At 46.8% G+C, this 72089-nt stretch overlaps 2 protein-coding genes across 2 annotated transcripts in view; both read right to left on the bottom strand.

Moving 5' to 3' along the window:
• LOC146194992 (uncharacterized) overlaps positions 1-8134 on the bottom strand; it is an 8702-nt gene extending 568 nt beyond the window's left edge. Inside the window, exons 1-5 of the mRNA XM_084596693.1 lie at positions 8059-8134; positions 6809-6912; positions 5668-5730; positions 5202-5264; positions 1788-1841 (exon numbers count right to left, since the gene is read on the bottom strand). Coding sequence (XP_084452819.1) covers positions 1788-1841; positions 5202-5264; positions 5668-5730; positions 6809-6912; positions 8059-8134 — 360 coding nt within the window. The remainder of the gene's footprint in view (positions 1-1787; positions 1842-5201; positions 5265-5667; positions 5731-6808; positions 6913-8058) is intronic.
• A 17167-nt stretch (positions 8135-25301) lies between these two features.
• On the bottom strand, positions 25302-60794 carry LOC146194991 (uncharacterized). Its single transcript, XM_084596692.1, has 3 exons — positions 60428-60794; positions 45423-45532; positions 25302-25529 (listed from the first exon to the last, which is right to left on the bottom strand). The coding sequence occupies exons 1-3, from the start codon at positions 60792-60794 to the stop codon at positions 25302-25304; spliced, it is 705 nt and encodes a 234-aa protein (XP_084452818.1).
• Positions 60795-72089: the final 11295 nt, after the last annotated feature.

Below are 72089 nucleotides of genomic sequence, written 5' to 3'. Positions count from 1 at the left end.
ACCACCTTCGAACAGTGTGAAAGTGTAGTCCGGCGCGATTCGCCAGGAAACCCACAGCAGAGCGAAAGCCTCTCCCGTATTCCTCCAATTAGTCCGGTCCTGTGCTAGCTGCATCCACTCGACCCCTGCGAACTTCTTAACCTTATCCATCAATCTAACTTTCTGCCGCCCTCTGCTACGCTTTCCTTCCCTTGAAATGCAGTTTTTTTACCCTAAACGACCATCGGTGATCCTTTTTTCGCACTACATGTCCTGCCCATGCCCATTTTTTCTTCTTAATTTCCACTAGAATGTCAGTGACTTGAGTAATTTCTCTCACCCGCTCTGCATGTTTCCTACCTCTTAATGTTGCCCCTACCTTTTTCGTTCCATAGCCCTCTGTGTTGTGCTCAACGTAAGTAGAACCCTATTTGTTAGCCTCTAACTTTCAGCCCCATAGGTGTGTACAGGCAAGATGCAACTGTTGTATACTTTCCTCTTGAACGATACCGGTAAGCTGCTAGTCATAATCTGCGAATGCTTGCCAAATGCGCTCCATATCCCAATCTTATTCTTCTTGTTATTTCCCTTTCATGGTCCGGCTCTGCGGTTACTACCTGTTCTAAGTCGATATATTCGCCTTCTACTTCCAGTGCTTCACTACATGACGTTAACTGCTTTTCCTTCCCTAGGCTGTTCAGCATTAGTCTTCTACATATGAATTTTAAAGCCTATTTTTCTACTTTTCCTATCTAGGTCATCAATCATTCTTTGCAGTTCACACCCTGAGTTACTTAGCAAGGTAATATCATCAGCAAATCGCAAATTACTGACGTATTCTTCATCTACTCTTATCCCTAACTGCTCCCATTCCAAGTCTGTGAATACTTCTAAGCAGAGGTAAATGCAGGTAAATAGGCGCCGGTAAATACAGCTGCTTTAAGTTACTGGGATTAAACAGTTATAGCGCAGTTTATTTTCGCTATAAGACAAAGAGGCAAGTATGAATTCAGCTCATTTTGAAGGTAGCGCAAAACACGAGGACAAGGAGTAGATAGACACAACTCTTCTACTCCCTGCGATTAGTTTTTTGCGCTCCATTCAAAATGAACTAGCTTCAACTTGCCCAACTTTCAACCTTACTATAAATTAAGCTAGCCAGTGATTTTCCCTATCATTCTCCTTTACTTTTTACTGTAGAAGTAGTGCTACTGCTGGTAGAAAAAATTAGTTTCAGCCCACTCGGATTCCATATCTTTGAAATGACGCGACTTCTAAAGCAGTCCAAACGATTTAAGTGCCTCTGCTGCGAATGCATAGGCTAGAAATATTTTGTGAAAACTCCGCAACTACTATCACAGGCATTGTAGATTCTCCTCAATTTTAGTGCATTCGCACTACCCTTGCTTCCAGCCAAAAACTGAAAAGTTAGTTTTGCGACTTGTTCAAAAGCAGAGGTGTCCGTAATGCACTTGGCTGGTTTCCATACGCTGAAGAACAGTTTTATTAAGCAAATCGCCGGAATATTCAAATACAGCAAGTTGCAGCTGGCTTCGCATTATGCTGGACGTATACATTTCAATGAATTCACTTTATTGGTTATTGGATACAACTACTTTACACAATACGGCTATCTGTACAGACGTTTCGTATCTACGGAGGCGCTGCTATTATTGGGCAGAACACAGAATAGCTTATCCTGTCCGTGGCATGTCTACGACTGGAGGTAATATGAGAAATTCGGCAGCCTGAGTAGCCCATGTCGAATGATCTAATAACTGCTAGTCTAAATTATTGGATATACTTACGCTGACTTCCTTGGCAACTACTTCGGGATCGTGCTTCAGTTCTGGCCTTGATTTCTGAAAGCGTTAAAGCAAATTAGACAAATATTGCGTGGTTGTTTCCTAGGTAGTTCGATAAAATGGAGAAAATAAAGAGAGCACAGCTTTGACGATGCAATCCTGCATGCGCCCAAAGAGTGAGGTCGGACGTCCACACATTTCTGCAGGGATGCAGACTACGCTGCTCCTAGCAATGTCGTATTTCCCGTGCAAACCCGTAAGTTATAATGTTTGAAACTTGAAACTTTTACGCTGTTCCGAACATTTTCGCATCCTAACAAGATTACTTTAGCATTTTATGATTCATGATCTAGTCTGTTATTAATTGTACCAGGCGCAGCTGCCCCGTACATGAAGCCTTGCACCTGGATTCGTTTCAGATTTCGTGCTGCATTTTATTTTTGTATATAGCGAATAATTCTTTTTGATCCAGCTTATACGCACGCTGAATATATGTTCTTCTCCTTTCTACAATTTCCGGCTCACAAACGGCTTACGGGAGTACGAAAGGCAAGGGCAATCAGAGCCAGTAAGCGTGGCGCGATACATGATTGTGTTCCTAAGCACATGCCTGCGGTGGTGCATAAATTTTGTAGGAACATAATCACGTTGTGCACGTCATTCTGGTCGGCGCAAGCCATCTTTTCGCTTTTTAGTGCTGATAATTGTTTCCGAAAGTGAGTATAGACTTTATTGAGAGTGGATACTCAGGAAAATAAAGCAATACAAAAATAGATGCACAAGTCTGGACGTCTAGGTAAATCTGTTTTAAAATTCTCCAGACTAACGCGCCATGTTCTACGCAATTTCACTATAACGACGTTTTTATCGGTCATAGTAGTACTATATTTAAATTAATTGCGCTGCATTCAGATCTTATGCGGGGCTACTTGTACGAGCAGCTACCTTAAATCGAAGAATATTAGGCTCGTTCTTCGTCCAGTGCACATGGAAAACAAAGTTCTGAGCTATCATCGGTGGTGGGAGTCATAACGCATGTGCGTAAGACTGGAATGACTTTCACCTAAGGAAGAAAGAAAAGAAAGCATTTGATTTTTCTGGCCATTACGGCTTAGCACGTTGTATTGTTACTGCGGACGGTGTGCCACGTGCGGTAAGTTCATTGAATATGTTCTTTTTCTGACAGGAAATAAACTTTGCGATTTACACTTTACGAATTTGCCTACTGAACCTATGATCACCTGCAACATTCATTTAGACATCCATTGTCTGTGCAGAAACTCATTTTTGGTATAGATCTTACACGTTATGCCCTTTATTATAGGTAAATAAGTGTAAATGTTACAATTGCCTCTTGCCCTCTCGGGAAGATAAGCTGGTGGTATGTAGTCGTCTATTCAGACGTATAAAGACCCTCGCGACTGAACTTTACGAGTTGGGCGGGGACTTGCGGCTGATGATAGTTGAAAATAAATAATAAGTAACGCTCAACGGGAAGTGACAACTGACCGATTAATTGCTCTTAAAAAAGCGTGGACATTCTGCGCAAGAGAACAGAAAACCTACGGAATCGCTAAACACTACAGACAGACACCGTGGTTATAAACAAAGGGGGCGCTCGCGGCGTCGCAGCCGACTGGGGGTGAAAATTAGGGTTACCGCCCATAGGAATACATGAAACCGAAAAATTTCTAAGCAGTTGTCTAATTTCACGGGACACCTATGATGTCCTTGTTCGGTACAGAGTAACCGTGAACAGCCTAGAACTGATCGTGAATGTATGAAATCTCAGGACCGAGGCGAAGTATTTTTAAAACGTTGTGAAACGTATGTCGGTGCGAGTCGGGAGGGCGACCTATAGAAACACATGTAAAGAGAATGTACCGCAACATTTCTCACGTTTTGCAGAGCACCAGAAGTGGTGGCCGGCCGTTAAACACTGGCTAGCGCTTTGAAGAAGTATGCTGCGTCGTTGCGGAGGTGGTCTACTGTGAAAATTCCCCGAATAATCTATCTTATGAATCCGGACACCCCCAAAATGCTCACGTTGCGAATCGCGTAGTTTTGTTTACAGTCTGATATGCTGTCGCATGGAGTAAATTAGCTTGATAATACTGTCACTCAAGGGATACATCCTAGATAGAATTACATTGACAAAGCAGTTGTCAAACGCCATACGATAATGTGGACCGAACGAGAATCGCGCATTGCAGCAGGCGACAGCGGAGCTGGCGGTACCCACCACGGCCGCCTCCAGCTCCGGAGCGTCTGCTAGCGACAGCGCCGGTGGTGCATTGTCGTCTGCAACTCTGCGCGGTCAGTTTATCGTGCCCTGAACGGTCCCGCAAGTCGTCAGGCTTGCAGGACTTGCAAGTGAATGTAGTGTGCCATGCAGCATGATGTCGGGGCGTGATACAAGATGTTCACTGAAAAATGAGAAGGGTTCAACGCTGCTGAACCAAAAAAAAAAAAATGTTGCGGGAAGTTGTGTTTACATGCGTTTTTAAGGGTCGCCCTCCAAACTCGCACCCCCATACGTTTCGCGACATTTAAAAATACTTCGCCTCGGTCATGATATTTCATACTTTCACGATCTGGTCTAGGATGCTCATGGTTGCTCTGTGCCAAATTACGACATCATATGTGCCCTGTGAAATGAGAACACTGCTTTGAAATCTTTCGGTGCAATGTATTCCTGTGGGCGCTAACGCTACTGTGCACCCTCAGTCGGCCCAGTCTGCGACAGCAGCGCCACCGCCTCGAACTTACGTAATAGTTCGGTGTTGGTCTATATTAGAGGGAATGCAATAATACTGGAGGCCTCAGCTGTTTCAGTTTGGCTCCACTCCTAGGCTGAGTTTGTCCGTTTGCCATCGGGAACTCTTTAGTGGCTAAGGTAGGACAACATATTTTTCCAATAGCTTAAGGTAATACTTACGAATTTTACTCCTGGGGATGGTGTTCCGTATTGGTCCTTCGAGATCGCGCTCACCACTTTAACGTCATAACTCTCTCGCCCAATCGAATTTTGCATGTGACGACGTGCATTTGGTGTAGCGGCTGGTAGGAGCCCAATTTGGCAGATGGACCAAGGGCCTTTAAATGTACCTCAAATGGATGACACTCTGTACCTGGGCTTCGTGGTGACATGAGCTCTTTGAGAGCATAAATGTATTTTCAACTGGATAACTAGAACTAATTTTTAAATTTGAGTTCTTGGGCGTACTGCGCCGTGTTTGGCCCATAGTGGGTCGCGTGATCACTGCGACATCATCTTTGTCTCAGTCTCTCAAAAACATTTCTCTGTAAAACTAGCAGGGCTATGGTGTGAATGGAACTTTAATACTTCTGAATTATAATTGTCCTCAGCGAACAAGTCGGCTGCTTTCCACTGTAGGAAACAAATATTGTACTTACGTAAAATTTGATGAAGTGCGGTTGCACGCATACGATCAGTTGCTTCCTGTACTCATCGGGCTTCTGCGTGTGGGATCAGTAAAGAGAACAGTGTTAATAAGCTCGGAAGAAAACTTTCCTTCAAAGTCTGAAATTCGATGCTTTAAGCAAAACCGATCACCCGTGACAAGTGTTCTCGGGCAAAACACTTTTTTTTTTAATAAACGAGTATCAGTGGTGTACGAGGGCTTGCACTTCGACAACGATTTTGACAACGGTGCTGCATATCAGCGCACGAGGCGTTTGTTTGAAAAGGGGGACCAAATAACCTTAGACCAAATTTCGGCCACGAGAAACGTTACCTGAAAGCAAATGAGAGGCATCGCGGAAGTTTTGCTGTAATTGAACAGCTTCTTTATTCGCCCATTCAGTAAGTTAACAGTTGGTTTTCTGACTGTACCGATGTTTACCAGAAACTGCCACGTACCGGCGTCAGGACTTCGTGCTTGTCATGACAGGTCGCGTAGTCGTTGCACAGCATTTTCATTCCCTGCAAAAAAAGAGCTCATATTTGCTTAGCGACATAATAAGCAGGCGGTAAAAAGACCAAAGAAAAACAGGTAGGGCTTCACTGGCGTCAACTCTAGATAAACTACTCACGTGACTTCATAAACGCCTAGTGTGATGACTAGTCTACATCATATGCACGTTTTCTCTCTACTGCCTCTTTGTCTTTTCGCGCTGCAGTTTTATGGTCGTACCTTTGCACCCCAATTTTAGAACGAGCGCGTGTTATAGCATTTGTTGTTTGTTAAGCGCAGTGTAACAGCGGAGTCTTGAAAAGGGTTTATGATTCAGCAGTGCTTTGTCTATTTGTCGCGTTAGAATAATGAGCAGCTGCATGCGACAGATAGTACAATGTTTTACTCAAACAGTGCTGGCTTTAGGTGACCGTGCTGTCAATAGAATCGCAAGGGTTTTGGACCATTCAGCAAGAAGCAGTAATATGAGGCGTTGCAGTGACGTCATAGGTGACGCCTTTGCCATATCTCGTGACGACAGTCTGTAAGGCCCACTAAACGTGCTGCGTTACTAGACCGCCTTACACTGGCCATGTGTGATGGCACAGCATGCTTGTCAATCAGCGTGGTGCACGTAATGCCGAGGCCGATGTCAACGAAGGCGGTAGCGAAGAACCAGGAAAATATTTCTCCGAAAGCTGTAGCGATAAAAACCTATTAAAGACAGTGTCAAACTGGGGAGTGTACCCGGGCTTTTTATGAAGCAAGAATAGGACGCTGTGGGGACGATACGAAGCTAAAACATAGATTCTCGTGATTTACCGAATGGCTATACGGCGCCGCGCAGCACGTTCCGCTTATGTGAATCCGAGATGATAAAGTATTATGATACTATAGAGGCTAATTAATATACGCAAGACATCCCTAATGAAGGACATCTTCCACAAAACACAGGACGTGACTAAATTTTGAATGTTGGGATCACTAATAGTATTTACTTAGGTATTTTCCAGACGAATTTGTTTCGTCTGGTGTATACTTGTCACCAAAAATCAAGTACTTCTGTCAGTAAACCTAGTCGACTGTTCAGAAGAACAGTAGACATACGTCAGCAATGGTACTCAGCGGAGCGGGGTATTTATCCAGAAGATGGACGCAGTCCTTCATCAGCTTAGTGGCCGCTTCTCCAGCTTCCTTCATCGTAGCGTCATCTGCAACGCAAGCGTTCATAACTTCTCGGGAATACACACATTCATAGCATGACACCGACGCTTCAAAAGTTCGAGGTCGCTTATACCTGCCGGGTCTTACGCACGTGACTAGTAATTAAGAAAAGTTCTGAGTTATGAAAGTATCAGAGCGATTCGTAGTATTATATACATCTGCCTTTTTTGCTATAATTCGAAATGTTGAAAATGCCAACCGTCTATATAGGTAGCGGAAAGTTCATAGGAAATAAAGCCGTACGAATTTATCAATCAATCGTATTCAAAATTTCTTTCAAGGCATCGAACAGCATAGCAGCAGCTTAGCAGTGTTAACCGTTTGGCGGAGTTGTTTTAATTCCCTTCGAAACTGGTTTGCACATTGGCTTTATAAGACTACTCTCTTGCCAAATGAACAAGAAAAGGACATTTCTAAGATGTTAGAAACCTGCAAGGGGCCGCACAAGAGCAGCCATGCGAAGTTGAAAGCTATACCGTTATATCTAGTGCCTAGAAATGTACCGTGCCTTCGTCAGTGACGACCTAGGAGAGAAAACCGTCCAAATATCACGCCAAGCCCATCCCTTAGCCACTATTCTAACCAAAACAGGTGGTACGAGACACTGAAAGACTCTCGCCACCTCTGTCATGTCTAGGAAACACACCAGCGTTTAGCACGCGCCTGGTTTCACTTTAGTTCATAATTTCAGCACACATTTCATTTTTGGCTTTATATACGCTTCACAGCTGTTCTACATAAAAATTTACATGAAGGGACTTTTCCGAAGTGTTATTCGTTTTGCAATAGCGGGACGTGCTGTGTGTTCTCTCAGAGTCCACGCCCAACTCACAGCGCCCAGCACCCGGTACTGGGGGACACTGTTTCTCTTGTGCCTTATACGAATGCTCCCTTGCAACTAGGCGAACCGAACTAGTGTAAAATAATAAGATGCGCATATTAGGCCAGTAACGTGCGTCACCCCGTCCACAATTAGTATTCTATCCTGGGTTTGCGAAAGCACTCCCAAACTGATTTCAAGGTTCTTTCGCCTGCTTTTTCTTACCACCTGCGTCCTGTTGTGCTGCCTCTTCCACGTAACTACTGAAAGAACTGTGACTTAAAATATAACGGCATCACAGCATTACACTCACCGAATTGCGCTTTGTCGCAGTCTTGAGCGAACACTGCAGCTGAAAAGAAGCACAGTGCTACGGGAAGAGCTAACATGGTGGCTGCCTGCAGGAATCTGCTGGTGTGTAGGTTCAGAAGAACTGCGCGAACACTGGCAAAGAAAGTGAATCGCAGCACCTTCCACGCGCTTATATTACACCGTTGGTGGAGTCAGTGACGAAGGTTAGCCTTGACACGAGTGCGAGATGGATCATACAAAAATCAAAACAGGGTTGTATGCGTTCATCATTCATGCCACACATGCAAGGGCGTTGAAAGAGGAAGCTCTATGCCCGCGAGATGACTTTCAGCAGAATATTCATATTTTATATATTCTTTCTGTAATGACACACCTGAATCGATGGGGCTCTACGGAGGAACCGGAATGTTTGGAAAGGGAGCTGCGCACCCGTGGAGATATCGCTTCCCACCCGAGCTCAGGGACTTCTAAACTTCTGAAGCAATAAAAAGAGAGCAGGAAATACCGGGATCCATCATTGTAATGTGTGTCCAGCCAGCGCCTGCAAAGCAGGGCTGATGGAAGCAAGCGATCTGAGAGATGTTTTCAATGCTGAATGGTCTTTTTTCCTAGCGCAACTCGACAGAAGCTCGTCGTTTCATAAGGTGGTAATGACAAATGAATGCGCTTGAGAGGAAGTTCCGAATCGGTTTCAGACATCGGTGAACATCGTGAAGCCCATGTTGAGGAAAATATTTTTGCCTTTCTTGTCACGGGATAGCTTTTGAGAAGATATAAATTCACTTTTGTTTTGCAGTTGCTAGGCCACAAGATTAGTGACCTAAAGTTTGCTAATGGACATCCACAAGCACATTTATTAATTATTTATGTATAGAGGGTCGAATAGAAGGTAGAGGAGCCATATTACAATATGAGAACCTCTTTTATGGCACCGCCCCATCTGTGTTCTGAAAGCTTCAATTCTTACTCTTCACAAAGAAGTATCTCGTCCAGGGACGAGTTGTTAGTCTTACAAACAGCTTCTATGCTTACTATTAGGGGCCAGGTTAAGACAATGTTTGTGCACTAACAACAAACATGCTTTCCTTATACTTTATTTACTGCAGAAAAGTGCTAAAAAACAGCGAAAAATAAAAAAAATGTCGGATAACAAAACGCATACATGATGCTTTGCGGTGTGACATATTTTTCATTTTGTACTCAATAAAGTGCGCAGTAGCTGCGAAATCTACGATCGTTATTGTCATTCACAGATTCTGGATATCGCTTCTGTGACACTGCCGTCTGTTTCCTGGAGCTCTTTACAATACCTCTTCTCACGTCCTGCAAGACGCCGGCAGCGATCGCGATCTTACTGAAGGCACGAAATATCTACGGTTATGACGTATTGCGTGCGTCTCTTGAATAGACTGAAACGAGGCAATGCGGTGAAGGGCTGCACCTACGCATGTACATTAATAGAAATAGCGGCAAGCAGGATGTCCTGCTCAAAATGCATAGATCGGCCCTTGTTCCTATAAGGAGCCAGTTTAAAACGGCTGTCTGCGATGATTCATAATGCAATCTGTACAATGTGTGGTACAGCAAATCAGCAATAGTTAGAATGAAGCACATGGTTTATGCTGTATAAGGTTTGTATATATAGCGCTAACAAGGAGCAGTACCCAAGCCAAGGCACACGCACGTAAGCTCATTAAGGCGTAGGGCAGATGATGCTCTGAATATTGCTGGTTTCCTTCGGGCAGTGAAAATAGTTGACATAAAATGCCGCTTTAATCTGTGCACTTTCTTCAGTGGTTATTTGCCCTCTTAACGGCAGCCATTAAGGAGAACAGCACAAAATGCGACAATACATCGAAGTTCGAGGTGATGTTTTACTCTTGCTTTCTGCTCCTATAGTCTCGAAGACTCAGCTTTTATCTTATCCGTGGCGTCATGCACCAGGCTTAAAAATTAGGTGTGGTTTATCTTGTGTTTAAACATGGAGTTACGCGAGAGAAATCCGCATGGCTATGCTTTGTGTCGGCTTGAAAGTAGAGACAGGGCTTTTGCACATAGCAGTTTACTCTAGGGTTTCAAATTTCTGTTTATGTGAGCACCCCTTGCATCTAGTCGTTGACCATTCTCATTCAGGAGTAGAAATCTTCTATTGATGTGACATGGTCTCTACGTCGAACTCTGAGGCACACCGCCGTTACAACGTTCGAACGAAGGTTTTTTTCCCTAGCAACTCTCTGTTGTCGTTCGTATCTACCAACTACCGAGTTGTGGTTGTTGGCCGCTTAAAAAACGGCACGTACCCACCATGGGGGATTGGCCAAGGCATGGTGTAGCCCACAAACTCGATTACAAGCACAAGCTTGTCGCAAAGTGATATTATAAAAAAAATTAAAAGAATGCAGCTATAAGAATAAAAAAAAAATAACAGTCATAATAATTTTAATGAACAAAACCCTAAAAAATTTCAAAAGGATTCAACAGGTTAACCTAAAAGTTGCTGTAATATAGTCGTGTATGATTCCACAAATAGTGTCCAACGCAAGTCCCTGGACACTCGCACCGAACGACAGTAAAACAGGTAGGGACAAGGGGAGTCCTAATCTAGAGAGGGGCATCTCCAGGTACATCCTACTCTGATGTGTGAACCGCTGACATGAGAGGAAAAATGCTTTATTGATTCGAAGTCTCCATATGATGCACAAATATACGTTGGTGTCCACCCATATCTGTATAGATTCAAATTCAGTGCGGAATTCTGCACTGAAACAGCGTCACTGATACCCCGCACTTCCTGGTTTTATATAAACGGACCTTCCAATTATGTGATAAATGCTGATAATCCGTCTTATTCAGTAAGGGATCCAGTAGCCTGACTATATGCTGATATCTAGCTGTCGAATCTGGTTGGAGCGAATAGCTAAAAAAATATGTATAGGTGTATCCGGAGGAAATGCAAGCACACCATATTAATTGACATTAAGCGATAAATTATACCCTCCAGAAAGACTTTAATCTCATCCAAATATTCTTGCAGAGTGCGGTATAGGGCATGAACACATCCAGAGCCGATGCGAAAAAGGCTATGTCATCGGCATGAACATAAACTGTTATGTTTGGACGGATGGGGATGTCATTTACCAAGATGTGTAAAAGCAGCGGTGAAAGAACTGATCATTGTGGCCCACCTCTTGATTGCTGATACGTGTTAGAGCAGAGGGTTCTGTATGTATTGTAAAAATACCTATCCTTAAGAAATTCACATATCTATTTATGGATATATGACGCAGGATGCAACAGGGCAAGCTTGTTAAGCAGGATCGCATGTTCAACGCTGTCGGAAGCCTTAGCAACATCAAGTGTCACCAGAGCGGAGACTTTCCTTCTGCGGAGCGAGAGATGGATTCGGCTCTCTTGATCTACGTGCGGGGACCATATGGAGCAACCTTGAACCAATCTGTACTGTGCTAAGATCGGTAACTTCATGAACATGCTTTGTTAGACGTATGTGCACTATTTGTTTTATTAATTTGACTAAATTCGAAATTATTGTAATTGGCCAAATATTTCATAAGATATATCCCTTCCCTGCATCTTTCAACAATAAAATAATTTTCGCAACCTTCAAAATGTGCGAAATTCAAGCATTTGCCGAGGAAGAGTTCACAATATCTAAAAGGTCACTGGTGAAATCCTGGGCTAAGATTTAATCATTCCAAAAGTGACACCATCATATCCTGCGACTGCAGATTGCATTGCTGTGAAGATTGATAGCAGCTCAGGCGAGGAAACCTCTGTAAAGTCTGAGAAAGGAGCTAGTGTACGCAAAGGAACCTGTCGCTGTTTATAGAATTGTAACTCCAATCTTTGAGCTATGTACTCCTGTGTTCACTTAGCTTTCCGTGGCGCAAGCACTGTGGCGCAAGACATATTAAGATTCGAGATATAGTCAACACTTGTTATGCACCATGAAGCTATTAGAACCTTCCGATTATCTGGATTTGAGAGATGTGTTCAAATTCATGTTATACTCCTTCTTTGCTTTTGCAATTGTCGTTTTGAAAAATGTAGATAGGAATTTATAATTTAACAAGTTAGCTGGACTCTGGTTGTAAGATAGATCCTTTCAAGTAGCTTTTCTACAATAATAGGCGTTCTCGCATTCTTGCGTCCACCAGGGAAATGGCTGTTTGGTAGGGGTTACCGCGCGTTCAGTAAATACCGATTGCTGTATTGCATTTTGCAGAAAGGAAACTGTCTTCTTAGCTCTGTCTGACCGGCTTGTACTAACTACCGAAGCAATACACGGGGATATAAAAATTTCGTAGGTTACGTGGTTACAAATTTGTGTGTTTTACCAATATTTCTGGGTGTGGATAAACGTATTTTGAAGGTTATTAGAAAATGATTACTGGATGTGTCAGAATACTCTCTGGAACAGTTCACTATGACTAGCCCGCCCATTGATAAGGTTAAGACAATGACGGAGCGAGAAACTCCTCGCATGAATGTAATAGGTCTGGAATCGCAGCATCGCACAGCATTTGTAGACATCCACGACCACTGACGCTGACCGCACTGCCCTATTCCCCATGATGCGAATTACAATCCCCTACATCTACATTACTACTTGTGCTGGTCAATAACCTATCCAATGTGGCACAATCCGGAAGCGAAATACTGATCCCTGAAAGCTAACAGTCAGGACGTATAATTTTATTAGATATAAATGCCTGCTGACATATACGTTTTGATATCATTGTTTCCAATCCGCCTCCTGTGAGGATATTGCGATCGGCTCTAGAGATTTTGAAACGTTTCATAGAAAATAGTTTACTGGGAGATAGCCACGTTTCTTACAGAAGTACGTTATCAGGGTTGTGCTTGTTAGAAGCAATTCTAAATCAGAAAGGGAAGACCGAACGGAGCGGCAATTCCATTGTAATATTTTAAGACCTGCCATGATCACTGATCAATTAGAGGCTGTAATAGCCTCTTTGAGGACGTCAGTCGGAGGGAGGACCTTTAGCGATCCTTTATTGCTTTTACATGAGGTAGACTAGATTATGACAGTGATGAAGTACGGCGCTTCTGGGACGGGCGCGTCATCTCAACATCTGTGGCGGAGATGTCAGTGCGGTGTGTATTACTAGAAATATTGATGTAAGCTTGCGCCTGAGAATCATCAGCAGGGCATTCCTTAGCGGTTATCGCTGCGAGCGAAAAATCACTAGCATGGCACTGGCAGGCAGTAGCTGGCAGTTGTCATGGTCGAGTACTAATTTGATATACTGTTGCCTGACGTTACGTTTAAGAGGTGCGGCAAACTCGGGTCTCTCCTTCCATATGCGAGGGTGATATCAGAACCAGCCTGCCAAGATCGACCGTTGCATTCACGTACCCCTAGGTTTGTTTGCTTTGTTTTGTGGGGTTTAACGTCCCAAAGCGACTCAGGCTATAAGAGACGCCGTAGTGGAGGACTCCGGAATGTTCGACCAACTTGAGTTTTTTAACGTGCACTGACATCGCACAGCACACGGGCGTCTTGCTTTTCGCTTCCATCGAAAAGCGGCCGAGGAGGGCAGGATTTGATCCCGCATCCTTGGGCACAGTAGTCGGGTGCCGCAACCACTGAGCCCCTATGTACTGGTGCATTACTACGGCTTGGCTAGAGCAGGGCTTTATATGTTGGCTGGTATAGAATGGGGTATCGCGTCGTGCCCTTAAAGGCGGAGCTGAAGTGTCCCCCATAATGTTTTTCTGCGCCTAACGGTCCACACCGCCGTCATAGCTTAGTGATGACGGCTTTCAATGGCTGTCTAAAACACAGCGGTTGGTTGGTTGTACAACTTTTATTTCCATCGGAAACGGGGAGTCGTGCGCCCGCGGATTAGAGGCTGGCAGGTAGCCCTTGGCTTCTTGCGGCCTCTTCCGCCAGATGGAATCAACCCTGCACGTCACGCCGCGTGTCGATGGAAGCGAAATGCGAAAACACTTACGTGCTCTGCAGTCGCTGTCTCTTAAGAAACCGCTGGTAGGAAAAGTGTGATGCTATCACCGCAAGATTCCCACGTTTCCATGAATGAATTTGTGATACATAAACAAATAACAAGGGTTCAACGCTGCTGAACCAAATATTGAGCGAAAGCATTAGCTGCGGGTGACCGAGCGTTCTTCTTGTACTCTTTTTATTCTTCCTCGGCCCACATATTAAGCCCCGCTTTAACCAAGCCATATTAACGTGCCCTAGTGGCCTGTAGGGGTAAAGTGAATGCCAGGGTCCTAGCAGGCTGATTCTGACATAACCGTCACATGTGAGACGAGAGACCCAATTTGGACTCCTGCCAGCCCACACCCTAGTATCACGTGTAGTATGATGTCACAGCGTCACGTGTGTAAGAGGTGGCTACCGCCGCGCTAGGCTGAAGGCTCGAGACCTAGAAGTTGTACTGCTTTCGCAATAAAAAATGAACACATGAATGAAACCACAGTAAGATATTTCAGAAACAATTCGTGTTGAAAATAAATTAGCCGATATTAGCGGATGGCTTGCCGTATGTCTCAAACACTTCCTCGCCCTGTAGCGAAGCGGAAGAGGGAATAAGCTGCTCCGCTGCGGAGCTCAAGGTCAAGGATTTGGTTCCGGCCGCTGCCACCTAGTATCGATGGCAGCGAAACACAAGGCTCCCGTGTATGTGCGTTGCTAGTGGTTGCTTGACGACCGTAGGTGGCAGAAAGAATTGGAGCCGTCAACTATGGTGTTGTAACACAGGCAGAATCGCTTTTGGAATAGTAAAAATATGTGTTTCCTTGGCAAGGAAACACAAACTTTCAAATCGGAGGATAATGGCTCTATTAGTAATTTATTTACGCCTCTGGTTACCATGCCGTGCTACATGGCAATGATATCAGCGCACGGAAACGCATATTGAAAAGAAAAATGGAATCACTAAAAATGAATTATTTTCAACTAATGCACTTGGAATTCAACAATAACTGCTTGAAAAATCTGACGCACACTGTCGCATTGGTCTTTTCGAAACATATCAGCGTTTGCGGCAACTAATAGAGTACCATTAAAACCTGCGCAAAGTGCCAGAGCGTTTACCCAGTGTTTTAAATTAATATTTTTGGCTCTCGAAACGATGCTTGAACAGTTCTTTAGAATCTTTCCCCGGCTAATGCCGAAGAGTCATATAAGAAAGCGGTGTCGTCTACCTTGTTGCTTCTCTTCTTTTATCTGAGCAGCCTGCTGCGACACTATGCACCGGCCTTGTTCATGGTACTAAACACATTCTTCACCAAGCTTTCGTGGTTAGATGAACGCCTAGATAAGTAGAAATTTACCCCCTATAGCTTCAGCCTTTAAAAGTCAGTGATGCGCAAGTTTCCTAGAAATCTCGACTGATTTCTTTAATCGGTGTCTCATCAAATCCACAGGAAGACATCTTATCCACCAGCCTAACGAGAAATTTCAAATCATGTCACTTGTTTTATCCCTGCTATCATGGGTTTAGGAGACAACATTTAAGTGAAATGAAGCTAGCCGTGTTCATACATGATTTACTCCGACAAATAGATGACAATGGAACAAAAAATATGCAGTATTCCTCTCTAATGCATTTAATACTACCATAAGCTCTTAATCCCGAAACGTTTACACCAGGGAGAAGCCGCAGTCTTCTGGTCTCGCTTAAAATGTTTTTGTTTATGACGCAAGCAGTTAAAATCCACGAATAAAAACTGCTCCGCTGCTTCCAAAGTGGAACTCAGAGTCACTTTATGCGCCGGGCTTTCACCACTAGTGATCCTAATTTACATTCATGACCTTACGTGATCATTGAAAATTCTGTCTAGCGTGTTTAGTCCATTACTGCATAAGTCACATAATTATTAAGCTGACCAAGGATACATAATTTCTACAAAGTGATCATACTCCTATCTTGGTGTAACGAATAATTCTTCCCATTGAATAGTGGTAAAAGCAAAACGACTGTGTTCATGCGGACGAGCACTCTAAGCTAGATTCAGTACAGTATTGGCTTACTTCCCATTGACCGCTCGTATTATCTAACGGACAACATGGCTTCCACGTAAGACCACCAGTGTCATGAAAACTCTACATCCATATATGCGTTGACGCCTCACGTACACTCGGAGTTGTACGACGTAACGTGAAGGGTGCACACGCAAAGCGAAACAGTGTATGTAACAATTATTCGGTCGAACGTAGAATATGTGTCATGCAAAGCACTTATCACATCGTGTGTTGCTGCCGAATTTGACTTTGCGCATAATAGCGCTATGCGGGTTATAATATCTGATTAGAGAAATTGGCAGCCAATTATGGCATTCGCAAGTGCGAAGTTTGAGCGCAGCTGTGCAGAGAATCTTCCAGTCATTCTTCAGCTGACTCTGAATTCCCGGTGTTTAATTGTCCCAAAAGAAAAATGGCTTCAAAGAAGTGGCAGATGTTTTTCACGCGCAGCACCAACGCCTGGTTCCGATAGGCGATGTGTATCTATGAGTTATTTGAAGTCGACACAGCAATGGAAGGAACGAGCGCGTCTCGTCGACCTTGTCTCTGGTTGCTCCTTAGTTGGCGGGGGCCCATACCTCTTCTGCGTGCTCGTATTTCAGCACGCACATCGTGCATATGAAGGCACGAATCAGCGCAGTCGTTCTCGCTCTTCCTAGCAGTACTCTCCTCGTGCATATTCCACCTCATGCTTCCGCATGAGGTGGAATGCGGAACACCGACACAGCTGTCCTTTTTTTTCCATCAACATTACCTTCTGCATTTCACTCTTCCACTTGCTTTGTGCCATCCCTCCGTTACTACTATACAGGTATATGGCTACGTAACCATCTTTTACGTAACGTCCCAGTCGAAAAAAAGTACAGAACTGTGTCAAAAATACGACAAAATATCATGTAGTCCTGTCGTAACCATCAGATTTTTATGTAGTTCTGTAGTACTTTTCTGTTGTAACTACAGAACAAAAACCGCACAGAACTCCTGTCGTAACATCAGAAAATTTTCTGTAGATTTTTCCAACTGGGGTCCGACCACTAAGACCCTGGAGCACCCACTAGTAAAACAGCCAAGTTTAAAAAAAGGCAGTCACGTTTTTGCTCTTTCTCATAGCACCAACCTGTAGTAGAGCCTTGTTGGGGAATTGTCATAGACCCCTGTTAACAAAAGATACTAATCCTCCGCATTTGGCAAGTACTCGGCGATTGTGACTGGCAGCTTGCTGGTATCGTTCAAGAGGAAAGCATACACCAGTTGCATCTTACATGTACTCACCTACGGGGCTGAAACGTGGGAGCTAACGAAAAGTGTTCTGCTTAAGTTGAGGGCAACACAGAGGGCCATGGGACGAAAATTGCTAGGGGTAACATCAAGGATAACATCAAGAAATAGGAGGTGTGTCCAGTGGGTCAGCAAAATAAGTCAAATTAATGATTTTCTAGCGGAAATCAACAAGAAGAAATGGGCATGGGTTACGGTTGCTCATTTTGTTCTTGTCATAAGGCCAAGCCACCAAGAGAAGTGTCGACTCTTACGCTTTTTCCATATTTCCTTAATTTGCGGAGGGAACTAGCACCTCGCAACTAGTGCACGGGCATGGGTTACGGTTACTCATTCCGTTCTTGTCATACGGCCAAGCCACCAAGAGAAGTGGTGACTCTTGCGCTCTGTCCATCTTTCCTTAATTTGGGGTGGGAACTTACACCTCTTAACTACTGCACCTGCTAGGTGAGGATGGTGGCACGTAGCTTTGTTACCCCGGATATACATAAGATTCGCTTTTCGCTGTCAGGCATAATACCGGAGAGTGCCAGATCCGCCTTATCCTGACATAGTTTGCACCTATCTGAGAATTGCTCCGGGTACCACTGACTTAAAGTGCTAGGTTCGGAAAAGTGCTTGTTCGTAAGCGCCTCCAAATGCTTTCTTGGATTTTATTTAGTGTCCTATCTGCCGGTGGGTATTCTAACCTGTTTAGTCGATATGTAATCTCTTTGTAGCTGACTAGCCTGTCCCTGCTAAGAGTGTACTGAGGATCAGAGCCTACCCGGAAGGTGAGACCGCTGGCAAGCTTGTGAGCTCCCTCATTTTCCTGAAGCTGGGAGTGGGCTAGTTCCCATATTAGCCGGATTATTCTATCATCCTGACATGTTTTTTTGCCTGTGGAGAGACCCTTCCCTTGAGAAAGTTGCATATTTTCCGTTTTAGAATCACTTAAAATTGTAGTAGCCATTGTCCCTGCTATTGCAAGTGCAATCGCCACCTCTTCAGCCGTGTGGGCTAAATTCGTCCTAACGGAGCCGCTTATTCTTAGATTTTATTCATTTGACACTACTGCCACCATAACATGCCCTTCCTCATACACGGTGGCGTCGACATAGACCACCTTTGATATATCTTCTGCAGTATTTCTGCCCTTTTCTTCCTTCTTTCCCGGTGATGCTCTGGATGCATGTTTCGTGGCAGCGGGGGGATTTTGAGTAGCTTCCTGACTTCCATCGGGACATCAAGTCTTCTGGTCCTCTTGGCTTTCGTATCGAATACCTAGTTTTAGCAGTATGCTTCTTCCTGTCCGGGTCTTTGCCAGTCTTTTGTACTGGGAGATTTGGTTGGCCTCTATCACCTCTTCCAGCGTATTGTGCACCCCCAGCTTCATTAGCCGGTTCGTAGACATACTGATGGGGAGACCAAGGGCTGTTATGCTCTTCCTGATGATTGCTTCAATCTTAGCCTTCTCGCAGTAGGCAAGGTGTAAGTACGGGACTGCATAGGCGATCTTGCTGATGACAAGGGCATGTACTAGTCGTAGGTGGTTTGCTTCTTTCATGCCCGACTTGCGATTTGTGATGCGTCTGATTAGACGTATCGTTTGTGGAGTACAGCCTTCGAGTTTCTTTATAGCTTCTCTGTGACGGCCATTCTCCTGCAGTCGCATACCTAGGATCTTAATCTTGTCCACTCTAGGGATGGGAACTCCATCTGCCTTTAGTTTGATTCTAGGTTGTTCTTTGTCGAATCTGCTGCGTGGTGGCTGATACACGAGCATCTCGGATTTTTCGGGAGAGCATTTCAGGCCTTTAGGGGTTAAGTATTCTTCAACAGTTTGCACAGCTCCCTGAAGGATGTCTTTAATTTGTCCATCACTACCTTCCGTGGTCCACAGTGTGATATCGTCTGCGTAGAGGCTGTGGTTTAGCCCCTCAATATCTTCTAGCTTTGATGGAAGCTTGATGAGTGCAACATTGAACAGCAAGGGTGAGAGGATGGAGCCCTGGGGTGTTTCTCTGCTGCACAGTGTAAATTTGTCTGACTTGTGTTCTGCTGTTTGGATTGTTGCTTCTCGCTTTGAAAGTCCCTTACGTAGTTATAAGTTTTTTCACCTACGCCGAGGTCATGTAGGTTTTCCAGTATTGCTTTGTGTTTGACGTTAGCGAAGGCCTTTGCTAAGTCCAGGCCAAAAATAACTCGCGTGTCTTTAGTTTGCGCTTCAATGATCTGGTGTTAGATTTGCAGCATAATGTCTTGTGTCGGCAGACCAGGTCTGAAGCCAATCATAGAGTTTGGGTAGAGTCCGTTGTCGTCCATGTGTCTGTTTAGTCTTGTCAGGATGACGTGTTTCTTGAGTTTCCCCACGCACGATGTCAAAACAATTGGGCATAGATTTTCAATCTGTAGCTTTTTGCAGGGTTTGAGAATCATGGCGATCTGCGCTGTTTTCCATATGGTGGGAAGTCGTCCTAATTGCCAGCAATCTTGCATGTATATATCTTGCGAGGGCAGCGATTGATTTGTCGTCCAGATTTCGCAACATTTTGTTGCTTACTCCGTCCGGACCCGCTGCTGACTTTGTTTTAAGGCGAGCAATTTCAGCCCTGACTTCTGTTTCTTCTATGGGTCTATTGGTGCTTATAATATGGACATGTCCAGAAATAAAAAAAATATAAATGAACATACAATAACGGTAGAATGTTGGGAGACTCTACTGTTGGGCTCACACCCTGACACTCAGCTAGGTGCAATCCGACTGGCCGAACACGCCGTCCGGGTCCAAAAGCTCTAAGCCGTCGTGTAGGCGGGTAAGTTGACGCCTACCCTGTATCTGTTGGAAATTAGTTTTTACCACCACCACCGGAGAGTGATACCTTAGGTTCCCATAGCGGTCATTCACTAGACTGCCCGAGCAGTCTATGTTGCGGATAATATGGCCGGTTGCTTTAGGCAAAGCAGACTTTTGGGACTTTGAATACCTATTGAGAGCTCTAATAGGGCAGTCCCATGGCCGTCTTATTGCTACCCTCCTATTAAGCTGAAATCACTGGCGCACTGTAGCTAGAAACGGGGTCTAAAAAAATGCGCTGGTAAATCATGGCTGCGGCCTAGTTCGGCTAAGCCCGATTATGCAAGCGAAGGCCTTGATATAATGGGTTGTGCACTGTTAGTAAGCTAGGGTAAACTAATATATTCCTGAACATAATTTACATAGGCCGAGCTCTATTACGCTTGGTCAGACAGGTTTGGAGTGGTTTTACTCCTCTGTGACTCTGGAAACGTCAAGGAAACGCAGGCGAACCAATAGTGCCAGCTCACGACTCCTCCATGGCTGTCTGCGAAGATCAAGGTCACCAGTCTGGTGTAGACGGTACTAAGGGAACGAAGTCAGTCGGAAGGGGGAAGTCTCCGAAGGCGAGACATATGGACAGAGGTGATGGTGGAGAGAGAGGGTAGGCCCGGCACTGAAAAATTATGTGGCATTATGCCAGGCAATATTGTTTATTTGCAGATATATGTATCGGCATGCATAAAGTTTGCCAGGTGGTTGAAGAAGCAGCAGGTGTGCCAAGCAAAAGAAGCGAAGCAGCATAAGAAGAAACGCGCGTCAACCGCTCCGCGCGCAGCACATACAAAGAAGCGGGCGATGCCAGCTCTTCGCGCCGCACCTGAGGTCAAATTTACCGCGCCGATGAGATTGGCTCGACGAAGCTAGTAAAGCTTCAGCTTTAAAAAATAGCGTCATGATACCGATGCCGTGCTTTCCTATTTCGTCAGAAAACACGACGGCGTGTTATATTTCGCCTTTGCCTGCCTAATTTCAATCCTTTCCCAGGCACGAAACATCGAAACTTCCGCATGGGATGTAAGGCGGTTTAAATCATAAAAAATCAAATGCATGCGTTAACCGCAGCACGTTAGTACAAAACTTGATTTCTGCCGTGAATATTATTTGTATTGCAGAATTCTATATATCGATAATGTCAGTGCATTATGCACGGACCGTGAAATATGCCACCGCAAACTGCAAGACGATTTTAAATGATCACACTCTACCGCGGCTATATATAGGTATAGGTGCAAAATCGTATCAGCGATTCTTTGGTCATTTTGTGTAAGAATGAAGGAAGCCCATTAGAAATATTTGGTAGAGCTAATTACTATATCATGAGTGCTCTGTGGAACTTCCGTTATTAAGACGATTCAGACGTTATTCAGACGATAAAACCCTTTTCTTGCGATTTTTTTTTCTTAGGCTCTTTGATACAAAGTGCTTAGTGCACGAGGAAATTGCCAAAGTGGCACACGTTTTTTTTTGTCCTTGCGGTTTCAATCTTTTTTATACATTGGATAGCCTCGTCAGTTGGTAATGCCTTTAGTCGTCTCATTAAGGAAACATTTCGTACATTTTGTCCCAATGCTTCTCTTTTTCCTTTTAAAAACTATTCGGTTATCTTTATAAATTTTACCCTGCCCTGAGTTAGAAATGATTCTTTTTATTGTTTGGTAGCTGTGTATCTTTCTGACGTGTGCTATAGCTGTTATGAATGTGACGGAGTAGGGATATATCATGTGCGGCTTTCAATAAGGAATCAGTTGCCAGTACTGCTTCGCTCTGCCCATAACTCATGTTTTGTCTGTTTTGCGCCAACGTTTTGCCTTAATCTCGACGGGGCAGTATAATAAAGGGGTATATTTGATAATGTGGAAGTAATCCGCCCTTATCTTGATGTCCGCTGGCTTCTGATTTTAAGGATATATTTTGTATTTCACAACAAATGGCGTCGGTCTACGCACCTTACATTGCTGATTCGTAGTTCAGGGGCGTTACTCTGGAAGCGAGTGTACCCCCCCCCCCCCCCCCCCAATTTATTTTATAAAAAATATCCCAAGCAACGCGAGTGTCTACAGTGACGCTATATTGTCGGAGGAAAGTGAATAGCAGCTACCTGGGGGTTTAACGTCCCAAAGCGACTAAGGCTATGAGAGACGCCGTAGTGGAGGCCTCCGGAAAATTCTACCACTTGGGGTTCTTTAACGTGCACTGACATCGCACAGCACACTCCGTTTCGCACGGCGACTCCGCTTCGCCTCCATCGAAACGCAGCCTCTTAGGTCGGGTTCGAACCCGGGTAGTCGGGCGTCTTACCACTGCATCACCCCAAGATCAGAACCTCCATTTTTGCAGGCATCACCATATTTGTGATCTTCCTCGCGTAAACTGAAAACGATCTTGGCACCTTCGGCAAATCCTGGTATTAATAAAATAACCACTGTTAAAAGAAACAAACAGCAAGAAGCCGCTGGCTCTTATGCACTTGTTGGCTCTTAGCTCATGGTTAACTTCAGAAGGGGCTGCAAGCAAAGCAACCCCATGACGACGTTTCTAAGGATAGTGATCTGAAGACTAGTGATCGATCGTTTCGTACATGAGGTGTTGGTGGACTGCTAGTTCAAAAATTGCTTTACCATCAAAATGGACACCTAAAAGATAGCATTTCCTTCTTTTTTCTCTTGCTCCATGAGAGCCTCCACGGGTGTCTTTATTAAGCAACCAATGACGTCGTGGTCACGGTGCCGCTGGACCACAGGGGAGAGCGGGGACCAAAGAGGATCCACCAGATGCTTCCCCTCCTGGCGCTCTTTCTGATCACGAGTTTGAGCGACATGTTCTTCAGGTGCCATGCTTTGAGCGCATCGAAGGCGTGCCTGAAACAAATTGGCGAGGATTATTACAATGATGCTTTTTCTCGAAGGGAACCGCTACATCGAGTGGGCTAAACGCGCCGGCAGTAACCCAGATCAATCAACAATAGAATGACACAGATAACTGTTTTGCATTTAATGTAATATTGGCATGCAGCTTATTTACCAATTAGGCTGTTGCAAGCCAAGAGACCTGCCGATATACAGGGAGCAGCAAGCAAGATAATAGGCTTTGTAAGGCCGCGGTGGTTCACGTTCCAAAGTTTCAGAAGCGCAGCTGATTTCGCAATCATGGCCCCCGCGCTGTGCCTCCTCGTCACCGTAGACATGTGGTAGAAAGCACACTGGCCCACGCATACTTCCCACCGTGCGGACCTGGCCCTCCTTACTTCGTGTCCTTGAGGGGCCACACGTGCAGCCCATGGCTTCCAGAAAGCGAGGCGTAGGAGAAGCGCATAACTTTGGCAGCGCTGCGCTGTAGCGCGGACGACAGGCGGCGCAGGCTCCGCGACGCTCAAAACGTAAAACTAGGCGTACGTTTTCTGATTAATGTTTCTAGAGTTCAGTGCTGTTCCCAGCATAAGTCTCCTGTCTTGTTGCCGATTCTCTGAAGCCTACTGAGCGTCGAACAATTGATGCTTATTCACCACTTGAACTAACTTGAACCTTGCTGCTACACAGCGACTCAATAACGCTTACGTGTAGCGCTGAATTTTTCTCACTTATATTTGTAGCAGGTGAAAGTCTAAGAGACTCTCTCTATGCAATAGAATAAAAACGATGTTTTTATTTGGAAAAACGAAAAACCTTTGCCCTGAGATTAGTCGTATTTCTGCACATTTACGCACATGCTTCATGAAAGCAAAAGCAATAACTTTACATCGTGGAGAATTATATCCGCTGCTGTGCTGATGATGACAGGTACTCGTTCACGACAGATATTTCTGTACCTATAGCACCTAGTAAATTACAGAAAAATTTAGGAAATTTATGCGGAGATAATAAAGGTTTTAAGATGCACAGCGGGTTATGCATAGCAGTCAGAATAGTCAATATGATAAAAAAAAAATGCTTCATAAGCTAGTTATACGTAACGTGCCAAAAAACAAATTCTTTTACTAGATACGTGCGAATTGCATTTTGAACTGAATCGAACATTAACAGTCTATTTTCGGTACCTAAACGGCTAAGAATAAAGCGCATAAAACATCCAATCGAATACTAACAATGAAAGAACCAAATTCAGTACTAGTAATATTTTAAGTGATTAATCTCTGCTTTAGAGGCTACTTATTTCAATCATATACCTTTGGCAGTGTCTGCTCCGACGGCAGTGCCATATTACTCATAAAATTCAGCTGTAGAAAAGGGCAGCACTACGTTGAGTTCACGTGAGGCACGGCGAAAACTGTATTGGCTCTATGACCATCCCGTGACGTAAATGGAAGTGTTATTTTTCCATGGATTGAAAGGGCGAAATATTTGAGCCACTTCGTAGACGTTGAGAGAAATGAGGTACTGGCAATAAGAACAAGGCGGAACCCTACCGCATCGTCAAATCTTGGCGACTATAGGCATAAGCATCATATAAGCCGCAACAAAAATGCCCCACTAAATACCCAGACCCTCGCGGCAGACTGGGACACAGCGTTGGAGTACGCTATATTTTTGGAAGCACCTGTCGAAACAACTACGCGTGTCCTAATTCGATTATCGTGCATATTATTCAAAAACAACTTGAAATTGTATTCGTTTAGCTGCATATAAAATTCAAGATGCAGTAGTCAAATTTGATTCCTTCCTCGAGTAGAGCATAAGCTATTTGATTCGATGAACAGTCAAGGAAAAACTTCACCTATATAGATAGTACATTAAATATTCGCTCCCATAAAAGTGGTTAATACTGAACTCCTTCATTATAACGCTTTTTGTGCTTGGGAAAGGGAAAGGCGCAGTATCTGTTAAACTTGTTTCTGTGGACACCTGAACTATGCCGTAAGGGAAGGGAGGAGAGAAGGTTTTCTAATATAATGCACAGTTACACGTGGTTTGCATCAGAGGCACATAAAAAACACTGACACTTTGGACCACTAAAATAACATAAGGCGAAATTCATCATAGCGTGGTGTATCTTAGCCCTCCACTGCGGCATCTCATGCATCTTGAAATTACGTGAACAGGAGTAAACGACACTAGCAAGGATATCACTTCATGCCTATAATTAGGCTTTGTGGGACTCACATGAAGCAGAGGAAAGGGAAGTAGTGCCAGAAGACGTTGTGCACCACCAGCAGCACAATGACCGGCGCGGCGATGTGGACTCCGACGCGGTCCGCCAGCCGCAGGGCGTAAAGCCATGCCAGGGAGAAGACGAAGGCAATGCTAACCGAAAAAAGGGTGCCCAGGATAAGGTAGCCGAGTACGTGGCAGCGGGCCTTTGAGTCCCCCAGAAGACGCCAAGTGGCCTGCGTGAAACGGATGACAAAGAAGAAAAGGGGAGGGGGCAACTCCGCGTGGGTTTGGCTAGGCAGTAGTGATCAGCAGCTGAATGGTTGAAATCACAACGTTCCTCACATGTTTTTAACGCGTAGTATTTATCATTAATTGGTCATGACTTACCCAGTCGAACACGGTGTGACGCTGGAAGATACGAGGTCGACATAAGTAGCTTGTGTAACACACTATGGGTCGAAAACTCATAAAAGCAGGCACCGCACTGCAGAACCCCAAAAAGGTTCAATATATGAAAAGCGACTGTTGTGTGTGTCTCCCCGTTATGTATATTTTTATCTTGCGTTATCTTAAGGTTACTAGTAAAAATTTTGTCCTCTAGAGAGGCCCTCATGCGTGGCTTGCCCAGTAGCAATCGTTTTGAACTAAAGGGTAACGTAACTGATAATCGGGAAGATAGTTGGACAATGCGAAATATTCAGGAAAAAGTGCGGCAATCGGATGATTTTTATCATAACACAAAGAGCGCAAAGGCTGGTACGAGCTGCGAAGTGTATATTTAAGCTACTATTACCAGCGCCCTGTGAAAGAACGAAATGTTTATAGAAGAGCATTCTGTTGGCTGAAATCGCTCCTGATATAAAATAGCAGAACACGTCAATGTCATAGAGCGCTTGCGACGCTAGGCGTAAGTAAAAAAATCTTGGTGCAACCACCCTCAATGGCGCAGAATTACCAATTATTACTTTTAGGTTCTTAGGCTCCGCTGGCAGCGTAAAAAAAAAAAAAAAAAAAAAAACAGCAGTATTTTTCAAAGAAAGAGAACTACCAGTTACCTTGCGCCTCTTCTGTCTAACGTTCAGTACATAATATCGTTTTTATATAGCTGGGTAATACAGCCTTTCTGCATCGCATCACTGTGTGCTCAAAACATGGGGATCCTCGTAGAAATGGGCGATCTATAATGCACCTGGCGATGTTTCCAGCGCTGTGGAAACTACATCATTCTTGTGCAATCAAGGCGGCAGGAGCACAGCAAAAATTGTCTAGTTACTAAATGTTGAAACAGGTTTCAAAGTGCTAATGCAACAAAAATAAAGGTATTCCTGAAAACTTCTTCAGAAATTATATGAACCGTTTCTTTGACTGGATAAATTAGCAGAGTACGTCCTGACGATCACGCACTGGAGACGCGTGCTGCAAAGTGATATACATGGCCTCCGCTCGCTTGGCGCTGATGTTTGCTTCATTTAACAGCTGAGTACGAGTTCTTTTCCTTCCTAAGAGATGGAGCCATAATTCACGGAATGACTGGTGCGAAGGAACATATCAGCGAGCGCCGTTATTATAATGGGTCCCGGATATATCGAGCCTGTATATATTGGAAGTTGTGCTTATACACCGAACACTCTGAATATATCCTTGAAAATTCTATGCAAGAGTTCAAGACTCGCGCTTGCGCTTATCGAACTTCTGGACAGCGGCGCATTCGATATATCGAACTAACACCGCACCCCAGCAAGGTGCGCTTCTCCTAGTTACTCCCCTACGATTTTCCGCGCGCAGGGCCGGGTCGGAGGCGCAACATTGACCAACTCTTGACAGTGCTACGCTGTAAACCGTTTAATGAAGGGAACGTCGAGTCTGCTTGAAAGTGGCCTTCTTTGTGGCGTGCTTGGTTTCAACACGTCGTAGCTGTCATGCGGGAAAGCCAGAGTTAAATTCACAACACAACTTTCGCCCTTCCCACTAGATGACATCTGCGTGACACTCGCGGTATGACACAACACAAACGTCCCAAGTCCACCGCCGTGGAGGAGCATGACGCTGGCGAACACTGCCAGCAGTAGGTTGCACGCAACAATATTACATAAGAAATTGGTAAATTAAACAATTGTCACCGTAGCTCAGTGTTACAGCCCCGGACGCGAAATTCTGTGGTCGGGGGGCTCGGATTCCACTCGCGGTAAGTGATTGTTTTTTCTCCCACTTTGTTTTCAATTGTTTGCATTACTCCACAGTGATAAAACACCCATTATGCTTTAATTTAGCTCTGTCTTTTGGCTGCTGGCACTCTTCATAGAGAGCCGTTACCTAACCTATGTCGCCAAAAACAATCTCTAGTTACATGATTGGCAACTCAACTGACAGGGTTATGGTGGCGCACAGGACCTACGCGCGCATTCTCTTAGTCTCCATCTGCAGAGTATTAGCTTGATCCCCTCTCGAATATTTTGTGTTTCCAGGCTACGCCAAGGAAAAATAATAATGCGTGCTCTGGGAAAAATGCTTTGCACATTGCGGCAGTCGGGGCTATGCGCCCTGGAAGGAGCCGATACTGTTCTCCAGCTCTCGTGAACACGAACTTCAAAGCACAGGGCTATAGAAAAACGTGCCCCCCCCCCCCCCTCCTTTGAAGAGTCGTTAAAAAAACGCGAACATCTGTATGCATCGATATAAAGCGCGTGTGCCTATCGCCACTGTAAAAACAAAATCCCTTCGGTACTAGTGCAGCTCCTTGAGGCCGCATCGCCTGTAGAAAACTAACTCACTGCACCTCGCGGCGCGGTCTATTCGCTTCTTCAACTGATCGTTCAGAATACAGTGTGTGTGGTGGTAGGTGTCGGCGGCGAGTGCCGCTTGTTGTCGAGCGAAAAAAGCGGGCTCATCCACTCTGGAATGAGCTCGCGTAGTCAACTTTGTAAACTCCTACAAAAATAACCGAACCTATGAAACTGAAATCAATACCAACTACACAGGGCAAATTTTCACAAACCGCACGAGCGTGCTTCGTGGTTCAGTCATTTTCCCCAACGTCGTCCTGGCAAAACTCGCATGGCAACTAGACAAAATCCATGGCCTATGCTTTACAATACACGAGTAAGGCATCACGTTTTGGAACACGTACCGCAATGCGACTCGAGAAAAACGTGGCCGGGTTCGAAACCGTTTACCCCGGTGCGGTAGTCGGGCATTTCAGAAGATTTATTACAGCGACGAGGCATGCAATACGTAGGATTACTGCGCAGGGGATGACTTAACCAGAAAAAATTGAATCTCACTGATGTCCTAATAATGTTTTCGAATCACTGGTTTTAGTATTAATTAATGCTGCCTCTAGCCAAAAATTGAACTTCTGCAAGAAATAAAGAATACTGCCTCCTTCTACATTTCCAATAAAAATAGCTCATAATTATTTCCGACTATTTAGTTACTAATTAAGCCATTTTCTTCTTGCTTTTCGAACAATATAGCACAAGTTGATATAAGATACAAAATGGGGCAAGGGGTTCAGAAATTGCACTGGGAAGTAATTTATTTTCTGTTCTGAAGCTGCAGTCATTTGATGTTCAGTTTATTCAAAGTGTTGTCGAACCCATCATTGACAAAGTCATTTTCTAATGACCCATATTCCTGTACATTGCTTTCGGCATGATGTCCCTCGCTGTTACATTCACTACGGCCATTTTGTAAGAAATCACTATGGAACTTCAGTTTTTAACTCAATACGTCATAGTGTTCTCGATTTCTTCGATGCATCTTGAGCTATTTAACGTCATATCACATTTGCTTGAAAGTTCGCTGAATGGTTATATTTTTCATGTTGAAGGCTGATTTGTGCTCGCTGTTAGCTCTGTAGCTGTATGCTTGAAGCTCCCCCGCCCCCTCGGCTGCCGGGTTATGCTCGACAAGCCTTTTTTGGCTTGTAGTGACCGGTCGTAATCCTGTTTAAATCTTGGGTAAATAAAGGTGTTATTAGTATCGCGAGATCGGCAGGTTCACTTTCCAATTGCCAGCCCAGCCGAAGCAGCAGCTATTAACCAGCAGCGAGTTGCTCCCACTTCCTCTTCTTCGGACCAGATCACCGATGATGAAGAATATGATGAATAAGAACAATATGAATAAGATCACTTCCACGCACAGTGCTTACGCTCTTCACCTCCCGACCGGAAGCGACCATCCTGTTCGCAGGTTATAGATTAAGGTCGGCGAATAAAGGCGAAGCGACAACGTCGGTCTCGAACATACGTTTCAGGGGTGATGAGATCGTTGACAGGTGATGTTTGTTCCAGGGCCGTGACCGTGTATGGGCCAATGAAGCGGCTTAGAATTTTTTCACACAAGCCGGGGATGCGAGGGGATGCCCAGAGTAATACTTTGTCGCCAGGGCAGGAGAACGCTGTTCGCTGGATTGAATCATAGATGCCTTTTCAGGAAGCTTGAGTGGCTTCAGGTTTAAGGCGGGCTAGGTGAAGGCAGTGGGTTATATGAGAAATGAATTGTTCGTGGGAAGGCGCTTCATAAGCTGTGGAAGCTGAGAAGATGCGTCGAGCGAGACGGTAGGGGGTTGGTTATAAACAAGAAAAACGGAGGATAGGTAGTAGTTCATTGAATGACAGTGTTGTAGGCAAATGTGATAAAGGTGAGAAAGCAGTTCGAGTTGTTGGGATGAGGGCGAACGTAGGTGGACAATATATCAGAAAGGGTGCGATGAAAGCGTTCTGTGAGGTCATTGGTGTGAGGGTGGTAAGCGGACGTAATTGTGTTAACTGTACCCAAAGCATGAAGCAATGCGGGGAGTACGAAGGAGAGAAACGACTTTCCATGATCGCTGAGGAGGAGACGCGGGGCACCGTGGCGAAGAAGTATGGTGTGGAGAAAGAAGTTGGGATTTCATAAACGGAGCCATAAGGAAGAGCTGCGGTTTCAGCGTATCGGCTGAGGTGGTCGACGACAGTAACGACCCAGCGGTTGCCCGCTGGACTCAAAGGGCTGGGGTCCATACAAGTCGATGCCGACCACTTCGAAAGGCGTGAAAGGACACTGGAGAGGTAGCTGGAGAGTTGGCGGATGTGATGTAGACCACTTGCGTCGTTGCAAGGGATGCAAGACGCGACGTATTTCAATACAGAGGTTGAGAGGCCAAGCCAAAAGAAATGGCTCTTGATGCGGTCGTAGGTTTGCAGATAGACAAGATGGACAACGGTGGTTTCATTGTAAAAGGAAAGGCTGATACTACGCCTTTCTATTCCTGTGAACCAATTATTAATAATTAGAGGTCCGCCAGTGGTATGAGACCGTCTCTACTTTGAACTTCGTGTCACACCGTCGTCACAATTTTCGAACGATCCTTCTGTTCTAGCAACTCGCTGTTGTCAGTCGTCTCTGCCAGGTTGGCTGTCATACCAGCGTTTTTTTTTCTTGTTCTGGTCGTTGTTCCTATGCAACAGCGGCGATACCGGTTGCTAGACAAAGGGACGCTCTTTCATGCACCGGAAAAATGCTCAAAGGCAGCACAGTGTACCTTTCGAAAAAAAAAAAAGGTTGGAACTTAAGCTCCGCCTTCAAGGGTTCGACGCGATAGCGTAGGTTACCAGCCCACATATAAAGCCCGGCTTTAATTCGTATGAATGTGCCTGCGTGGCCTAGGAGTGACGTGAATTCATTTGTCTTGGGTTCAATCCCGACCGCTGTCGGCTGCGATTTGATGGATGTGGTGCAAGATGAGACAAAACATCTTTATTTTATTCAGTCAGTGGGGGGGAAGGGGAGGAAGGCCTCAGTCCTTGGTCCCGTTAGCCGAGGCTGAAGTAAAAGCTAGGCAAGCAAGCCATTGCTGGCGCTCGGGGCAGGGCTCCTCTGAAGGTCGGCCTCCCAGTCTTTTATGCAGGGGTGAGGGAGTGAACAAAGAGAAGGGGTAACCTGGCACGCCCGAACCATGTGTTAGAGCGTTGCCCGCTCACCGAAATGGGAGCAGTCAGGGGAATAAAGGTCGGGTACCAGATGTTAGGGAGAGATGGTGAAAGGTATTAGATTTAGGCGGCAGTAAGTTGTTAAGTAGCTACCTCTTGGTTAGACAGGGTGAGAAAAGGAGATGACAGTGTATGGCGAGACAACATTAGTGTTCAAACAGTTCTGCGTATATAAGAATCGGGGAGGCATACGTGTGATCCAGGAGAGGGGAAGCTTGGGGAAAGAACCAATGAGCGTGTTTTTAGACTGCTTCATTGCCGGGCATCGACTCGTGGTCCGGAATCCAGATCACACTAATAATTTGCGAAGAGTACGCAAGGAGAATACGAAGGCTGGCGGCACCGATGAGTCCACGAAGATAGTTAAGGCAAGCCGTGCGGGAATCTGAGATGATGGTAGCTTGTGCAGTAGTGGCGGCGGCGAGGACTATGGAGCTTCTGCAATACTCAGTTCAGTGGTGCGGAGAGGCACAGATGAGGGCAGGGGCCGCTGGGGTTGTCACGGTAATGACCACGTGACCATTAACAGGGCCAGCGGCGTCCCGATTGGTTGTTCCATACTGAGAGGTCGGTGGTTCTTACCTGTAGGCGGGCTTGGTGATATTCTGAACGCATGTGCTTGGGGATACATTTGACGGTAATTGCTTGACGGATATTCTGCGGCAAAGCTTTGCAGTTTTAGGTAGTATAGGGTGGAGAAATATTGAAAGCTTGAAGGACGTGCCTTGCAATGGACGAGGATACTAAGCGGACAAATTGTGTTAGGCGATGTGCTTCATGAAACTCTTCAATGGTGTTATGTATTTCATGTAGGACTAAGCTCTTGGTAGACGTGCATTGTGGAAGCCCCAAAGGTGTCTTGACCGCTTTTCTGACAACAATGTTCAACTGGAAGAGCTCCTGTTTACGAAGGGCATAGTATGGCGTGCCTTAGATAGTGTGGGCTATAATGAATGCGTTAATCAGGTCTCACTACCTAATGCTATAGTTTTTATAAATAACTTGTTGAAGCATCCGTATAATTTTATCAGTAGTGTTGAATAAATGACAGAGTAGAGGAATGGGAGCGGCCGTTACTGACAGCGAGGTCGAAAACCTTGATCTCCGGCTTCACTTCTATGTGTTTGCCATCCAGGATGACCTCAATGGAAGAGAAGTGGCATTGTGAGTTGGTGTCGCCGGTGGTCAATGACAAGAAGTTCCGATTTTTTAGTGGCACTGACAAGGCAACAAGAAGTGGCATAGGCACTGACCAGGTCTGTCGCTGCTTGGAGGTTGTCCTGAAGTTCGCCTTCATGACCACGGGAAGTCCAAATGGTAACATCGTCCGTATAGATGGCGTGTCGAACTGTTGGGAGGCTGTTGATTATATTGGGAAGGTCTCTCATGATGAGGTTGAAAAGCAGTAATGAAAGTATCGCCTCTTGATGTGTGCTCCAGAGGTCCCAGATTATTGGGTGACTATATTGGATATTGGGTATATTGAATGACTTTCATGTCGGATAGAAAAAGCTGCTGAAACCCACTATATTGCAAAGCACAAGAAACCCTCCTCAGTTGAGCACCTCCGCCATATTTCCCTTAATTCGTGTTTGGAGAGCGAGTTCTTCATACCCGTCTCGCCCGATGCGTTGAAGATGAAGGCATGCTTCTCCACTCCATGTTTGTCTTCCGCGTCCATCTCTCTACAGAAGATATCCAAACGCAACTACAATCGGAAGTCTCATGCATCTAAATCGACATCAGCTTCGTGCCATCCTGGCTTTAGATCTGCGCTGTGCCATTGAAAATGTTATTCATACGTTGAATTTCAATGGCAGATCCTGAGCAGGTTTTTCTGCTCTGGCCAGAGCAATTCTATTCCAATGGCAGAACGGGCGCGCGAGTTGTCTGTTCCAATGACAGATTGGGATCTTGCGTCGATCCCGAATCGCTCCATGGAGCGACGATGCAAACACGGTGGTCAGTTTTTTTTAATCATATTGTTGAATACTGCGCTAATCGATAGACAGTGACAAGTGAAAGACGACACATGAATGAAGCATACTTGTCTCTGTATATCAAGTAGCGCAGTATTCCCCACAGCGGTGATATTTGCTGTGTCGAAATTGGCAGGTTTGGCCTGAAACCAGCGTGACATTGTACCCGCTTCCGTTTCACGTCACGACTGGCGCAGTATCTGTCACACTTTCTCCGACAAGTATGCATTTGGAGGGTACGCCATCGCTCCTGTCGCGTGGCGTTCCTTGGTGCGCGTTAAAGTGTGGGGTTACTTCTGGAAGAAAGCGCAGTAGTGCGCGTTTGGATGGTACGCCATCGCTCCTGTCGCATGGCGTTCCTTGGCGCGCTTTCAAGCGTAGGATTGGAGATGGCAGGAACGCTAGCAAGATAGTGCCTCAGGCTTTCGCCTTTCACGCATGGGATACTGGGATAATCCGGTTGATGATTATGATGGGTATCTGGTCGCGTCTAGCGCCGCCGCAAGAGCTTTCCTTGTACTAAGTGCCCCGCGGGAGCTAACGAGTTCCAATGGCAAATATGGAGAAAGGGATCTCAGCTCGAGCGAGCCGCTCCGTTAGTGCTCCGGTCGAGCGCTCACGATCTGTCATTGGAATTCAACAATAGCCACATTCTTTCCAGCCTGAGCTCCACCAACTGTGATTCTCGTACGTACAACTATGTACGAGCTTTTCGATGGAGGTGAAACGAGAGGCGTCCGTGTGCTGTGCTATCATTGTGCAGGTTAAAGATCACCAGGTTGTTGAAATCACTCTACAGCCCTCTACTGTGGTTCCTCTCTCTCCCTCGCTCCACTTTCAGTCTCATCTTCCTCTCTTACGGCGCGGTCTGGCGACCACAGAAAAAGAGTGACGATGCTGGGCTTTTCCTTGCCTGTGAACCAAAAAAATATTATTACTCTTAAAGGTCCCATGAAAAGCTTGAAGCTGTGATTAAGGCGCACGAGTTATCGGTATTCCGTCAGCACTGCACAAAAATGTTTAGGCTAACGTCTTTAACAACGCAGATATTCCATATTAAAAGTGATGGCCCTCCTCTTCCGTCGCTCTACCTCTCAACTCATACACGCCACAGTGGCGCCCCCCCCCCCCAAAAAAAAAAATGTTTGGCAGGACGCTCCGCCCATGGTGCGTCACGAAGTGGCGCCACTGACTCTCGTTTTTGTTTACTTCCAGTGGTGCTCCGACTTTGTTTGCGTTTCGTGCGTCGGTCGCCATGGTCCGAATAGATGCCGAGCTCGAAGCGAGGCTTCGCGAAGCTGCTGCCGAGCTTTAGACCTTGATCCCTACGAGTATACGCCCTTTCGTAACTCGGTGGACGACAGCTCAGCTACGACAGTAGCATGTCATTGTCTGGCCCGTCTGAATCACCCGGTGGCGACCGAGACGACGGTCTTCCATGATGCGTTCCGTGGCGCACGCGCTACGGCACATAAGTTATCGCAACATTATTATTTCACAAAAGGCCGTTTCATGTTTGCTACGATGCCTTCTCACATTTTACGTATATGCAGATGCCGCTGCGGCCGCTGCGAAGGCATGACCACACCTGAAGATGTGTGCTGCCGCAGCGTTCCGGAGGTGGTGGTGTAAGAACAGAACGGCGGCTGGATTATTGATCACTCGGTGTTCCGAAGCGTGTCTGACGCCCGAAGCGTCAGAAGTCCTTGGCTGTGCACATTGAAGGAGAAGGGGGCGAACATCCTAGGGAATATCGATGGGAACGGATATGAACGATAAGTTGGTAGTGCGGAAGCGTCGGGTGGCAGATGCGCATATATTTGTGATCCATTTGCTGTAACGCGTAGTATTTTCAGGCAGCAGCGCTTCATATCCTACCGCTTGTTCACGAAGTGGATTGGTGCTGGCTGAGTGAAGGCAACGGAGGGGTGCTGCTTCGTTAGCCGCATCCGGCGCGAATATCCGTCGGCGACCTACGTAGGATTTAGGCACCTTCCCCTTTAATTTCAGGTGATTGTCGTTTCACTGCATGCTAACTTTTAAACTTTATCACCTGTGCTTGGCGCACTGCTTCTAGTGGTGCATGGTTGTGGCAGTTTATTTTTAGGGTTGAAGAATAGAGAATGCTATTTTATGAAAACCAAGTTATGCACTTTGTCGAGTGTCTGCTTTGTGACAATGTTTAAGAGCAGACATCTCCTTCCTCTAAACTGCAAAAACAAATGAATGTCTGTCGTAAAAATTGTAGGTGTACTAGCAAGAAAGGTGTAGAACTGTTAGCTATTGAAAAACGAACAAAGCCTGGAAGGAAGTTCACATCCTGGTAAAAAAAATGCACATCCAAACAACAAGGTGCTAGAATGGAGGTATAGTGAACTAGAATACTCATTCTAGTTCACTATAAATGGAGGAAAACGTTGTGCATATCACCAATTCTTTCTGGGTACATGCTTCCAAGCATTTACGATAAGCCTTCATTCATTTGGAATGAAAATTAGCAGAAAAAAATTTAAAACACAAAAGGCTTGTGCTGAGGCAGCCTGGTCTAAGCAGGCAACCTATGTTTAATGTTACTATTGTTTCCATGCGAGTGAGCAATATTGATACAAAGAAAAGCCTAAAGGTTTGTTTATTGTTACTTCTAGCCGTGAATGCATGGCAACGAACTGCACAATGCATCCATTCCAGCAGTGCAGTAATGCATGTGAAGCACAGATGAAAACACAACTCCTGTTCCTGTATTTTCTGAGCTGAAATATTAGTTTCAATTTATTTACAGTCAAATACACTTGCAGAATGTCACATGTCTTATCCCCAAGCCGCCGTAGTAGCATTTCTCTTTTGGCTGTGTTCTTTAAAGTGTAGAGGAAGTACTGCAATTTTCAAAAAGTTGTGTAGGTTCAGCCATCCTTGAACGAAATTCCATGAGCGTTAGCCAGAAGCTGCAGTCGCTGCTGCGGCTTCGATCTTGGCTCTCTTGCAACGGGCTAGCCTGGCTTCTCATTGTTCGATGGCCTCGGCAGCCTCTCTTACATGGTTGCAGCCGTCTTTAGCAAGTGGGCGTATGTGTATGGCGTGTTTTTCTAGGTTTAATGAAAGAATGCCGCAGATGAAAATTGAAGATGATGATATTCATTGTAGGACACGAAAATATCTTGCAGTTAGAAATTAATGGAGACAATGGCGTTTACTGTACAGTGAACGAGTGTGTTGCAGTGTTGCAATAAGGCGTGATAGGCTTTGGCAATAGCATAATGCTCTCGTGCCTGAGGAATAATGACGGCAATGTTTGCCTTAAAAGTTCAAAGTCAGCATTGCATTCACTTTGAGGTTAGTACATGAGACGAGTAGCGTTAATGCTCTGGAAGCCTTACTTTAGCTGTCTCGGCTACTACCAGCTGTTATGCCTGGACATAATCCCCTCTTCCTTGAGTATCCGCTATATCTACTGTGCAGTATCCCGCTTTCCTTTCATTAGTGAATATGCACGAATTCTGCCAGCTACGGTAGCCATTGCTTTGGTGCCTGTGCCAAAGGAATCGCTTTGTCGGGCAGGGAGACCTTGTCATTGCCTCGTCTAGTACTTATCCCTCTCGTGTTTTATAGAACGAGGAACTTGTTTCATTATTCATTCATTGTGTTTTATAGAACGAGGAGCTTGTTTCATAATTCATTCAGTGGGGTACTGTTGATGAAGATGCTTTTAACTTGCTCTCTTTGAATTTATAAAGCCTGGGGCCTGGACATTGTTGATAGCTTCTCTTGTTTTGTTAGTTCTTTGAGATCAGTGGATATGTTTCTAGTTTCTTCAGTCGCTTTTCTATCCACATGTGGTCTCCATTTTGACTTCTTTTCGTGGTCGCTTCTTCCTGCTGGATTGCCACGGGAAAAAGAGGGGCATTACGAAAAGACCATGGTGAAATTTGCTAGGAGAGGAGAAAGAAGGGAGCACTTATAGAAGGGAAAGAGATTACGTGCCCCGGGTCAGAGCGTTTCGACCAGCTAAGTAGGTGTGTGGGCTGTCGGCTTCGACGGTTCTAGCGGCCTACATGCCAAGGTGTGGACTCCAGTGGCTTCTGCTCCAGTTCCGTGGGCTGAGACATTCCCCGTCTACGGTATGAGCAACACACACTACAACACACTCTCGTGCTGTGTAGTAAGATGCATTCTCTTCATTAGGTTCCAACTGCAACCCACTGTTCAGCTGTGCGGCGACCATCATCCTCCCGAAGTTCCATCTGCGCCATTTTTTTATTTAACCTGGGTAAATATGGCATACACATACGGCATCTGCCGAGTGCGGCTGAGGTTTGCTAGTGTAATGTCGAGCCAATCAACCAACCAGCAGGACATAATTTGCAGGGCTATCACAATATTGCACCTATGCAGAATTGAGTGTGCTTGGGAATTTCCTTAGAGGGGGCGGGTGCAGGTTTTGCAGTGTACTACCTAGGATGCAAGCTGTGCCACGAGTGTTTCTTAAAGTTGGCAAATCGCATAAATCTTTGCAGCTCATTGACTTGTTCTGGGACTTTCTCATCTCTATTGGTGTCATTTGTATCGGCATGTGTAATTTGTTGACAGCAAATGTACACTACTTTCAGTTCATTCTTATTTTGCCATGCTTTAGCATGTCTAATACCTTTCCTGCAGTTTTGGTTTGTTCGATATCCTTGCTATATGCCGTGACATTTTCTGAAATATTGCTTGTTTCTTCTCAGTACTTGAGCGTTAGCCTTATTTTGTGTTGCTTAAAGTACTCACAAACATTTCAGCTTTTGTTGTCTACAGTATCTGCTTAAGGTTATGCCCAGGAAGCTTATTCAAAGTTCCTGCTGATGATGCCGCAGAACTGGGTCCTGTTGTTGGTTGAACCATTAGCTTTGGGTATCAGTCTTCGGATGGCATTGTTGCCTTGCCTCAAATTCATGCAGAGCCGGATGACATTAGTTTGCTGTAAATGGCTACAATAACCTACACTCAAGATATTGGTCTTCGAACTGGTTCTGTGACATCAGTTTCTGCTTCCCCTTTGTGTCGTAGGTGTGGGAATGATTCATTTGCCATCAAATGACGCATTCATCACTGTTTCGGAGAGTCCCTCAGGTACTTTAGAGATTGATTTGCCATGTTCTGCCTGGTTTCATATGATGTGCAGGAGACCTAGCTTGTTGTACATCTGTCATATTAGCAGTAGGAACGTGTTTTGCTGACTGTTGTGAACGGTGGTGTCGGTTGCGTATATCCAGGAGCAGCTTCGTTCATAAATTGTGGTGATATTTCCAGTGGTATTTTAGAGCTGGTATACTGAAAGTATTTTCTTTTACGACAGCTCTGCAGTGTTTGTCGGAAACCTCACTATATTTCATTGCTGGCTCTGTGGATTGGGGCACTAAAGTGGGTGATCAATCTCGTCGGCTCACCTTTAGACTTCCAGATCGACCTGATCATCTTGTGTTATTATCGATATGCGAAAGCTTGTATGTCTCTTTCAGTCCAAGCTAGGCAGATCCTGTGCCGCCTGACTGGCCTGTTATTCATAAGTCCAAGAAAGCTTTCCTTCAAAGCCAGGAGACCAAGGTCCAGCCAAGGAGATGTATTTGAGGGCTTTCCACTTTGCAAATAAGCGCAGCTTGTCTAATGTGTAACCTCCCAACACCATTTTCTATAGTCACTCATTGGCTACATTTAGCCTTTTATAGTAATGTCCAATACCTATTTCTTTTAGGGCTGGCTGCGCTATGGTGGTTGTGAAGCTGGCTGGTGAACTGTTTAACTATGGTTGAAGAAGGTTTTCTTTATGGACATGCTGTGGCCATGGTGAGATTCCTGAAGTCAGTTGTGCAGGTATTTCCTTCGTGCAACTAGTTGAAATGTACCAAAGGAGAGGAAGAAGTGCGGGCAGACCAGTGAAGAAAAAGGGCATGTATTGTGGGAAGGTGGGAATAATCGGTGTTCAAGCAGTGAAGAGGCGGCAGACATGGGATCACAGCACTGACTGCCAGTTATCTATAAGATGAGGTACTGTCAGTGACATAGAGGGCCCACTGACATCATTGGCGTGGTTTGAAAGTGAGAATGTGCTGACCAAGTCGGTTGTGAGTATTGCAAGGAGCACTTTTTAAAATTTATTTGTAAAGGGTAGGTTCCACTCAATGCTTTTCAGTTTGACTCGAATACTTGCAAAGACCACCTCATAAATTTCTTGCATTAGAATATTACTGCAAGTAGCATTTGAGGAGCCCTTCAGTTTTCAAACTGCTGCATTGCCTTTCGCTTTTCTCACAGCACATTTACTGAAAAAACAATAGATTGCAAAAATGATGTATTCAGTACTAGAGCATGCAGCTGGTCACTTAAACATATAGCCAAAGACAACGATATGTGCCACAGCAGGTGCATTGCACTGCAGTGCCACTGATGTTACATATATGTTGCATTATATATGTTGTATACGTTTCAATATAGCTTCAGGTTTTTATTATGAAAGGATGCAACATCTATTTATGGAGCCAATAAGATATACTTTTTCTTCCTTGTTGTATGAGAGATAGCCTTATCGTCAAACTTCATTTATGGGATGTAGCAAGTATGCTCGTTTGTATTTGCAGTATGCCCTCTCTGTGATGTCATGCATCCTGATGGATTGCAGGAACCGAAGAACTGAAGCTGCACTGCAGCCAGAGAACGAGATGCCTGCAGCCAGGAGGAAGTTTCCTGCTGTCCTTCCTTCAACTAGTGGCGGGCTTTTCCAGAGGAAAGAATGCTGCAGTAAGCATATTCGCTTCAAAGTGAGAAGACTTCCTACTATGCTGAAGTGAAGAGTTCTTTTTTTGCCCGCACATTGCGCAGGTCTGATGAAGCTGTCGCAGGCAACCCTCGAACATGAAGAATGTTCGCTCCTTGTAGAGGGGTTCCGCAATCGCTGACTGGCTTGTTTCATCTTGATGGTCACTGAAAAAGTAGTGCATCGACATCAGCGATTGGTGCCATGTGATTGCTAATAATACGAACTATGTGACAGTCGTGGATGCTCATCTCAAAATGTCTTGGCTGTAAAATGTGCTTAATAAAGCTGCTGTCAAAGTTCAAAGTAGGTATGCAGTTTTTTGTTTCGTTCTGTCATCAGGAAAAAGAAAAATACCATGGCAAATTAGGAGAATTTAGGGCTACGCAACGAATATTGTTTTCACAACAGATTCAAATATCCATGTGCATCTTAGTGACCTGCTCAAATGTTTGGGCAATACGAAACAGCAAAGTGCAAGGGATGGCTCCATGGTAGCTCTGAACACAGCACAAATGTGCACTATGCAGACACAACATGACCATATTATATAAGGAAAAACTGCCCTTTTGCTACCTGAAGAAACTGTGAATATCCTAACATCACGTCCGAGATTAGTGGTGTGCAAGGTATGTATGAGCCATGGTCTCTGAAGACTCATCAAGGCAATATTTGTTGACCCATTGTGAGCATTACAGTATCCTTAATCATGTCATGTATGATAGTTATGAATGTTGTCACTAGAATGGACACAGTCATGGGGAGGGTACTTTTGCAGGTTGTGAACGAGTGAATATGTGACACATCGGCGACGTAGCATATAAGTCGCATCTATATAGCTCGTCGTTTTTTTTTTCTTTTTGCCCAATGAACAGAGCTGAACTAACAAATTGTCTTACCTGGCATGGCCAGCAAATGCACAAAGATGGCTGGAAGAAGTTCTGTTCTAACGTGCGGCCAGTGACATTAGGATATACCAGACTACAGAAAAGTGTACCGAGCACTTCCCAGTGAAGCTATCGTATCCCGGAACAGGCCCCTTTCTAATCAAGCTCCAAGCTTTGTATTTTGTTCACCTATTTAGAGGATGAGTATTTAATGATATAATTAAGATATATTTCAACTCCCTCTCCTGCTTCTTGGCCCCACTATGAACGTCCCGCACACTACAGAGAAGCAGACGTCATGGCTCCTTCTGCCATCTCGCATCAATTCTTCACATCCCATCATGCACACTCCTAAGAACCAGGAAGGAGGCTATTCCATAGATGGTACATCACCACTGGATTATGGGCTTGTTTGTTCACAATGTGCCAAGCTACATTTCTCATATTGCGACTGAGCCCTCCATCCCGTGCACTGTGGGGTATTGCAGTCTTGATCGTGTCTTTGAAACACAAGAAGAAAGCTAGCGAGGGCTTCAGATGAACTTTGTAACATTATTTCTGGAACTGAATAATATTTGAAAGCTCATGTCTGCATCTGGTTTGGCTGAAATAATGTTGAATATGCACTGTTTGACCCTGTTGCAGTAGACAGAAAGTTGGGTGACATTCATTTCAAAGGAGAAACAACACAGACACCGAAAGCAATTTAAGTACACACTAAAATGTACTATGCTTCTCTTTCTTCACTTGACATCTGTTTTTATGATATTTTTCAATAAAGATGAACTAAACTAGGAAATTTTGAATACTTGTATGCTCCCACTAGATATACTACTTGGTATGTCATTGGAGCTAGCTTGAATAAGTGCAACCTTTCTTCTGTTTCATTGTAGTACACAATATCATGGCTGTCTGTAACGGGGGCTTTTGATTTTAAATAATGAGACTGGTGAAGCGAAAATACCAATACCTGCAAAAGCTGGTATCAAATTTCAGCACATAACTGATTTCCCTGTCTGCAGTTAGCAGCTTGTTGTCTTCAGTGCACAGTCATCCACTTCCATCGGGATGGGTGTTGAGCCACGAGGAGGTTGTAAGTGCCCTGTTGCAGGTGGTAGTGGACCAAGTACCACTGCAGCTAGGTGTGTTTTCTTAGCTCTACAGGCTACCTGGTCGGCCTCTACCCTGGCTTCTCTGGTGGCAGGCTTCTCTGTTTCAACCTTTGTACTGACGAGAGATTTCAGTCCAATAGGCACCTGTGTACCTGAAAAATGTTCAATATTTAGAATGGTTGGCAAGTACCCCATCTACGTTTAATGTAATCACATAGCTCTCTTTAATGCGTTTTCGCAACAATACTACAGCTTTCTCAATAATGACTTGCCAACAGAACGGTGCTCCCATGCTGTCAGTGTTGCCACATAATGCGTGCGAGTAGCTGAAGGCCGCGCTTGCGATGCTTCCTACAAACCGATATCTATAAATATAGTGATGTTTACAGATTTAAAGTTTTTCATGCGTTCATTTTCAGGTGCTGTATAAAGTGAACTGCCCATAACAAAACGTAAACATTCTGAACCTGCTACACATGCACAAATATTCGGAAAGTGGAGAACTGATATATCTAAAAACTTTGCACAGACAAACTGTTTGTTGAGTTTCAAGATCTCAGCAAAATTTGGAGACATATTAGCAGCACAAACAAAAAAGACACAATGCAGGGTAGTAGACTACTACACCGTTTCATGAACAATCCAGCAGGTCCTTATTTTTTAACGTCGTGTCTCGCATGTTAATCCAGTTAATATATGTGCTCCGAGTTTCTTTTCTTAGCGCGCCAGTGCACACCAAAAGCCTTGCATCATTCACGGAACAAAATTAACTATTTGAACTCCAAAATATTCTTACTTCTACAGGAACAGCTACAATATTTGAATTGCTTCCAGAAGGATCCTCAAGCGACGGTTGAACATGTGCATAGAAGCACATGAAGACATAACAGTTGTACTAATTTGCACAGCGTACGTACTAGGCCATAGAGACATCATATGCAGTACAATGCAAAGATGTTCAGTACAGTTGAAAATAAACACGTAAATACTCGTATGTCAAACGATTTGCATCAGTCACTGGACAAAATGAACCATCTAAAATATTCTTCCCTCTACAGCAAGAGCTGCGGTATTGGATCACATCCAGTAAGTAGCTAAAGCGATAGTTGAACATATAACTGCATGACAGCACAAATAGATAGCTACAGTTCTAGTTTATATAGCTTCAAGCAATAGATCCATCATATATGTGCGCGAAATATTGTAAGGTTATATATACCGCCTAAATTTAACGGTATACATATGGTATTGATGCCGTGATCACAGTGCTAACCATCCAGTGGAAACTTGCGTAGTGCTGAGGTTTTTCAGGCTTCCTGGCAATGATGGTTTGCTATGCTAGGAAAAGAAGGAAACCTGTGCGTAATCAACATAGCGTAAATGGCAGTTTTATTATTCTGCACATGAATGAGAATGAAAGGAGCCAGCAGTCTGCGAGCCCAAGGTAATAATAGGGGATATCTTTTTTTTATCTGTGTACCGCGTTATTTTTTCTTCTGCTTTGTATCTAATTATCTTTCTCCCTAAAATCATTGCAGGACTATTTCTGGTCAATATCAACCATAAAAGTGTGAAACAAAGGAAAAAACCTACATTTACCTTGGACTTTCACAGTTTTGGCTCCTTTAATTGTATCATAACGAGAACCTCATTTCCTCTACGAGCTGTAAAATTATAAGCATTTTTAGCGAAGGGGGAGGGGGACAGTTGGTCTGTATTCTTATAAGTGTGCTGTATTATTTTTTTATTATAAGCCCGGTTTGGTTTATGGGGTTAAACGCCGCACAGCACTGACATGGCACAAAACATGTATTACGCGGGCGCCTTGCATGCTCTTCCGTCGAAAAACGGCCGCTGTCCCTTAGGTATAGCTGTGGACCGTCCTAACCCACTGCGTCACCCGAACAATAGTCCTGATCACCTACGTTAGTGTATTTTAATTCATAGTTCAATGTGCGCAGCTCGCATCATCTTATTTTTATTTCCTTATGCGCGTTCAAAATTAACGCGCCAGGAAACATGAGCTATAGCTGACGACTGCGCACGGAGATGGAAAATCCGCGCTCGTACCGCGCGCAGAACGCGAGCTCCCTTTCATGCATTTTCAGTGCCTTAACTTGTAGCTGTGGTCCTTTTGCAAGAGCTGCCGAAATCTCATTCTGTAGGCTACAATGTTTTCCCACATTATGCGCGCAAGATATCTGCGCCTGAAAACTTGTGTTAGGTTTCATGCACACCCCTGCAAGACTCCGAGCCGTGTTACGCGTGTTTGAACAATAACTCACAACCCAGAAAACTTACCATTTCAGGGAGAAACTGCGTCGGCAACCCGACGAATTTCAGGCGTTGATGTCTCACGTTCAGGCCAGTTAGCTGCGTCGAACTAGAATTGTACTCGTATGCGTAAAGGGAAAAGTGGCGACAACAAACCCTTAGTTCCTGGCGCTTGTCTGACGATGATAGCCCGATGCGTTAGAGCTATCTTTTCCGCTTCACACCTTGTTTTGTTGGGACACGATGTCGCATTGTGACATCTTTTCAGTCCTCGGATTAAGGCCAAATACACAGCAATTGTGGTCCATTCCGAACCAGAAACAAAGCAGCACCAGTTGGTATCCCGAGATTTCAAAACGGACAACCGGACAACACATGCTTTTGCGAGCAGTCGGATCCCTGTCAGCGGGAAGTGTTCTGTTTTCATCAAGATGGGCGCAGAATTCTTAACTTTTTTTATTACACAATAATAACTAACGAACAAGTATTACTTCAAGAAACAATAGTGCTTAGTGTAAAATCTCGAATACCCAAAAATATTACACGTGACGTCATACGGCCCTGGCCAATAATACCGCTTGCCCCAATGACGTCGCATGGGCTGGGTGGTTGAAAACGCACGGTGGTGAGTCGCTCTAGTCGGCTGCGAGCGGCAATTTTCAAAAAATATTTGTAAATTATAGCTAACACGCAGAGCTTTTCGAATATCATCTCAATGCTCGCTAAGCCATCTCTAAACATCAAAATACGCAAATATGCAAAAGTAGCATTAAAATACGACCGCAAATGGCGTTTCAGGGGCGCTTTAAGAAGATCGCCCGCTTTGACAGCCAAAAAGGACGCATTTTCGGTGTCAGTACAAAGAGAACTGCCTGGGGATTTCAGTGATAAACCCAGTACCATGAGAGGTTCCTGAAGACGTGCTGAAAGCTTGGACGAATTATGAAATGGCTTCAAAAAAGAAAAAGGTTCTAATTGTTTGCGGCTCGCAGAGTACCAGGCCATAACCTGTATGTTGGATTATTGAAAAGTAAAACACATACTGTGCGAGGTTAATGTGATCAAGCCAGATGCATTGCCTGAGCTAAGAGCGGAGCAACAACTTCTGCACTCACCTTAGCCTTCTTGCGAACCGTGAACTGGTAGTGGCAGATTTGACACCTCCCAGCCGCCGTGCGTTCTATCCAGCTCTCCAAGCAGTCCTTGTGAACATACCCAATCGTGCCTGAAACAGGAGGATGGCAGCGGTTTGTTTACATAATTGAGGAAAGCGACTTAAGGCTGGCGAACTGTCAGTAATGAAAATAACAGGCACGTAGCTGAAGTACCGTCATTTCTATCCACACTAACATGTTATTAACTTTTTCATTAGGGTTCTGAATACAATGTGCGGAGATAAATTCTCAGCCACTGTGGGCGCAACTTGATGAAGGCCAAACTAAAGAATTACAGGATTGCACTTCAGTCTGTTTAAGGAGAAGTGGCGAGAGCCATCTTACAGGGCTGTTTACGCTAACCGCTTGGTCATTGTTATCGCTACTATCATGACGATCTCTATAACAATTACCCTTATCAACTAAGTGAACAGTCATTGTGATCGCTGATGTCATCATTATCATTCGGTGAATGTACTGTCACTGTCATAGTTATCATTATCATATATCGCGACTATCACCCTTACGCTATACAAGGAGAATTGCAGGTTTCTTACAATCCCGGCGTGGTGTGGTGCTTTGCGCACTGTGGAGCGAATGAAAAAGGAAAACGAAAACAAAAATGGGGAGAACAACTAAACGGGCAGCGAAGCGGGTCAGAACGACTAGTGTCGAAAGGTTGCGTGGAAGAAAACGCGTAAATTGGCTGAAGACCGGATGGAGAGGGGTTGTATTCCCAGTGGTTGGTTGGTAACAACTTTATAGTCCTGCAGAGCTTTTGCCGACGCGGCCTTAGGTCTCCCACGTGGGGACGTCGAGGTGTTTCCTCGTCGTCGCCTCGCGGGCCTTCTGGACAACCCAGAGTTGGTCATCGAGGCTGGGGCGGCGCAAGGCAGCGGCCAAACGCGACGGGAGGGTTCTAGCGTTAGCACCATGCGGGTTGTTGTTACAGTCCTGGAGCATGTGAGTTAAAGTAGCTATATCAGCGTGACAGACCTTGCATATATTTGTCGGGTACGTGCCGGGGTAGAGCCGGTGGTATTGTTCCGGGTTTTGGTACTTGAGCGGCTACAGTTGTCTAAGGGCCGCCGCGTGCGCCTTGCTCAGCTTGTCGCTGGGCGGAGGGAAGGCTCGGCGGGCCAGACAGAAGGACGTGGTAATTTCGTTGCAGCTGGTCAAGCAGTTTGGTGCTGGACCATGAACGACGGTCGCCGGCGCAGTTCGCGAGCTCGTGCGCCTTGGCATGTGCCGTCTCGTTTCGGTTGCGATGAGTCTTTGACACTTTGCCGATGTGCACCTGTCACCACTGAATTCTTGTTTGAAATTTTACCTCCCGCTGGACTTTTCGATTGCTCAGGATTCGAGCCGCTCTCTGTGGGATCCATCCTCCAGCGAAGTGTCTGACCGTTTGACGCGAGTCGTAGAGAACCGTGGTCTACGTCGGATTCGTGAGGGTGAGTGCCATTGCCACTTCCTCCACCTCTTCTGCGCGTTCGCACGCTACACTTGCTGTTATGCGCGCTATTCCACACGAATTAATATGGGTAACCGCAAATCGTGAGCGTTCTGCGAATTCCGCGGCGGCAACAAACCTTGCCCCATGTAGTATCCGTGGCTGTGTAGGAGAGCTCTGGCCCTGGCCACTCTTTGTCCCCGATTGTGTTCCGGGTGGATGTTCCGTGCAATCGAGTCCACTCTTAGCGTTTGTCTGATCGCGTCCGGAATGGGTACTGTCTGGCATTATTCTGCATTGTAACGGAGGGTGAGACTTTCCATGATCTGGCGGCCTGCTGTCGTTCGCGTTAATTTTTCTTGTTGTGAAGAGCGCTGCGCCTCGGCGATTTCGCTAAGAGGGTTGTGAAGCCCGAGCTGGAGCAAGCGGTGCGTGCTGGTGGACTCGGGCAGACCCAATGCTATCGTGTACACCCTACAGATGAGGACAGCGACCTTGGCCAGTTGTAGAATGCCGCAACGTACGTAATATATGGCTAATGACGAAAGCATGTATGAGTTGTATGAGACTCTCCTCCCTCATTCCGTTTCTTATGCTAGTGACCCTCTTGAGGATTCGCATGGCGTTAGCCGTCTTGTGCTTTAATTTTTTGATCGTTTCGCCATTGACGCCGTTGGCTTCGAGTATCATGCCGAGGACCCTAATTGTTTGCACTATCGCGATGGTTGCTCCATATCTCGTGCGTAGTCTGATCTCGTATCCTCGCTTGGTCGCATTCCGACCACTCCCGGGTGGTCTGCCCCGCTCTGTGGGGCGATAGGGTAGGAGTTCCGACTTTTTCGGCGCACATTGTAATCCCGTACCCACAAGGTATTCCTCTATTGTCTCGATTGCTAGTAGCAGTGTCGTTTCGATGTGACAGTCACTGCCTTTATGCACTCAAAGGGTGATATCGTCGGCTTATATGGTGTGCCGGGCGTCTTTCAGCTTTTATAGCTTTTCTGCTGGCCTGATCATGACCAGGTTGAAGAGTGTGGGCGAGATGACGGAGCCCTGCGGGGTTCCGCTGCTTCCCAACGTTCTCGCTTCTAGTTGGAGGTCTCTTTCCACTAAAACAGCTCGCCTGTCTGTGAAGAAATCTTTAACCTAGTTGTACGTGCGTAAACCTAGGTTTTGCCGCGATTTATGGTTTAAGATTGCCGATTGCGCGATTCTATCGAGCGCGCTTTCAAGGTCAAGGTCGAGAATGTTTCTGGTGCCTCTCGTCTTGCCGTCAAGCAAGTGATGCTTCAGTTGTATCATCGCGACCTACGTGGACAATTGTGGGCGGAATGTTATGATGGATGGCGGATATACTCCTTCGTACTCAAAGTGGGCTTGCCAGCGGTTAAGCAATGCGTACTCCATGGCCTTGCCGGTGCTTGACGTTAGCTTTATTGGGAGAAGGTTTTCGAGGTACTGCGCTTTTTTGGGTTTCGGGATTAATATCATTCCCGCAGTTTTCCATTGTTGTGGGAGGGTGCCGCGCTGCTGCCAGCAATCACTGATAAATTCCGTTAACAGTTCCACGGATGTGCCGCCGAGATTCTTCACGGCGGGATTGGACACCCCGTCGGGACCTGACGCCGATCTGCTGTGGAGGTTGTGCAGCGGCGTCCTGATATCTTCTGCATTAAAGTCCGTATCCAATTCTACGTTCGGATCCCCTCATATGGGCCATGTTGTGCTGTCGACGTGTGTGGTAAGTAGTTCGTAACCGGACGGTCACAGCATCTTCACCATACTTCTCGAGCTTCCTGTCTAATACACATGCGAGGCAGTTCCGCTGGTGGGACGTGACTTTGGTTTCGTCGCACAGATACCTGAGCAGGTTCCACGATTCCCCATTGTCTAGTTGGCCGTCGATTGCATTGTATAGCTCATCCCATTGCTGGCGGGTGAGCGTTTGGCAGTGTTCCTCGATGTTGGAGTTGATCTCCGCTATTTTCTTTCCGAGTCTCTGTCCCTTCCACCTGACCAGGACCAAAATTCTTGGCCTCAAAACGGTGCGCCAAGCTGCTGTCCATCTTGTGAGTTTCAAACTCAGATTCGACGGTCTTGGTTGACGCTTTGGCGTCTGCAACCAGCGAGTGGGTTCAGACTTCGAATTGCATGATCGTATCTCCTGAAGACTGTTTTTGGTCTCGTTGCTTTCTCAACTCTTCTAAGTCGGTCCATTGAAATTTTCGCTTACTGCACTGCGCCTTGTCCGGCGTCTGGACGTATATTTCGACGATCATTCAGTCGCTCCCCATGTCGGTCGGTGTTCTTTTCTACGTGGCGGCGGACGAACGTCAGGACCGATGTCGTGTTCTTGGTAGTGGAGTTACCGATTCTTGTCGGGTGCGCTGAGTCCGTTCGTAACGTGAAGTCGAATTCCTGCGCATTTTGCCCGAGTTGTTTTCTCTTGGTCGTCCCGTATCCGTTACCCCATGCCGCGTCTGCCATGTTGAATTGCCCGTTGCAATCAGCGTCCGGGACCCGGCAATCTTGAGCGTCTTTGAACAGTGCACGGAAGCGTTGGCGGTGTTCCGATGGGCTGCTGTATACATTCAATGTGAATATAATTTGTTTCCTCTGCTTGATGGGCATCAGCTCGATGAGAGCGTGTTCCATCTGGACGCCGATTAGTTCGTGCTCAAACAATGTGAGACGTTTCCTAACGAGCGTGCATATACCCTCCCCTTGATTTTGCTGTTGTGCGTTTCGTAGCCAGTTAAGGTAAGTTAAGATATTACGTCCGGTTTACGTGTTGCGTGTGTGATGTGTTGCTGTAGAACCGCCTTTTTGCCGGCGAAGAAAAGGCAGCTTCACTGTCATATTACTATTCCTTGATTATCGTTGTCCGTGGTGCTGCTGAAGCGAGTTGTCCGGCTGCCCTTGATAGTGGTTCGGTTCCGCATCACTGCTCGCCGGTACGTGTCCGTGTTGCGGGACTATGGAGTGATTCATTATTGCTTCATGTTTCCTTGAAGGGTAGTTAGTGGTCTTGTTTGCTAGCCCGAGGACTGTTGCGTGTAGGATCTCAATGGTACTTTTCATTCTGTACAGCACAGTTTTGATGTCTGTAATGTCCGTTCAAACCCGGCTTTCGAAACTGCCCACGTGCTGTTATTATTGTATCGTCCGTTGTTTCGTGGCGGGCGCGTCCGTGTCAGGAATGCCCGTTGGCACCCGATGCCACTACGGCGCGCTCGCGTGTTAGTCCTTGCATCTCCAGCATGATTTTTTGTACTAGTTTGCAGATGACCGCGTTCTCTTTTCGTATTCCTGCGTTTGCAGTGGTAAGACGCCCGACTACTGTGCCGGAGTTCCCGGTTTGGAACCCGACCACGGAGGCTGCGTTTCGATGGAGGCGAAACGAAGAGGCGTCGTGTGCTGTGCGATGTCAGCGCACGTTAAAGATCCCCAGGCGGTCGAAATTACTCCGGAGCCCTCCACTACGGCTCCTCTTTCTCTCTTTCCACTTTCATTCCCACCTTCCTCCCTTCCCTTACGGAGCGGTTCGGGTGTCCACGGAGCAAGTGTGACAGTTACTGCGCCTTTCCCTTCCTGTGAACCAATTTAACTTTAATTTTTTTTTCCTCAGCTCCTCTAAAATGCCATTCTCGGCGTTGTGGTTTTGCTGATGTTTTTGCCTCCCGCCCGGTGTCCCGGACAGCATCCGCCCAGCTCACCCTGTCTCCGGGAGTTGGTGTCGTGGATCTCGATGTTTTCTTATTGCAGCTGTACCTTTACCCCGCCGGGGTGGCGCAGTGGTTACGGCGCTCGACTACTGTTCCCAAGGATGCGGGACCGAATCCCGGCGTCTGCGGTCGCTTTTCAATGGAGGCGAAAAGCAAGACGCCCGTGTGCTGTGCGATGTCAGCGTACGCTAAAGAACCCCAGGTGGCCGAAATTTCCGGAGCCCTCCACTACAGCGTCTCTCATAGCCTGAGTCGCTTTGGGACGTGAAACCCCACAAACCAAACCAAACCAAACCTTTGCCAGCTGCAGGAGCGGAATTTCTCACGCAGACTCGCTGGATGGGCGGGAAGTCTAGCTGTGTTAGTCGGGCATGTGCGTTATGGCGTTCCCATTATCGCCTGCGAATCGCGTACGGAGTCTTGTACCTTGATTTGCAGGTCTTGTCAGCCGTCATGTGACTGTCGCCGCACAGGTTACTCCTGGGCGAGCATTGGTGTCCTTGGCCGAGGTTGCGGTCTCCACTTCCCTTGTAAATGAGGTTGACGGGACTTGGGCGAACATCCATGCGGTGGCCGAGGCGTCCGCACTGGTAATAGATGTCAATTTGCTTGCGATACATGAAATGAACGAGCGTTGCGCTGTTCCTGTTGGACACTGAGTCCGTTTAACACAATCCGCCTTTTGCGCGAGTTTTCTGCGCATGCGCGAAGCCCCAGCGGCGACTGATGAAAACACATTGAGAGGCGTCGACGGCGCTTCTCGTCGCCGCACTCATAGCCAACGCACGGGTGCTGGAGGCGCGTTACGTTCACAGCCTCGGTAAAACGATGCCAACCACCTGTGCCGCTTACGGCTGCCACTCTCGAGGCGTGCCGGGATGCAAGACGCGTTTTGTTAGGTTTCCTTCGGCGAGTCGCGACCTGCAACGGCGTGAAGCTTGGATTAGGGCAACCAAGCGTCAAGAAGTGAATGGGCGACCTTGGCAGCCGACTGCGTGCTCTCGACTGTGCGAAAAACACTTCGTTACAGGTATGTATGCATCTAAAGGAAATGTGCATGATGAAAAGTATCTACCGGAGTTTGCACCAAGCCTGTAACCCACCAGTGATAGCCGCAATGAGCACTTGTTCGGCGCGTCTGATGGCGATGTATTTTGTCGTTTGTTTTATTTATGTGCGAAGGGGCCGGGTAGCGCAGATATCACAGGTGGCTGTGTGCGCTAGACCGTAATATTTAGCATGTTTTATCGCGACTGCCGCCTGACTAAAAAGAAGAAAAAAAGGGTGTTTGTTGTGATGCACCGCCGTTAGCGAGCCGAGTGGTTGAGCTGGTCATGAGGCTCGCGAACGGCAGTGCATTAAAACGCCGTATTTTTTTTTTTCTTGTTAGTGAGGTGGCAGTCACGATAAAACATGCTAAATATTACGGCATAGCGCACACAGCCGCCTGTGATATCTAAGCTACCTATAGCCCTTTCCCACATAAAGATAAGAAGGGACAAAATACATCGCCTTCAGGCCCCGGTGCAACTGAAGCAATCACGCACCGAAGATATCCTCATTGCACCTATCACTGGTGCGCTACAGCCTGGGTGAAAACTCCAGTAGGTACTTTTCATCATGCCTATTTCGCTTAGATGCATACATACCTGTAGTATCTATGTTTTTGCCGCTCGGAGCATATGACGCACTTGACACTTGCACGACGCACAGTATTTTTTTTTTCTAATAAAAGGCTCGCCTTCGTGCACGCCAAAGCATCCGGACTTTGTTCCTTTAATGTACGCAATCAGATGCACTTCGTTAGGGAGCTTGATAATCGTCGTCTTCGTCCAACCGTTTGCAACGGCAAGGAAACCGCCCGGCACAATAAATGAGTCTCCTGGAGGGTTCATGCTCGTTCACTTGCAGAGTGGATCGTTCCTGACCGAGATGCGCATCCGATATGTAGGAGATTCACATGTGTCACCAAGTTGTTGATTCCGCAGAAATCGCGGCGGAGGCAGAAATGAACGTTGGAGATCCTTTCACAACAGAATGACCATTCTCTGCGCACCGAGAACCTTTTCACCACTGCGACCACATCCGTTCTGACTCCTGAGGCCAGAAACCGGCTACAGCTCTGAATCATCCATTGCCAGAAAAATGCAGCGAGTTTCCTGCAGGTGTGCATTCGGGCCGGGACAATGCCCTTTTCACGGGGTGTGTATATGTGACTCTCTGCCGATCTTCGTGGATGAAATCCTATAGCTGCACGGTTGTAGATGACGCGAGGAGGAAGCGACGCCCATTGCACCATGCCGGCGCCGCGGTGACCGCATTGTGCTCGGTAACTCAAGACACCCCGCGCATATGCGCCGCTCAAAGTCACAGGAGACGATTCCACCTAGCTCTGCAGCATCAACAAACCCCTGGCTGCTTTGCCCTTTGAGATCCCCCTCTCTCTCTCTCTCTGCCCCCACGCTCTCCTGTCTGCCGAAAACCTGCACGCTGAGAGCGTCTCATTCTGTCACGTCGAACACGGCCCGCGCTACACGCTCTTACAATACGAAGATTGTATATGCGTACGTGCGTTATTAGTGGATTGTGAAAGCGCTCTACCTTCCCCCATACTGCGTGAACATGATATGCTGCAATCACTGTCACTACTTTCCGCTCCGAGGCCAAAAAAGGGGGGAAGCTTTCGCTTTCTACCAGCGTTGGCGTGGCCATTTCGTATGGTGCGCTCTCGCGTCGTCTGCTACACTGCCGCTCAATGTGTTTCCCGCCCGCTCCCGCATGATGGCGCCACATCCTGCCGCAAAAGGCGGATAACAACCTCGGTTGTAGTGCCTATGCGTTTGGCCGCCAGTGCCACTGGGTTTCTCGACTTTGCAATGTCCTCGACCAGTGATTGTTGTCCGCTGTCAGTGGAGACGCCATGAACCACTCCCTTGGTTGTATAATCGGGTGCCGTTTCGTACGCGTAGACTGCGTGTGGTTTGCTTTGGATGTGAGTTTGCTACATTTGGCATAGCGGTCCGTGTTCCTTCGTTTCGGTGTGCTGACGATGATGACGTTCTGGTGTAAATTGGGACAGACCATGTCTTCTGCACCTTCGTCTCCCGTTATGCCGGTGGCTGCGAAGATTGCGGCGGTGACCGTCGGAGAGCCGACCATAACGATTTCAAGGCCGCCCTTTGGTCAAACCACGATTTTGATTTCCTCATTCGGTAGTCTGTGCATGCGTCCCGATTTTATAACCTTACCTTTGACATCCTTGTATTTCATGCCTTGCTGGATGGCGTCAGGCACAGTCTTTCTTGCCGCGACGTTTTGGGCAGGATTAACAACGTGATCTTGGGGTTTCGAACCCCGCGCTTCAGTGGTCTTTCATCTGGCTTCTTCGGTGATTTCATCGGCGGGAATGCTTTCCCCATCGCTTGCACTTTAATTCTTGAGTCACGTTCGTCAGCCTGTGGCGCTTGGTTCGAAACAGTCCGTACATGTGTCACCGCGTCCGTCAGCGGCGCGCAGCTGTTGCGCCGGCCAGGCCTAGAGTCTGGCGTACACGCCTAGGTCCAGCGAGGCTACAGCGTGATCGGAGCACAGAAAACTCACTATCTATGCGAAGAATGGTGCCCCACTTCAAAACTGGGTACCCGTCGATGCCTCTCGACTTCAAGGAGCCGCTGATGAAATATTGGCAGTAAAATACGTTTGAAATTGCTGCGGAAACATCTGTAAAACAGAGCCGATGAGAACGCGTCTGCTCACCTCGGCGATCGCAGCGCTATCCTTGATTCCCAGTGGTGGTAGTTTTTTTCTTGTGCGGTTTACAGGAAATTAAAGGCGCAGTATCGGTCACTCGCGGAATCCCGCTATCCTCACCGTAGACAAGGGGAATTATGATCAACGTTTCATGATCCGGGGTGTAACGCAGGTGGTAAGCGCTGGGCTAGGGATCCAAGGGATGCAGGTTCGATTCCTGGTGGGGACAAGATTGATTTATGAAGGCGAAAGCTTTTAATGCCTCATCGTTGTCGACCGAAGGTTGCCAGGAGACCTTGTCGACGGGGTTCTAACACTGCCACGTTATAAGCGCAATATCCTTGGCGTAAACTTAATTCCACACAAAGTAATCACGAAAGCGAAGCCCAAATGCAAGCACACTATACTTTAAGCATCAATCACAATGTTGAACCGCGAATAGTTTTGTCGCATCTTTGCTTAGAGGCAGAGCTGAATAAAGGAGCATGACTTTGAAGCACGCGAAAAATGAAAATTGTTTTTAAAAATGAACCAGGGTAGCAAAACACGCAAAGGCGGTAGTGTGCTGTTCGATGTCCATAACGGTTATAAATCCCCAGGAGTTCCGCTTTGTTCGAAACAGTCCGTAGACGTGTCATCGCTTCTGTCGGCGGCACACGTTTCGCCGGCTAGGCCTAGCGTCTGGCGTACACGCCTAGGCCCACCGAGGCTACGGCGTGGTCGGAGCGCTGAAAACTCACTATCTCTGCGAAGAATGGTGGCCCACCTTAAAACTGGGTATCTGTCGATGCCTGTCGACTTCAAGGATCCATTGGTGAATTATTGGCAGTAAAATAAGGTTGAAATTGCTGCGAAAACATGTGTAAAATAGAGCTAATGCTACGGTGCTCGGTGCGAACGCGTCTGCTCACCTTGGCGATCGCAGCGATATCCTCGATTCCCAGTGGAGGATTTTTTTTTGTGCGGACATACGGACACACACTGGCGTTCTATAATTTGTGTGACGGAAATTAAAGGCGCAGTATCTGTCACTCGCGGAATCCCGCTATCCTCATGGTAGACATGCACCATATGCATCCTTCCTTCCATCTGACAAGGCAAAGAGACTTATGATCGACGTTTCATGATCAGGGGTGTAATGCCGGTGGTAAAACGCTGGGCTGCGGATGCAAGGGATGGAGGTTCGATTTCCGGTGGAGACAAGAATAATTTATCAAACAGAAAGCCTTATGCCTCATCGTTGCCGACCGAAGGTCGTCAGCAGACCTTATCGACGGGGTTCTTAACACTACCGTGTTAAAAGCACATTACCCTTGGCGTAAATAAACTTGATTCGCACAAAGTAATCACGAAAGTGAAGCCCAAATACAGACACACTATACTTTAAGCATTAATCACATTGCTGCTTGGGTTCCCTATATGCAGAAAACTCCAATGCGGGAACCTGAACCACGCCTATGTAAAGGAAGATGGGACCAAATGAAGAAAACAAAGCTGTGCCCAAATGAGAATGCTTGAAAAGTTGCGAAAGTACTACAGAATCTGCACTGGAGAAATGCGAAATCCTGAACATTGCTGCTGCATGGCGGTCAAAAATACTCCGGTGCCCTCCACTACCACCATCCCTTTTTCTCTTTCCACTTTTAAGACTACTGTTCCCAAGGACGCGGGACCGAATCCCGGCCTCGGCGGCACCTTTTCGATGGAGGCGAAAAGCATGGCGCCCGTGTGCTGTACGCACGTTAAAGAACCCCAGGTGGTCGGAATTTCCGGAGTCCTCCACTATGGCATCTCTCATAGACTGAGTTACTTTGGGACGTTAAACCCCACAAACGAAACCAACCATTCCCACCTTAATCCCTCCCCTTACGATGTGATTGAGGTGTCTACAGAAGAAATGTGGCAGATACTGCGCCTCTCCTTTCTCATGACTCAATTATAATTTCCTAGAATTCTTGAATATGCACTGATATCGCACAGAATTGACACCGTGATATGTGTACAGATACCGCCCCTCTATTGAACAGTCTTGGCGCTTAAACATAAAATGCTGCATTGCGGAATTTTATTTGTTGTTGTCCTCATAAAGATGGCGCATAACCACTATGGGGCTAAGATACATCTAGAGAGCATGTCCCGTAATGCCACGAAATAACGTTGGGCCCAACTCGTTAACCGCCCGTCATAGCGGCACACGAAAGCAGCTTAGTCTACTGCTCTCATAGGGCAACGGCCCATTTACACTCATCTGCCAACTTTACGACTGAGCTACTCCGTGTTAACGAGGTAGTAAGATGAGATGGTGTCTGTTTGAAAGCTTTGATGGAGGACGGTAGCGTTATATTTATTCCAATGAAAGACAGGTTGAAAGTGGCCGCCATACACGCAAGTGGAAATTAAAATTAGCTTCCGGATATCCGAGGAACAGCAAAGGTTTTGCCGCGGGCTAAATCGACATAAAATGGCTTCGACGAAAGAAAGCCGCGATTACTATGCATCACTTGTCAGATTGAGTGATTGATTTTTGATTGATTTATAGGAAGGGAAGGCGCAGTAACTGTCTCACTTGTTTTCTGTGGACACCTCAACCGCGGCGTAAGGGAAGGAAGGTGGGAGTGAAAGTGGAAAGAGAGAAAGAGGAGTAATTTCGACCACCAGAGGGATCTTTAACGTGCGCTGACACCACACAGCACACGGACGCCTTTTCGTTTCGCCTCCATCGAAACGCAGCACTCTCAACGCGCAACAGAGATGATGGAAAGGCTGAAAAAACAATGAAATAAGCAACACAGCGGTGGGCTGAGGAATACTGTCGGGCTGCTTTTAATGTACACTGGCAGAGTGCAGTACATGGCACCATCTATTGTCGTGGACACCGTTACCGCACCAACCAAGGATAGCTGTGACAGCCCGGCTTCGAGCGGTATGGAGGTGGTCACGTATTTTCATTCAACAGTGGTTAGGAAATGGTATCGATTGCATTTTTAGAGCGCAGCTCTTGGGCGTCCGTTCCTGGGTTTCGCGTCGGCGTCGTCGTCGGCCTCGTAACCAGCTCTGCCCCCCTTTCATCCCCCCAGCGCTAGCAGCGACCGACTGATACCGCTGGATGCCGCTGACGCCGCTAGAGAGTCAAGATAACGTGACTGCATAGAACACCGTCGCCGCCATGCAGAAAAAGGAGGGGACCCTATTGCAAAAACCAGTGCCACTGGGAGCCAGCGCCCCAGCGCCATACCTGATTATGGTCCCAGTATGACGCTGGACACTGGGCGCACTGGGACGCGGCATACTGGGACGCTCCGCGCTGGCGGCACTGGTCGTCCGAAAAAAAAGGCGTGGAATAAAAATTAAAAAGTAACGAAACAAGTTAGGTACATAAAAAAACCTAAAAAAAGTAAAAAAAAGAAAAGAAAAAAAAATTAGTGCACCAAGCGTGCCTCGAACTAAGTTCTCTAGGTACATACCACTTACTAACTCAGCACGCTAACCACACGGCCACGCCGAGAACTGGATTTTCTTTAACATTTTTGCATTTTATGTCATGACCCGCATTTATAAGGTTGGGACTTCATGTTTCGCAGTCTACAGGCCATTGCTACCGCTCTAACAATAGCAACTTCTTGATCATTTCAGCTTGCTGTCTGCTCTCACGACTTGCAACTAATGTTCTGGGTGCCTATGCGCGCTATTTTGTGCACTGGAATCATTTTAACATGTGGAGTTTGACATCGCTGTCAAATTTATCAACGCCGGCTCTTGGGTGGTGCTCTGCTACCGTGGGCGTAATTTTCGCTGAACACGGAGCTTTAGTAGAAGCCTTCAAGGAAAAACGTGCGACCAAGCTTCAATACCGCCAAGCGCCGCAGCGATGACCCTAATTGCATGTAACTAAACCTTATTTGTATGTAAACATTGCGGGAAGCGTTGCGATGACCGAGGGCTCCGCTGCTTGATACGCAGAGTAAGAAGGAGCGCAAAAGCTTGAGAAACACGCCAAATATTATGTATTACAAGCGCTGTATGTTGTTGCTTTTTCTCTCATGGACCCATCGCTCGGTAAACTACTCTCTTCCTCGTTTTAGTTTTTCTTTCTGCTGTTGATACTGGGCCGTGGTGCAGGCTACGCTCGCCTGCGATTGAGCCCGCATTGAACAATTTGGCAGTAATCATTGTGTTAGAGTGCCCTTAAGATCAGCTGTGAAGTTGGTTATGCTTGGTAGCCCACATTATTCAATTCCAGCTTTATTAGTGCGTTAATCGTCAGTCTGTCATGAGATCGAGGCGCGGCGATCGTTGTCGCTCTCGAAACGCTCGAAACGACCTATCGAAACATGGAAACTCTAGAAAAAAGATACTGCCTTTGTTTTCTTACAAATGCGCAACGTCTTCGCAGCAAAAAGCGCTTGCTTGAACCATATTTTTCATATGCCCCCCGATGGTCGATTGAAAGTACGCTGTTGCCCTGTTGGCCCCTGAGGGATGCTACTCCGGCTGACGCCGCACGCCGCACCGGCTATACTGGGGCACTGGGACCAGTGCGGCCCCAGCGCACATACAGCGCTTCTCCCAGTGCATCGCGGATGCCAGCGACACACCCAGCGTCAAAAGTCTAATCCCAGCGTTTTTCTCCCATCGCACCAGTGCAGCCAGTGTCTTCCCGTTACTGCTCCAGTGAATATCGCAGACCTCCAGCGTGCCCAGCAGATCCAGTGCAAAACCAGCGCGAAAATCTTACTGGTTTCGCACTGGAGACGCTGGTTTTTGCAATAGGGGAGGGTCCCCCCCCCCCCCCGTTCCTGTGTGGCGGATAGGGTGCTTTTCAGTTGCCGACGCGCCGGTTATTTCACGTAGGCCCCGGCACGTCGATGAATACGTGACCACCTTCCCACGGCTAGACCTGGTTCTTGGCGCTGCGCAAGCGAGGGTATCATATTGTTTGCGTTGGCATCGGCGGCGTTGTCCCTGAAACCAACTCCGCAGCTGGGGTTGACTCACTATCGGCGTCAGCAGCATCAGTCAGTCGCTGCTATCTCTTCCCTCCTCCCTTTATCGCGTTGTCCGCTTGCTGCGCGCGCTTCTGCCCCCATCGTTTGCTGCTGGGTGTACACGCCGCCCCCCTCCCCCCTCTTCCTGCGAGTCTCCGGTTGTCAAAGCGCCGGCTCGAACTTAATTCCTTTCTTCGCGCACTCTAAAAAATTCTGTGATAGCGCATACATGTGTTGCTCGATTTCTTTGCCTCAATCTATCAAAAAGGTGAAACAGCTTATTTACTGCGCTCAAATTTCGCATTAGGAAGTAACCTAATCGTCGGTAATTTTTTTGTTCACCCCCTATCTCCGAGGGCAGGTGATTGCGTTGGCTGTGTGGTAACATCCCTCCAGTTACAGTGCTCACATTGACATAGAACATAGCAGTACGAGGCCATCGGCCGAGGTATTGTAGTGCGCTCGAGCACTCGCATTCGAACCACACAAAATCATACGCAGCACCTAAGTATATTCAAGCTCCATATATTTAACTTCTTTCAGCTTACTGATCTTGTGAGCACTGGCTAGGTTAGAAAACATTGCCACGAATACAAACACTACGTATCAAACGAAAGTTGAATGAGAAGTTGAAGGGCTAAATTCGAAAAACACAGTTGCGCCAACAATTTACATGCCTAAGAAGTGCGTTCGTTTTACTTCATGTGCGAAGAAAGGAAAACCTGCACTATAAAGTATCGACGTCTTGGTCTCTTTTACATATCACCTCTTTATAGTGAATTCTGTATGCATATCTTATAAAACAACACATTCGCCTCACTTAGATCGTTTTATATGATTGTAAGGCCCAAAGCGACTCAGGCTAACGGAGACTACTTGCTGAGGGGTCCGGAAATTTCGCCCTCTGATATTCCTGACGAAATTGCCACAGACGCAGCTTACAGCCAACGACTACTTAATGACGTATGAAACGATGCGAACATCAGGGCTATCTAAAAGCAGTGCGGAAATTTAGGAATAAGAAAGAATTGTGTAAACTCTGTATTTGCTTACCCCGGCAGTTGCACGGCTGCACAAGAGGCCGCTTGCGGCCGCCGAAGAAGCAGATGCGGCACATGGGGGCACCCTCGCTGCTTAGGCTCAGTGAGGAGTCGTCCGAGGTCTGGTCGCCCAAGTCGACCATCGAAGAAGTCGAGTCGGTGCATGTGGAGGACCCCCACTCCCCATCTAAAAAGGACTGCGATGAACCGATGTCTTCCTTCGTGGTCGCCTCGTCGTCCTCATTAGCTGCCACCTCTCTGTCGGTCGAAGGCGTGGCGTTCGGTAAATGAAGGTCCGCGGGCGCGACCTCACTGACCAGGGCTTCGCCCACGTCTACGACCACGCTATCTTCTCTCATTGGGGTCAGGACGACAACCATGTTGAAAGTGATAACTTCTTGCCTCGCAGCCACCTTAAGCTTCGGACCCACAGTAACGTTTGCTTGAGCCTGAGTTGGCTGTCATATGAGGATCAGCTGAACCGTGGGACGCCGTCTGCACGTGAGGCTTGCGGACGCCAAGACGTGGCAAGTTTGGGTTTGTTTGGAACGTTCTTCGTCTTCTTTGATGCGACACGTGGCGATGAATGTATTTCAAGGCGTTGTTTTCCTTTGCGAAGAGTATTTTGGGGACTTGCTTTGCGTCCGCCAACTAGTCTACATGGATTATGTTTCTTGTTTAAAAAGAGGTTGGATAAAATATTTAGAAACAGAGGTAGATTTTAGCCAAATAGCGTCGTATACAAGACTGCTCGTGCACCGATTACCTGCAAAGAGGTCAGGATTAGTTGTGCTCACTCCAAGAACAAAAAAGATGTTAATGCCTTGCGCACACACCATGGTTCGTGAGCGTGTTGCCACTCTGTCTCTCATTACCATAGTATGAATATGGCCTTGAAAGCAGAAGCAGAACGACCCCTGTAAGCCAGAACTGGTGAAGCGGGTTTTCTAATTGAGGTCTTTTATAAATTAAAACGTGTGAAGCGACAAACGTTTCGCCATTCGCGTTCCTATTCACGTCCTCAGGCACAGCCCATCCTTCTAGAATATTCAAAAGGCAAATTATTAAACTCGAGAAAAATAAACAAATGGGAAGGCAAACTATATCAAGAAAGAGAGGGTAACATATATAAGACAATAAGTCGTTTCATTGTTGTCTTGAACATCATAAGTTTTTCCGTGCAGATAATAATCTGTTTTATTGCAAAAGCAATATAATACGCCAGGTGTAGATAGATAGATAGATGGATTTATTGATAGGAAAAGGCAGAGAGGTTGGCCCGAATAATTCAAATCTGGCCTGCTACTCTGCACTGGGGAAGGGGAAGGAGAGAAGAAAGAAGGTCATGATGGGTGACGATGTGGGAGAAGGCATATGAAATATATATACAGACACAGCAGCTTGCTTTACAAACGTGAATCAAGTCCACTGGCGCTCAAATAACGGCAAAGAGCGCGCACTGCCTGGATGCCCTTCCCCTTGTCCTGCCAAGCGCCCAGCAGCAGTTCCTCCGACAGAGGCCTCTTGTCTAAATGCTTCAAGGAAGCAGCTAGCACATTTCTTTCGTTCGCATACTCTGGGCACACCAATAATACATGGTCCACAGTCTCTGGGATGCCACAAGTTAAACATTCCGGTGAGTCCATCTGTCCAATTAAATGTAAGTACTTGCGCGTGAAAGCCACGTTTAAACGAAGTCGATGTATCAAGCATGCCTGATGACGCGGAATATCACGCGGAACAGTAAATTTAAATGTTCGATCAAGCTTTCTTGGACGCATGTGTCGGGCGTCTGGTTGAGCCCAGTAAGTCGCTGTAGCAATATTCATACAACTCTTTAGAAGACACGTCGTATCCGCTCTTGAAAAAGGCACAGCTGTTTGGAAGCCATTGATGAGAGCGCTTTTCGCTTCAACATCCGCCTGCTCATTCCCATGGAGGCCGCAGTGGGCAGGAATCCATTGAAACATTATCATGTGGCCTTGCAGCTGGGCAGATGTGATGAGCTCCGTAATGTTTAGTGCCAGGGACTGATAGGCAGTGTGGCGTAAGAAGTTTTCCAAAATTTGTAATGCAGTCTTCGAGTCCGTGAATATACACCATTTTTGAGGTGGTTCCCCACATATATAGCGAATAGATTCCCGAATGGCTACAAGTTCGGCAGCGGTTGATGTAGAGTTATGTCCCAAAAGGAAATGCAGAGTCGTTTTCTGAGCTGGTATGACCACAGCTGCAGCGGATGCCTGTGCTGACACAGATCCATCGGTGTATACGTGAATATAACTGGGATATTCTGACCAGATGTGTGCCAGAGTAAGTTGTTTGAGTCCACTAATTGGTACCATAGATTTTTTTAGTATTCCGGGAACACGAAGGTGCACCAAAGGTTTATCCATCGTCCATGGTGGTTGGGTGGGACGATATGGGAGGGCATATCCTGTCGGTACTTGCGACTGATGGCAGCGGAGTGCAGTTGTAAAACTGCAGTCCGGCCTCTCATCCAGAATCTTGCTGAGTGGGTGAAAACGGTGTCTTGTAAGTGCTCGTAAATATACACGAAGTGGTTCGTGTGACAAGTATATGGACATTGGGCGAGCGTGTGCCTCTTCAATTGTGCCTTTGTTAGAGGTGCATCTGGGCAGTCCAAGACATATTTTCAATGCCTGCGCTTGCACGCTCTCTAAAGTCCGCAAGCAGGAAATGCTCATACTAGAAAGTACTGGGAGACTGTACCGGATGTAGCCAACAAACAGAGCCTCGTAAAGCCGTATTAAGGAGCGCTCAGTTGGACCCCATTTGATGCCAGCTATGTAACGAAGTACATGGCAAAAATTAATTAGCCTCTTCTTCACCATAGCAATATGTTTCGACCAAGATAGTCGGTGGTCAATAATTACTCCCAGGAATCTGTGCCTGGAGACGTATGGTATTACGACTCCATGAAGGGTAATCGGGTAGCGGCTGACACATTTTCCCGTAAACGCTATCACTGCACACTTTTCTGCCGCTAAAAATAAACCTTGACGCCGTAAGTACATCGATGTTGATGACACAGCTCGTTGCAGTCTCGCACGTAGTTGTGGGCGCGTCGAACCAGAGGCCCAGATGCAGATGTCGTCAGCATATGCACTGATGTGGATGTTAGTTGGCAGTTCACTCACCAGGCCAATTAGCGCAACGTTAAATAAAGTTGGGCTGAGAACTCCTCCCTGTGGAACTCCACGACCGACCTGAAAGTGGGTAGTATCTCCTTCAGGCGTAGTCATGTAAACAGAGCGGCCGCTGAGATAGCTTACAATCCACAAGTACAGTCGGCCACCAACTCCCACGTCGTCAAGTCCATCAAGAATAGCTTCATGGAGGACGTTGTCGTAAGCTCCATTTATATCTAAAAATGCAGCAGTTACTAGTCGACGGTGACGCTTTTCGTGTTCTACTGTCGCCACAAGGTCGATGACGCTGTCAATGGAAGAGCGTCCGCGGCGAAATCCAGTCATCATATTCGGATAAAGATCATTACTCTCTAGATACCACTCAAGTCTTGCCAGCACCATGCGCTCCATAACTTTTCCAACACAGCTTGCTAGGGCAACTGGCCGGTATGAGGTAAGTTCGAGAGGAGGCTTTCCAGGCTTCAAAAGAGCAACCAGGCGGCTAATTTTCCAGTGTTCAGGAACAGTACTAGAAGCCCATATATCATTGAAGTAATTAAGTAGTGCAGTTCTACCATCCTTGCCTAGGTTCGATAAGGTTGAATATGTAATCCCGTCAGGACCAGGTGCAGATGAATGCCGACAAGAAGCAAGAGCGGCGTCTAATTCAGCTATTGTAAAGGGCACGTCGTATTGATCATTCGGCGAAGGTGGTGCAAAAACCTCTGAAATTGGTAACTGTGCCTGGTTTGTGCCCACAACCATTTTACAAAAATCTTCAGCTACGTCAACTTCATTGCGGCGTTGGTAAAGGGCCAAGGCACGAAAAGGGTGCCTTTCTTGCGGAGGTGTGCGCAAGCTTCTCGCAACATGCCAGATATGCGACAGGGGCTTACGGGGATCCAGTGATGAGCAGAACTGTCTCCAACGTTGTCGTCCTAACCTCTCCAGGTGACGCAAAACTTGTCGTCTAGCTCGGCGAGAAAGTGCGAGATCTTGCGCGGATTTCGTTCTTCTGTACTTCCTTTCAGCCCGCCGACGGATCGCGCGAAGCCGCTCGAATTCCACGTCGATGCTGGACACTGACACCGGCACACTAACATAGCGAGTGTTCTCACTGAGAGAGGAAGTAATGAGTCCTTCTATTTGAGATGGTGACTGGAGGTCCACGCTGGAAGTCTCCACCGCTGCCCTAAAGGCGGGCCAGTCTGTGTATTGCACACGAGGTGAAGTGGCAGGTGCAAACCACTTGATGCATATGTACGTTGGTATGTGATCACTGCCATGTGTTTCCACATCACTACACCAAGAAACGGAGGGATGGAGGTTTCTGGAAACAAACGCCACATCCAAGCAGCTGCTGTAGGTTGTTCCGCGTAGAAACGTCGGTGAGCCGTCGTTTATATTGACGAGATCTTGCGTATGCATAAAGTCTGCCAGGTCTCTTCCTCTATTGCTCATTATTGCACTACCCCACTGAGGGTGGTGAGCATTAAAGTCCCCCACAATAATACGAGGAGCTGCACAACACTGGATTATTGAAAATAGATATGATTTGTCCAAGCCATTTCTCGGTGGAATATAAGCGCCAATTACAGAACATACTCGTCCTTTCAGGGTTAACGTCAAACAAATGTAGTGGTTCGTGTTGTGGGGCTGCAGAGCATGGCGGACGTGCGCAATGTCTTGGCGTACACATACCAGCACTTTGCTTGTTTCGTTAGCTTCTCTAGACCATAGCAGAACATATCCAGAAAGGCGGAAAGCAGCCGGCATGTTGGGCTCACAGATCACAATAACAGGAAAGCGGTACTTCTGTACCCGCTGTCGGAAGTCACTCAGCCGACCACGCAGGCCTCGAGCATTCCATTGCATCACAACACTGCGGCGCAAGTGCATCGTCACAGAGGTGGGGTTAGTTTGTTGCGCCATTGTGAATTATTGCAATGCCGCCAAGAGCGGCTCAAATGCGTCCAAAAACTGAACAGCAAACTTTGCTGTTTGTGTGTTGATGCTGGAGAGCAGCACCCGCATTGAACGAACCAGCTGTTTCAGCATTTCTTTTACCTGCTGGCTGTCGGGGTTGTCGGAATTTTGAGTACGTGTGGCAACCAAACTGGGATTATGCCTGGCGTTGGCCTTTGATGGTAGAGCTGGCCACTCAGCATCAGAGGCGGTAGGTAATACAACAGCCTCTGTCGGATCCTTGGCATGTGACACTGTCTGCGACATTACAGCAAGAGTACTCTTAGCGGGATTAGACTCAATCTGTTGTGGCACCTGAGCTGACGTTAACTCTGAAGTTGACTTATCCAGGCTAGGCTTGCCTTCCGATTCCTTGTGTCGGCGTCGGGAACGGTGCTTGCGACGACGAATAGACGCGGCCGCTTCTTGATGAGTCGAGTTATCTCTCACCATCTTTTTTAGTATACGTTTTTCATCCCGAATTTTAGGGCAGTCCTTAGCCGTCGATTCATGGGCACCCGAGCAGTTCGCACACTTGACAGTCTCCGTCTCGCATGCTTCATGAGGATGCGTACCGCCGCATCGACGGCAGGAGACCTCGTTTCGACAAACGGCGCTCACATGTCCGATCTTGTGGCATTTGTGGCACTGAACAGGTCTTGGAACATACATCCGAACTGGGTGTCTCACATAGCCCACTTTAACGTGTGATGGGAGGGATTCAGTTTCAAAGACTAATTTAATGCACTTTGAGCGGCCGAATCGATGAACATCCACAATGCGCGCCGTAGATTTGATCAGCGTGCAGAGATCGCTTTCACTTATCTCGGGGTCAACGTCGCTGATTACACCTGCAGTAGTCTTTTTCCCATGTGCAAGAAAGGAACGGACCGGCATGTTGCCTAGCGCACCAATTCCTTTCAGCTTGTCCACTGTAGCCTGGGATTTGACATCCACGGTCAGGACATTCTTCCAGGGATTAATTCTGACTTCGTCAACTTCACCGGGAACCAGCTGGTCGAAAAACTGCGTCAGGTGCTGTCTGTTTATCACATTCAGATTCGCCGTTGCCGTTGTTGGTACGAAGGCCACGGAAAAGATCCCTTGCTTTTCAGCATTCTTCTTTGGTGTCTCACTCATTACTGATGTTCGGCGCAGCTTCCTTTTAAGGCGGCGCGACTGTACAGGCGTGTAGCCGTTGTCGGAATCCATCTCAGTCACGGTGGAGTCATCTGCCGAGTCTGGAAGCTCCACGTCCGCGACGTCAAGGTGACCCGTCGAGTACGCTGTAGCCTGTTCGATGGTGGCGGGTGGGCGCAAGGGTCGTGTGCCCGCCATCCTGAAGGATGTCGAGATCACAAATAGTTCACAGCGATATAAAATCCAGAAAAGTGGAAGAGCGCTAGCTTCAGACGTTCGGAAACCTCCACTTCTTCCTTCCACGCCAGGTGTAACCTCTCGTCGCTGCGTGCCGTGTCAGTGGCCGTACTCCCCGAGCCGGCGTTGCATCTAGCAGGTGGCGTGACGTGAGAAGTAGAAAAGGTAGAGGAATTAGAAGAAGAAGAAAGCTCCATAATTATTCGGTTGAGCAGCGTTGAACCTTTCTTATTTTTTAAAACCGTTATCAGTTTGTCAGAGGCTATTAAGACCCATGGGTGCCTAGGAGCCATCAACTACCAGCAAACAGTCCCTACAACGGTCAAGCCTCTGTCCTGCTCGGCCAAGAGGGCGGCCCAGAGAACAACTAAACGAAGAATTAATCACTTGCAAGATTTAATGTGCGCCAATATCGAAGCACAGTATTTTAAGGTCGAATATTGCGTGTCAAGAAAACCTTTCACTAAGGATGAAGCATGGCAAGCTAATAATGTCTGAACTAAAAACGAGATAATTGTTAGCTGAATAATTATATTCATTTATAAAATAATTCCGGAGATAAGGCTCCGCCCCTTCGTCTGTTAATAGCATTCACATAGACCACCCTCTGTTTTTTTTCTTTTCTCTAATGCCAAATTTTCTTGCCTGTTGTGATGCTGGCGGTGAGGGCTGGGCAATGCTAATTTTATTTCTTGTTGATTGGCCACTCTAACTACAGTCCTTTGCACGCCAGACCGGCGCAGAACGCATAGGTCACGAAAGGGTTTTTCTTTATTGTCAACCGCTGCTGAACTTGTAGCCATTCGGGAATCTATTCGCTACATATATTGGGAACCACCTCAAAAATGGTGTATACTCACGGACTCAAACACTGCATTGCAAATTTTGGAAAACTTCTTACGCCACACTGCCTACCAGTCCCTGGCACTAAACATTATGTAGCTCCTCACATCTGCCCAGCTCCAAGGTCACAGGATAATGTTTCACTGGACCCCTGCCCACTGCGGGCTCTATCGGAATGAACAGGTCGATGTTGAAGCGAAAAGCGCGCTCAGCAATGGCCTCCAAACAGCTGTGCCTTTTTCAAGAGAGGATACGACATACCTTCTTACTAGTTGTATGAAGAATGCTACAGCAGCTTACTGAGCCCAGCCAGAAGCCCGACGCGTTCGTTTGAAAAGGCACGATCAAATATCGAAATTTTATGTTCTGCGTGATATTCCAAGTCATCAGGCATGCTTGATACATAGACTTCGTTTGAACGTGGCTTTCACGCACAAGTACTTGCATTTAATTGGAAAGGTGGACTCGCCGCAATGTTCACCTTGTGGCATCTCAGAGACTGTGGACCATATATTAGTGTGCCCAGTTTATGCGGGCGAAAGAGATGTGCTAGCTGCTTCCTTGAAGCGGTTGGACAAGAGGCCTCTGTCGGAGGAACTGCTGCTGGGCGCTTGGCAGGACAAGGGGAAGGGTGTCTAGGCAATGCGTGCTATGTATTTACCGCTTTATGTGCGCCAGCGGGCTTGATTCGCATTGTGAGGCAAGCTACTGTGCCTGTATATGTATTTCATATGCCTTCTCCCACATCGTCACCCATCCTGATCGTCTTTCTTCTCCCCTTGGCCTTCCGTAGTGCAGAGCAGCAGGCCAGATTTGAATTACTCCAGCGAACCTCGTGCGATGACATTGCACAGCACACCGATGCCTCTTCGTTTCGCCTCCATCGAGAGGCGGCTGCGTTTCGATGGTGGTGGTGGTTAAAACATTTATAAATAAATAATATAAATGGTTACAGAGAGGTGTTTAGGTTAAACGTATCGGTCTCGCCCCCTCACAATACTAGATGGAGCCCCTATTCCGGGGCCCCATTTCCAAGCAACGCCGCCCGCGTCCGTTGAACCAAGGCCTTTTGAGCCTTTAGGTCTTGACAGCCAAGCAGGGCTGCCTCCCAGTCTTCTCTAGTTGGATTGGGGTTGGGGGGAATGAATGGATTTGACTGGCACGCCCAGACCATGTGGAAGGTGTCAGTCGCCTCCACACAGTACTGGCACGCACCATCAAAGGACGGGTTGAAATGTTTAAGCACCGCCGGGCACAGTACAGTATTGGTAAAAATTGTGATGAGGAGGCGCTCGTCAGCGCGATCCAGTCCCTTACAAAGGGCCGGGTAGCGCATGTGCTCCTCCTTGTAGTAATCGTGGATGTCTTTGAATGTAAGGGCCAGATTGTCTGACTGGGAGTAGGCTTCCAAAGACAGGGAGATAGCCCGGGGAGAGAGTGCGCTGGAAGTCTGATCGGCCTGTTCGTTTCCCTAGAGTCCCTGGTGACCGGGTGCCCAAATGAGGCTATGCGGAGTTGGGTCTATGCATCGGCATGTAGATTGCAGTATACGCCGGGCAAGCGGAGGAGCCCACCCCAGCCTATAATTCCGACAGGCCCCTCGCGAGTCGGTGATGATGTGTTTCGAATTGGGAATACTGAGAGCCAGATCGAAAGCAGTCTCCTCCGCGTGAGTTGTGCTGTAGGCTTTGAAAGTTAGCCCGTTAACCGTGTTTGTGTTGTGTACGACTGCAGCCGTATACCACCTACCATGGCAAGGGCCGGCAACATCCACATAATACATGTGTTGCTGGTGACCATAGTATCGCTCCAACGCTTCCGTGCGCGCTTGGCGACGACCGTTATGGTCTTTTGTGGACATGTTGCGGGGAAGGGGTCGGACCCGGAGGTCACGTCTCCAGGGTTCTAGCACTCTCACCCTTTCCTCAATGTGTAATCGTGTTTGATGTGTGGCCGGTCCAAGAGGTGGTTACCGGACGTGGTCTGTGTAAGATGCGTGTATTGGCTTAGTAAGTGGGCTTATCGTAGCTCCCCGAAGGTGTTCACCACGCCCAGAGCCAGAAGTCTCTGGTAGGATGTACTGACCGGAAGGTCGAGAGCCCGCTTGATGACTTTCCGGTGGATGGCCTCCAGTAGATCCTCATCGTGTTTACGCAGGTACAAGCAGGGTGTCGAGTAGAGGATTCTGCTCGTTACAAAAGCACGGGCAAGCCGCAGTGCATCCTTGCTTCGTAATCCGCCCCGCTTGTTGGAGACCCGGCAGACCATACGGCCCACCTGGTCTCCCACCATGCGAAGTTTAGCCAGAGTGGTGTCAACTCTGCATTGATGGTGTATGAAGAGGCCAAGGACGCGGATCTCTTTGGCTTCCCGGATCAGTTCCGAGGGGAGACTGATGCGAAGCTGAGTTGTCTCGAGGGGAGGGACGTACGTGCACAAATTCAGATTTAGCTGCGGTGCACTGGAATCCGCTGTAAGTCGCGTAGTCGTCGACTACGGTCGCCGCTGCCTGCAAGCAGAACTCCATGTGACCCAGGTTACCTTGCGTGGCCCAGATTGTGATATGATCCGCGTAAAGTGCGTGATGTATCCGGAGAAGAGAAGCCAATTTGGAGGGAAGATGAAGCATGGCTAAATTGAGAGGAGGGGAGACAAGACAGCGCCTTGAGGTGTTCCTCTCGAGCCGATGGCGTATGGCCCGTGCTTCGTATCTTGTATGCGATTGTAGGCTTGGCGGTCTGTAAAGAATTGTTTTATGTGATTGAGTGTTTTGTTACCACAGTTGGTGTGACTGAGGTGATCGAGGATTACTTCGTGCTTCACGTTGTCAAATGCACCTTTAAGGTCCAAGGCCAGGATCACTTTGTCATTATGGGGACATTCGCAGGATCTAAGATGTCGTGCTGGTGCTGAAGGAGTATATCCTGTGCTGATGTTTGAGGGCGGAAACCGAACATGGTGTCCGCGAAAATGTGCTGTTTCGAGAAATTCGGAGTCTGTCGCGCACCATTGCCTCCATCAGTTTGACGACACAAGACGTGAGAGTGATGGGGCGAAGGTTCTCCACATCAATAGGTTTGTCGGTTTTCGGTATAAAGGTGACGAGAGCCGACTTCCAATCGAGAGGGAGAGGACTGTCTTCGTCCCAAATACTATTGATGTATTTGAGAAGCGCGACATATGCTGCATCGGGAAGGTTGGCCAAAAGCTTGACCGTAACTTTGTCGCGTCCGGGTGAAGTGCGCGTTTCATCTTGCTTAAGGCCGCCCGGAGGTCCTGGAGCTGGAACGGAGTGTCCAGCTCCATGTTCTCTTTGCCTGCATACGAGTAGGCACCCGCCCGGGGGTCCTTGGTGGTGCGCAGGTATCGGTCCCTGAGTGTGTGTGCTAGCTGTGTTGTCGTTCCTGTAAAGTTGTGCATGACTTTATGTAAGTGGCGTTGGGTTTCCGTGCGTATTTGTGCTGGATAGATGAGCGCGTGGAATAGGCGCCACGTATTACGATCAGAGGTCTTTCGCGCAGCTGTGCTGCACCTGTCTACCCAGTTAGTGTCGGCTAGCTGAGTAGCATATTCCGCGGCTTGATGTGTGAGTTCGAGGATGCGTTTTTTGAGGCCTTTGTTACGTTTCTGTTTTTTTTTTCATCTTTTGGTGAGGCTGCGGCGGGCCTGCCAACAATGTAGGAGGTGGTTGTCTACGTCCGTTTGCGTTTCGTGAGCTGTATCTGCTTTTCGTGTTGTTTCAGTGAAGACGTGACTGATTTGTACCAGGTGTCATATCCCGACTGGAGGGAGTCTACGATAGACAGAGAAGTGCGGAATTTGGTCCAGTACGGGACACAAGCTTGTGTTTGTGGGCGTTTTAGTGGGCGCGTGTAGATGGTTGTGTAGATTATACAGTGATCATTACCAAGAGTTTCCTCTGTGTTCAGTCAGTCGGCATGGCGTATGTTGCGTGTAAATGTGAGGTCCGGGCAAGTGTCGCGTTGAATTTTCTACACGTGTTGGGTTGGCGGGGTCGTGTGGAGGTTGAGTCAGAGTGTAGAGAGAAGTTCCGCAAGCTTCCTCCCACGTGTGTTCTCCGGGGATAGCCCCAGAGCCTGCTCTGAGCATTAAAATCGCCGGCAATCAGAAGTGGGTCCTTTCCCGCTACCCGCATAGCTTGCGTGAGACTTTCGCTTAAAGTAACATTCTTAAGTTTCGGGAGACAATAAATGTTTAGAATGTGTACAGGTGGGTCAGACCGTCTTAGGGGCAGTACCGACAACATCGTGTACGCGAACGGTGGTGTTGTGGGGAGTGTGACTTCCTGTGCAGTATATTCCCTGTGAAGAAGCATAC

This window comes from Amblyomma maculatum, chromosome 3 (genome assembly GCF_055883805.1).
Source record: "Amblyomma maculatum isolate TAMU_Amacu chromosome 3, ASM5588380v1, whole genome shotgun sequence".
NCBI lineage: Eukaryota > Metazoa > Arthropoda > Arachnida > Ixodida > Ixodidae > Amblyomma > Amblyomma maculatum.
The sequence above is the reverse complement of the archived record's forward strand: the minus strand, read 5'-3'. Positions and strand labels throughout refer to the sequence as shown.

Coding starts and splice junctions, on each gene's coding strand:
- LOC146194991 (XM_084596692.1), bottom strand. CDS start 60,794: ATGGTTGTCGTCCTGACCCCAATGAGAGAAGATAGCGTGGTCGTAGAC. Junction 45,533..60,427: donor GCAGCCGTGCAACTGCCGGG/GTAAGCAAATAC, acceptor CTCCTGTTTCAG/GCACGATTGGGTATGTTCAC. Junction 25,530..45,422: donor CGGTTCGCAAGAAGGCTAAG/GTGAGTGCAGAA, acceptor CGTTTCACGCAG/GCCACTTGGCGTCTTCTGGG.